This window comes from Patella vulgata, chromosome 6 (genome assembly GCF_932274485.2).
Source record: "Patella vulgata chromosome 6, xgPatVulg1.2, whole genome shotgun sequence".
NCBI lineage: Eukaryota > Metazoa > Mollusca > Gastropoda > Patellidae > Patella > Patella vulgata.
In genome coordinates, this window is record NC_065884.2 from 50,206,486 (window position 1) to 50,273,747 (window position 67,262).

Below are 67,262 nucleotides of genomic sequence, written 5' to 3' on the forward strand. Positions count from 1 at the left end.
AGATTTATACGGATTTAAACAACCGCGAGAGTTAAGAATTTAACGGTATATCTACGTTATATTTCGAAACAGTCCAAACTTAGCTCAGATTAAAATAATTTGAATGAAATTTTCAATACATTGTTTTTTATTATCCATTTTTGAACTATTATAGCAAGAACGCTCAGCCTTTTTATATAATGCATCTTTAATGTAAAAAAAGGTAAACGCTCTAGTATATTATATCATTTATTCATTCATACATTCAGTAATGCGCCTGTTAATACTAGTGTGGTGCATGGCTAACGCGTGTTTTATGCATGGGGCATAATTCTGCAACAACTAAAGGTAATCCTAATTGGTCGTAGCTACTTCTTTCTTGTGATTTGACCAATGAAACATTTAATAAAAAAAAAATGGTTGACGCTCTATCATATTATGTCATCTATTCATTCATACATTCAATAATGCACCCGTTAAGACTTTTGTGATGCATGGCTAACGCGTGTCGTAGCTACTACTTCCGTGTGATTAGACCAATGAAATGTTTAATAAAAAAAGGCGAACGCTCTATCATATTATGTCATTTATTCATTCATACATTCAGTAATGCACCTGTTAAGACTTTTGTGATGCATGGCTAACGCGTGTTCGATGCGTGGGGCATAATTCTATAAATAACAACTAAAGGTATTCCTACTTGGTCGTAGCAATTTCTTCCGTGTGATTTGACCAATGAAATCCCCAAAAACTGTTTACCTTTTTAACAGAGTCGAACGCACTTAACACGGGCTGAAGTTTAAATAGCTTTAATGAAAATATAATATATCCATGGCAGGTCGTCTTTCATATGTCTATATCTGATATAAGGTCGTTGTAAAAATGATATTGAATCTATTACAATATGTATAACCTCACAGTGTTTCAAGGGAAGGGCGTATGGCTTTATTTTTTGGAACTTTAAAATGGGCCTAAAAACACGTGTAATATGGATCTTTTGCCATGGAGGCACGGTGGCTGTCTCGCTTACCAAAATATCTCGGGTTCGCTCCAAATGTTGGACGAGAAAGTTCCTAGGGATTTCCAGGCGCGGTTTCACATTGTCAGTGATGCAGGAATTCGAAATAAGATTAGGCCGTAGCGCCGGTGTCCGGGCAACATTTCCTTCGTAGGACAGTGAATGTTGTATGCCCGTCTTCATTAGCACAGTCAGAGCAGAAAAGTAGGACTTTAAACCCCATTTCATCATTCATTCTGTTTTGCCATATGTAAAATGTCTCCTTTTCACACATTTATCAGCACTATACCTTATACCTGAGTCTTGAGGGAATACAATCAAGGAGTTGACCTCAGGTATTACCAAAGCTATGCACACCACTGTATTTAAGACATAAGGGACATTTTAAAATCAGTCCCCGACTTAAATCGAACACGATCCGACTTGTGAAACAGATTAAAAGATAATTTAGTAACAAAAGCCATGGGTTACCACTCTTCCCGAGTTTAATAGGTGTCGAGTATCTGTTTGCATGGTGTTAAAACATGTTTAGACGAACCTTACATATTCTGACAACCATATATCACAGACAAACTCACTATTTAAAAAAACCCAAAAAAACAACACCATTTTTAACGCAGGATTTAAGCGGCGAGCTCAGGTATAACATTCTGATAAGAATTCGAAGATCCCATGCTCCTTAGAAGGCCTTTTTGTCTCCCCTTTTGGGAATAATTTGAATTACGCCAAAAGCAGTGGTAGTCCGGCGGTTAGGACACTGAACTCCTGGCTATAATGTCTACGGTTCGAATCCCGGCGTGGGAAAGAAATGTGTTGTCTAGCTCCGTCATTCGGATGTGACGAACAGCCAACGTCCATCGGTGTAAACGTAAAGGAACCCTTGCCAGTTGGAATTCTATGAGGAGTAGGATGAAACTATCCTTCATAACAATGCAGATTTGACCATAGAAACCCAGATACTATTTCGTTTCGGTTTTTTTAAAGTTCAAACTTTCTTTTTACTTGGAAGATGTGAGAGATTAGCCAATGAAACGATCAGTTGTGGCTGTGCACGGCCCTGTCAGTAGAAATTCTCAGTGAAGACAAAGCAAAAGGTGTATTTCCACATATACCCACTTGAAACATCAACGCTGGTTGGTTAACCAAAATGTCTGACGTCATCGGGTCAAATGCCGCTCGTATGACCCCTGACCTAACCTCCCAATACAACCGGTCAGATCTTCATGTAGTGGAGGCCATCGAAAGTGTAAAAAAAACCCAAACGAAATATATAATCAGATTGTCATAGAAAGAAAAAAAAAACGTATGTTAGTATGAAAATAACCAAAATTATATTCTTTTTCTTGAGACGTAAAACGCCATTCCTATTCTGGCATTGCTATTCATGAACATGGCGTCCAAGTGACTAGTATAAATTTCATGTAAGTTGACAATGAGTAGCTGTCGCCATTATCTTTCTTTTGCTAAAATATAGAAAGAGATCTGCTTTAAATATAAAGAACGTTCCGGTATATTATCAATAGTGTCAACGAACAGTACACATGGCTGCCGAACAAGGTCAACAATCACAACTGTTCTACTTTTCGATCAAATTACGTGCCCCTAGCTCCGATAGCCCTGTTTCATTATCTGTGTATTAATTATTATTTTATTACTTGCTCTATTTTATCACAAAAAACTACTGTATGTCATTGTGACAAATTCATCCGTGACAAAGTATTTCACATCTTTGAAACTTGAGATCAGTGAACAGGTTAAAAGACGTGGCTTTAGGAATTACATTCGAAATTCGAAAATGAAAGTTAAAAATTATTTCACGGTCTAGTTGTGAGTTTGGCTCATTTATTTTTCTCAGATTACCCTTACCCCCTCCCCTCCCAGCCAAAAAAGACATCATTGCATTAACTATTCTTCAGATATGAAGCTATTTTTGGAATTAGAAAGAAATTAATACGACTAGGTTTGAACATTTTGAAACATTTCGGTAAAGCTTTCTTATGCTACTCTGACACAGTGAAGTGTATCCTTGCAAATATGAAATTTGGATTGGCCAGTAGAAATAATGAAAAAGAGTGAGGCCATACAATTGGTTATTAATGCTTGCAAATTTCTTTGAAGTCCTTGCGAATCCTTTCCTAACATGGCCATTTTGCACATTTAATTTTAAAAAATACTTCGATAGAAAGTGGTCTAGCGGTTGGCATTATAGACGCGTCAACATTATCCAGGAGATGGACATAGAACAGGGTAAATCGATAGATTTCGTCCTCACAGTGTCTGAATCGGACAAAACTTATGGCCTCTGGAAGTTCCACAAACTGCGTACAGCATAAAAGGCGGGTGCGCCTACCCAAATCGGATAAGAATTGTGACGTCCGGACAGAAAGATACACTTACTGACAGGGACGACGACATAACACGTTAACACGGACATGTGGACGTATTAAGGTGCCTGCTTCCTGAATCATTTAAATTGGTTGTAGATACAAAGCATAATGCACACAATCTACGTAATATTGTATATAATATAGTAAGGTTTACAAACAAACAAGGGCGTTCACTGATCTACACGAGATTAACACCATATACAAACCAATCTAACTTTACGTGTCTTAGTTAACCTTGAATCTTTTTATATTGTTTAACAGGGCGTGTGTGTGTGTGTGTGTGTGTGTGTGAATATAAGCATGTATAGTTATATAATTAGCCCATCGGTGTCCATTCTATCTAGACCAGGTCTATTTAATATTACCATTGAAGATTTCGTATAATTCATTCCATTTGTATGCGGAGGTCGCCATCATTTTTTATGTCTAAGTAAAAACTCTTAGTTAGGCAGCTTAGTAAGTTGATGTGAATGTTCCGGGCAGAAGCGCCATAAATATTGTCTGTATCCGTAGAATTACCTTATGAAATGAAAGACGGAGCGTTTACATAATCTGTCCACTATTTTAACCCTGTGGCGCTTGTACTATATGGAATCTAATCGCCGTCTTCGTACTCGTTTCTTCTTCTTCGTTCGTCACCCGTTTATAACTGGAATCAGTCGTTCATGGCAGCAACTTGACGGAAGTTCGCTGGAGGCCACGCCTGGTCTAATTGATGGACAGATTTTGTTGGGACTGGATTGAAAGTCAAATATCAAAATATGTTAAAAATTATCAATTTCTAAAAAAAAACTACCATGATTGCTAAAACTAGAATGTCGTGAATGTTTAAAGAGAATATCAGTCTAAAAAATGATTCGATTTCTTTTAGTATTTATAAAGATATGATGAATTGAAGATATCGCAACCTTCGGCATTCTCTGCAGACGATAAAAACTGGCTGTGGTCAAAAGGAACGTAAACCAAAACGGCCAATATATTAGATAACCAATATTTATTTGACCGTTTTGTTTAGCTCACTGTGGTTTAAAATCTTTTCCAGCGTGGTTCCCCCTTGTCAGTGATGCAGGACGGGGGGCCTGACAAGGACAGCTGTCTAGTCCTTCGGATGAGACGAAAACCCGAGGTCCCGTGTATACATTGGAATGCACGTAAAAGATCCCTTGGCAGTTGGAATTCTATATAAGAGTAGGCGATAGTGCCGCTGCCCGTCAAAATTTCCCTCGTAGCACACTGTATGGCGTATGTCCGTCTTCATTAGCCCAGTTTAGGAGCAGAACAGTAGGACGTTAAGCCCCATTTCATTTCATTTCATTTGTGGTTAAAATCGTTCGTCTATGCGACCCTTACCCTTATTTAGTTGCAATCTTTTGATGGGTTTATTTTTAATCCGATTGAATTCAGTAGCTAACACCAAATAATGTTATCAGAAACAACATTTTGCTCCAGCAATTTACGTGACAGCTCTCAGCCAATCATCTTTAGAAGATGAGCATAATAGTTGACTGTCTTTAAATAGGCATGCTGAGTATTCTGAATAAAAATATCAATAGTTCTGAGGTTCTAATCCAGCAGTATTTTTATTTAGCGATCACAGTTGGCAGATTATTTTACTTGGGAAGCTTACTCTTTAAACCATAGTTACACATAGGTACTGGCCATGTGTCTTTAATTAGCCAATCGTTGACATGTAAACAAACGATGTGTTGTTATTCTTAGCGTTTAACGTCCGCTTCCACCGAAGGTGATATCGCAGACAAGTCTTATCTTTTTATTATCTTAGCGCACGCGCAGGGTCTTTCCAATGGATTATTTTACTTCGGAAGCTTACTCTTTAAACCATAGTTGGGCATAGGTTGGACAGCCGCAAGCCAGAGGTGACCGGTCAGCTAGAGGTCGAAGCGCGGCATTCTAGACCACTAGGCCATACCAACCTCCCAAACAAACGATAACACGTGGTTTATTATTTAGTACACATGCAGACGCCATGACACTTTATCTATATGGAAACATTTTAAGATTAAAAGAACCACGGAACGTGAGTTCAATCAGTCTAAAGAGTAAAATATGAACAAAACTAGTCACAATATTTACCTCTTACAAATGTATAAAATATGTTGCTTGGGGTGATGTGAGATGTCCCACCCCTAACAAAATATTCTGTGCGCGCCACTCAGGCAGTATGATCCCTAGTCCCACCCCTACGTCAAAAACCGTATGAAATTCACAAGTTTTTGTGTTTCCTCGACACATGTAAATTTGAATTTTTGTTGCTTGGGGTGACGTAGGGATCCCCCACCTCACCACCAGCAAAATATTCTGCACCCCACCACTCAGGGTGTAAGGTGCTGCCTCACTAACCAGGAGAACCGTTGGTGTGGCTCATAAAAGAACCATAAACAGTTGGTATTTTAATTAGAGAAGGTCGTAGTACCACTGTATAGGCAAAATTTCCTCATAGCACATTACACAGCGTACGTATGGATACGTATCCCTTCGTTCCTTCTTGCCTTCACGTTGACAAAGTGTAAAGCCAGGAAGCCATGGCAAATGGTCTAAATATCACAGCTTCGCTCTGAGGTTCAGCCCAAAGGCAAGATTTAATCGGGCACTTCTCTACTTCGCTGAGTTAACAGAAATGAACATACAAGGCGAAATTAAGAAGTTTCTTGACTTCGTATTGATTATTTCCTGCCTTTGCGCTGAACCTCATAGGGAAGTAAACCCACAATTGAACGGGACTGACCACTTGTCGCAGCTTCTCGGCTCAGCGTGTGAAGTCCAGAAGGAGCTAAAGAGCACCTGTCGGCTTGTCGGCTTCAATACGTATGCCTGTCTTCACCAGCCTGATTGGTACAGAAAAAGGAGCAATGGTGGTTCAATTACTAAGATGCTGACCCACTAACCAGGCGTTCCTGGATTCGATCCTACCCAATGTTTGCCAAGAAAGTACCATAGCAGGAATTTCCAGCGTTGGTTCCTGCTGCCATTGGTGCAAGATAGAGGGGCTGACAAGCAACCGTGTCTTATGTTATGCACACGTTGTCTTTCACGTAAAAGAGCCGTTGACAGAATTTGAAGGATGATTAGGAAAATGAAATGAAATGAACTGGGGATTAACGTCCTACTGTTCTGCTCCTAAACTGGGCTAATGAAGATGGGCATACGCCATACAGTGTTCTATGAGGGAAATTTTGCCCGGGCAGCGGCACTATGGCCTACTCTTACATGTATATCGAATCCCAACTGCCAAGGGATCTTTTACGTGCACGCCAATGTTTGCACGGGACCTCGGTTTTTCGTACCATCCGAACGACTAGACAGCTGTCCTTGTCAGGCCCTCCGTCCTGCATCACTGACAAGGGGAAACCACGCCGGAAAATCTGGATGAACTTTCTCGGCCAATGCAGGGATCGAACACCCGACCTCCAGGCTAGCGAGTCAGCGCCTTACCCACTTAGCCAACGCGATCCCCAGGAAGATTAGGCCGCCGCTGTTCATCAAAAGTACCTCATAGCATACTATAATCTTGCGTATACCTGTCTTACCCCAGATGGTGCAGAAAAGTAGGATATTAAACCCCATTTCATAACTGGGAGCCACGGTGGCTCACAAACGTTGAGGTCCCTTGTTCGATCCCGGTGTTTGTTGAGAGAGAAAGTTCATCTACCTGGAGTAAAACACATGGGGTTGGGCGGACGACTCTATACCCTTTGTCACGTACACGCTTGGAATCGAAACCACACCACTTGACTCAATGACAGACCTTGTTATCGAACGCGCACAGGTTAAACCCTAAACAACCGCCATACCTGTTTTCAATTTGTCGAACAAACATGGCAAATGTTTATGGCGTATAAAAACAAAGGCAGGTCACTCCCACATCTTGTCTGCGACATCACTTCGGTTGAAGCGGACGTTAAATAAAGCTACATGTATTTCACACACACGCCCACATCCAGTATATGTCTTGTCAAGCACAGTGTCCATATCCGGCTAGCTATATTTTAAATACCACACGCTCGACTTGTTGAGGTTTTTTTTCACTATCAGATTACTGAAAATATATATTATTGATAAACAATTATTATGTCTGATCAGATTACTAATTACTAATTAGATGAAATAAGCCAACCACTATGTATATTTGCTCTAAACAATAACAGAAAACCTGTCTTACCATAACTATGCCACGCCATCCATTTCGTGAAATAATTTTCTGCATCATAAAGTCTAGTACATGTATTATCTTTCCAAAATATATCCAAAGCAGCAATAAAACTATATGTTCCCTCCATCAAATAGGTATGTTTTCACTTCAAAAATGTATAAAATTCCATGTTGTTGTATAAACTCAAGGGACATAATGTCCACCAACAGTTTATTGCAGGTTTGGATACATTTTGGAAGGATTATACTATACTTTATTATGCAGAAAATTATTCGCCATGTTTGTTCTACAAATTAAAAACATGTATGGCGACTGTTTATTTAATTATTTCTGTAGTCAAGCTCTGTTTTTTTGTTTGTTTTTTTTTTGTCACAGTTTATTGATTTTAATGACTGGGTACTGGACAAACAAACTACACTAGATTCTATTGCTTTCAAAGTGACAAATGTTCACTCAACCGATACTCACGTGACTTTTTATCATTTTCACTTATTTCCCTGCATGTACGACACGAAGAGCTTCGAATTAAGCAAGTTGAACACTGTGTCATAGTTTAGGGATTATTGAAGAAAAATCGCCAGTAACTGAGAAAAATCAAAATGGATGCCACGGAACAAGCCGTAAAGGACTTTAGGCACTTGCAGTCTAACTTGGACCAGTTCTTCCTGATAATTATGGGAATGATAGTTCTCTGTAAGTACTGTTCTCTGTCTTGGATTATTATAATGGAATAATTGTCTTATTTTGAATCATTTAATTAAATGTCAATGTTTCTTTAAACGCCAAATGTAAAATTTATTATCTGTATACGTTACCGTCCGTCAAAACACTTTTAAATTTTGTATAGGCAATACTAAGCAATCCAAGCTTATCAATGTCGACCCAATACCTATAGACTGGTAAAGCGGGTGTCGTACACAATGACCAAGGGCGGATCCAAAATTTAGAAAACAAGAAGCCCGGAAATGCTAATTCCAGTGATCTGAGACAAGAATCCGGTTCCAAAGTGCGCACTCTCGATCCAGATGAGGGCGACTAGATCCACCCTTGATGCAGATAATAAAACTACTTGTCTCTAGGATCACCTGTGGTAAGAATATTGTCTTGTTATTGGTATATTTATGTAGGCGAAAGATTCACCCATTTTGAAGTTTTCATTTCAATGTTTTTTCGTTGTGTAATTATTTATATGCTAGCTATACTTTTTGTTTAAGTTTTTACTGATGTTCTTGAGTTTGTTCAAATGTGCACTGTTTTTCGTTTTAGTATTATTTGTGTGTTTTTTGTTTCAAGGATTTTCTGTAGTCCAATACTCCAATTTAAACTCTATCATTGTTTCGTTTCGTTTTGACGGTTTTGGTTTCTACCAATCAAAAGTTCTAATATAGCCTGTATATTCTGAAAGCTAACGTCTGCATTATTCACGAGATTCCAGTGAGTTATTAAATATATCAGTATTGATGACGGTTTGGTGCGATAAGCCCCAGAAGCGATTGAACGAAAGGGTTTTATGGTGACGTCAAGAGTTGAAAATGACTAGATATTTGATTTCGGTAACCTAGAAATGTGGATTTAATTAAGTTTAATGTATTCATTTGCTTTATGGGGTAGATAAATACTGTCGACAGTTTATCGAAACTAAAATTAGTAAACAAGCTGATGGCAGTGTAATATTTCGATTGTATCCCATAATAATTGAAATAGCACATCAGATAAACCCAATAAAACACTTTATTTTGACCTAATTGAAATGTGGTTTAGCCAAGAGGCGAAACTGAAAAGACAAGACATATTATTAGTATAAAAGTCACATCATGATTACTCAGACATATCCTTTTTTTTATTCAATACCGTATGTTTCTGTGGTTTTAATAACAAAACATATACGTTGCCCACCAGTTCTTTTATGAGGTTTCAGCATTTAAAACCTATATGATTATTATATTGCTTTTATTAAAATGCCTACTCGCGTACACAGTGTGTGATTTGATGATATATTTGTGCTAAAAACATATTCAAACTACTTTAATACAGTGATGGGATTTGTATTAAGAACATACATATGCTCGCGACAAAAAGACTACTTTTTTTTTATTGGTATAAAGTTATGTATAATGCTTAACATGAATTCAGGATTAAATGGTGTTTGACGTCCTACTGTTTTACACCGACAGGGCTAATGCACAAAAGATATGCAAGTTTCAATAATATTCTGATATATCAGGGACCCCCCCCCCCCCCCAAAAAAAAAAAAAAAAAAAAAAAAACCCAACCAAAACCCCAAAAAACAAACCGAGGTTTATCCGTGTACACACATCGAGGTATTTTGTTTGTGTTTTTGGATAGCTAAATTCTACATGAAAGTAGTGTTGGATTATTATAAATTTGTGTCGGATGTGACAAGAAATGATTCCTTTTGGCGAACACAGATTGAAGAAGAATCCCGGTAAGGATTCCAAAGTAGCCTTAGAACCGAAATGGGGAAAAGCTTTATTTTCATATTAGCATCCGTTACTAAAGTAACTAAGGTACAGTATAGGCTGTAAGTTTAGTGTCCGCCGCGCACATTGATCTGATCTCTCTCTCTCTCTCTCTCTCTCTCGCGAGCATGTTATTTAGAGTTCAAGGTTTATTATCTGCAAACCCAAACGGTCACACGTGATCCGTGTTCGGTATATTAGCAGTCATATTGCCTACACACAAAGGAAAATGGCCTCAAGCATAAAATGCTTTTTTAACTGGTACAATGTATATTACAAACGTAATATGACACGCTCATGCAAACTTTATTTATTGCATTATGTCCGCTGGGCTTGTTAAAGATGCATCATGTAAGAGCTAAATTGTCAATATTATAGTAGGGTGAATTTGGAGTCAATAGTAAATGTTTAGAACGCCGTGCTAATCCGCACAGTATTACTTAATTCAGTAAATTATATTTTAATGGATCTTAATGTTCTCCTACATTCACAAAATAATTTATCATCGTTGCCCGGATTATTTAACTAATGTTCTTCCCTTTTACAATACACCCTATAGTAATATTAATAACAGATTAATTGTTCTCAGACCCCAGCTTTCTGTTGTTAAAAATATATAAAATTCAGAAGATCGCAGTTATGGAATTCATTGCCAAATAATATTAAAAATATAAGCTCAATCAACATGTTTCGTAAGCATATTTATAGATATTTAAGTGCTTCATAATTTAATGTTTCTTGTCCATTTTTTTATTTTTATTTTTGTTTATTTTTGTTTATTTTTTTTGTTTATTTTTTGTTTATTATTATTATTTTTTTTATTTTTTTTTTTTTATATATAGATCTTTGTCATCAGCTTCCATGTTGATCCTTGTACATATATTTTGTATAAAAGTATTCATCCCTATCTTCGAGCAAATACTGTTCATGTATAATTCTATATACCTCTCATAGTGTAAATATTTTCACATTTATCAAACAGCACATCTAATATATTTATTATCATTATGTAAAACATTTGTCCCGGATTTTATGCATGTTTGGTGTTGTTAAAAGGGCAAAATGTAAGAAAGGCCCCAGACCTAATTTTCTACCCTTTTGAAATAAAGTGATTATTATTATTATTATTATTATCATTATATCCACCTTATTTACCCATCATTTATATCAATATGTACTACATATTGTCTTATATATTTCATTAAACACCCGTCTCCAGTATTGTTTGTTTCACACTTTAAATTGAGCTTATAAATTATAATTAACGTCTACGGGCTATAGCGTTTAGTTACCAGGGTATATTGTTTGTACAGACGATAGATTTTTAGGATTTTTGCCCTAGGCGATACATGGGGATTATAGACCCAAATGACAGAATTAGAAGGAAGCTGGCTACACACGTGTCTTGAAAGTTTTTAATTAATTTTTAAATTCAAATTTTAAATTTGGCATCTAACAAAGCAGACATTTTGTGGTGCCCGCTTACCACGATATCTTAAGCACGTGCTTATTTTGCTTAAAGGAGGCAAGTCTTAAACATAATATATTCTACAGTCTTCGAGTTCGACATTCCAAACTTGACTTATTGGTCAATTTGATGTTGTTATCTAACCGTGAAAAGTAGGGCTTCTGATGTTCAATATTTAGACAAAATGAAAATTTGAAAATTGGCACACGAATTGTGAGCCATAATACTTTCGAGCGCCAGTTGTTTGAAGCGACTCGATGATCGAGGCTAGACATATTCCATTCAGGAGAGTGCTTCCGGTGTAGCACCATGGGTCTTTCGTCAGACGTGAAAAGTGGACATATCGTAAAACCGGTCGCCATATCCGGCGTATGACCCATGCATTTCCTTATACTCTATATTTTTTGGAACAGCATTGTGATCGTCTAGTATTTGTAATTGTCTTCTTTGACTTCCTCTTCACGTTGTGTATTTTTTTTTACCACTCCGCCGCTAAGACATTGTCTTCTCATTAGTTAAGACGCTTGTGTTACCAGGAATAACAATGCAACAGTTCAGTTCTACATTTTATATAAAGCACCGAGTTACGTAGATTACAAGCATACTAAATTACGAGGGGTGATTGATAAGTAGTGAGCCTCGTTTGGAAAACCGTGCAACACAATGATACAACGTTTTGCACGGTCACTATTATGTTCCTCGGGCTCTGTCACAAACTTTCATCACATTCGGTTAAACTGTTTGGTTGTGACAGGTCATAACAATCAAATAGGGTCTGTTGTTATCAGAAAATGGACCATATCGAGGCGAGAGCTGTGATTAAGTATCTGCATAAAAAGGGTCTAACACCGAAAGCCATACATGATCGATGATATGGTTGAGACATTAGGAGATGATGCTCCTTCATATGCCACAATTAAAAGGTGGTCAGCTGAATTCAAGCGTGGCCGAGACAGCATTGAAGACGAACCACGCCCTGATCGACCAAACACTGTGTCAACACCTGAAATGGTACAACAAATCCATGATCTGATAATGAATGACCGGCGAGTTACTGAACGATTCATGGCTGGGGTAGTTGGTATTAGCAAGGAGAGAGTTCATTCTATTATCACTGAAACTTTGGTAATGACAAAGGTTTTAGCATGATGGGTGCCAAAGCTTTTGACGCCTGATCAAAAGCGTTCAAGACACATCATGTCAGAAGAGAATCTAGCCTTATTTGAAACCGATCCTGACCGCTTCCTAAAACAAATTGTTACTATGGATGAAACTTGGGTCCACCACTTTCAGCCAGAAACAAAAGAGCAGTGGAAACATGTGACGTCGCCGACCCCAAAGAAGGCAAAGACTGTTTCATCGGCAGGAAAGGTGATGGCCTCAGTATTCTGGGATTCTGAGGGTGTCCTCGTGGTGGATTACCTCCAAAAGGGTCAAACAATTAACGGTAGATACTATGCAGCACTTATAAGGCAGTTGAGGCAAGAAATTAAGACCAAAAGACGAGGAAAGCTGACCAAAGGTGTGATTTTCCACCAGGACAATGCACCAGTGCACAAATCAGCTGTTGCCATGTCAGCAATCCATGACTGTGGTTTTCAACTTCTTCAGCATCCACCCTACTCTCCCTGATTTAGCTCCCTCAGACTTCTATCTGTTTCCTGCTCTGAAGAAATGTCTTTCCGGTAGGCATTTTTCGTCCGGTGATGACGTCATTGCCGCTGTGGATGATTTTCTACACACCCAAGACAAAGACTTCTACAGAACTGGAATAAAGGCCCTGCAACACCGATGGCAGAGGTGTATTACATTGAAGGGGGACAGTGTTGAAAAATAAATTCATTTGATTTGAATTTTTTGTTTCTTTCTGTGTTAGGCTCACTACTTATCAATCACCCCTCGTATATTAGCATATATAGTTAAAATTAACATCTTTCTCCCAACCCCAACTCCAGCATGGCTAGACCCAGGAAACGGCTACATCATATGGTCGCCTAAAGAACCAAGGTGACGTCTTCCCTCTATGAGAATTCAGAGGCAGTCTCTAGGGACTCAGCTGGTATCTGCCCGGAACCCAATGATATCTGGGCCCTGTTTCACAAAAACTTAAATCTCTTTAAAATCGTCTTAAACTAAAATTCCATCCTAACTTAAGATAGATGCGTTTCACAAAACGATTTTAAGCATTTTAGATAAAATCCACTAAAATAATATTGTAAGTCAAAATTGTATCTTAAATTAATAGTGGCGTTTCACAAAACTATTTTAGGGACAATTTTAACTAAAATCAATTTTAACTTAGGACAGCCGTCGCCCTCTCCTAACTTAAAATCATGACATTAACAAACATTGATTAGAGCTACGTTGTGAGATCTATTGCGACATATAGATATATTTGGAATAATGATAATATTGCCAATGACCCGGGTTATATAATTTAAACATACTAAAATAATTTTTATTCAATTTCTTTTCATTGCATGAGAAATATAGCTGCGGCCCACCCGTTTATTTTATTGTAAGGCAATATAAGCAATTAGACGACGCCCAAAATTAAAACCCCAAGAACAAAAAAACCCTCAAAACCCCAGTAAACAAAACTCTTTGTTACTATTTTATATATTACCATATGATTCAAGTATAAATTATACTATTTTGAAATAATTAATAGACCCCCCAAAAAAACCTAAAATAAAAATCTAAACTCACTTCATATCTAATGTCTATAAAAATATCTTTGTAGGCCTGGAATTGTTTAAAATGAGAGAGAGAGAGAGAGAGAGAGAGAGAGAGAGAGGGGGGCGTCCACTAGACACAAACTAGGTCATTTCGGGACTAGTACATGGTTCAATTTTATTTGATTAATTCGCTTGCGTGTAGGGGTCTTTGGTAGTGGGAGGAAACCGGAGGACCCGGAGAAAACCCATGAGGTTGGACGGGCGACCCTACTCCCTGTCACGTACAACCGGGGAATCGAAACCCCGTCAGTCCTATAATAGGCATTATCCAATAAGGAGTGTGGCACTTTGGCATTTTCAAAGTATTATTGAAAGGGTCCATAGGACTGACATTTCAAATCTAGGCATCGGAACATTGGTTATTTCGCGTATTAGTTTAAAAGTTGTTAAATACATTTAAAATTCGACAAAACTTTAGTCTAGCTTAATCCTTTGGGTCTGAAATATCACATGTTTGTGAAAATTCTCAACAGTTTCTGTTATCCAAAATACCATAAAACTACGAAATTCAAGCGATTTAGTTTATCGATACGCATTATTTCCATAGAGGCCTGCGAGTAAATCAAATGCCAAGGTCACGCAAGCGACATGCAAGTTCAAGGCCAACCAACTGATACATTTCAAGACGAATAATACGCAATAAACTTATTTATTTCATCTCTCTACACTGTCTGACCATGTGCAGACATTGTTACAACGTATGGAACTCGCCGGAATTGTGCACCGCGCGAGCGCAAGCAATTTTAACTAAAATCTATTAAAATTGCATTTTATGTTACAATCGATCTTCGTGAAACGCATAAAATTTAAAATTTCATTTTGATTTTAGTTAAAATCTATTTTAGTGATTTTAGTTTAAGTTTTTGTGAAACAATGCTCAGATCTTAAAAGGCCCGGCAGTGTCTTTTATAGGATCCATATTGGCATTGGCCTTGAAATCTATCACGCTCAGATCTGTGCAATTACTGATATGATTGGATGGTAAGCCAAATGATGCAATAGGAATTTTCCAACACAAGTGACGGCATGATATAATTTTAACCCATCAATACATCATGGAACATTTAAAGTTTCATAGGTTTCTTTTATTCCTTATGTATCTCAAAACAATAATTTGATTCGTACATGTATCTGAACTCAATAATTATCTAAAGATATAATATAATGCTATTATTATTTAAAGAGCAAAAATCCTACAACCGTCTTACATTTCCACTTTCTTAAAGGACAATGTTGGTGTCAGTCATTATAACATAGATGTGATAGAACTGGTTAAACACGTTCCAAATATAATTCTAACACAGAGATCTTGCTACGATAGATGAGTAATACAGGTGTCATGAATCGGAAGTGACGAACGCTAAAGGAAACCATGAGTTATCCCTCTATATAACTGACTGAAGTGACGAATGATAACAGATATACGGCCGAATTTCTGCTCACTAATAATTCCTTCCAAGACGAAAAGTTGTTATATGTGACTGAAAGAGGATATCTGACAATTCAATAAAGTAATTGAATGTCATTAGATAAGAGAATACGAGAAAAATAGAAATAGTCCGTACATTCCCTTGTTACAGTAAAAACAGAAACGATTGAAATGAAATGTACGCCATACAGTGTGCTTTGAGGGAAATTTTGCCTGGACAGCACCACTACGGCCTACTCTTATATCGAATTCCAACTGTCAAGGAATCTTTTACGTGCACACCAATGTGTACACGGGACCTAGGTTTTTCGTCCCATCCGAACGACTAGAGAGCTGTCCTTGTGTTCATTTCTAGGTGCCAAAGAATAGAGAATTAGCTCCTTTAATGGTTAATCTAGGACTGGTTTAACGTCGTACGAATCGGCACTAATCGTGCATCATCATATTATTGTAATGTATTTATTATACAGTTATAATGTTGGACAATAAACTAGATGAAAAATTGCACTCACAGTAAGCAATAAAGGCTTTTTGTAAAGAAAAACAGCCATGCATTAAGAACAAAAAATTATAATAAACATGAAATTCAGTTTTGATTGGTTTGAAATTATTTGTAAAAAGTATTTCTTTTAGAATTTTACGTAAAATTCTAACATAATAGTTTTTTGCTTCAGTAGAATTGAGTAAATATATTTATTTATAGAAGCAAATATTTAGAAAGCTTTTGACGTCAGTCATCACAAAAGTCAACCGAGTTCACCTTAATTTTGCTTTATAAACCGGTTTCTCGACAAAAAATTGTGATATTTTTAAAACCAATTTGAATTATTTATGACCTTACATTTCTTCGAACAACGGGAGATGGGGGTAAAGCTATGTTTGAATGAAAACAAGGAATTGATCACACTGATCAGCAGTGAATTTTCCATAGGCCGCTACAATATTAGAAGATCTCTGTGAAACAGATTGGGAATTGATAGCAAAGTAGGCTAATCAAAAATAAAACCGAAACGAAATAAAAGTTTTGCTGTTAATTAGAGTGCCGTGCCCAACTGTTACACGTTTCCTCATACAATTGAAAATGCGCGGTATAGGGAACTATTACCATATTTCTAAGCTCTTAAATTCAGGCACTTAGTTAAATCAGCACCCTTTTAGCACACGGTCTGGTAGCCTTGACTCGACGTCTGGTACATAACTAAACATTTTTTAAAAAATGGAAACCAGATAACAAATTCTAAGAAATAGCTGAGGGTGGATCTCCGTGAGACTAATTTTTAAGAAATCAAAGAATCGTGTAAGGGATACCAAAATTTTGTAACACCAAGGTACCGGTCACAATAGTACATATAGTGTCACATTTCAAGTACTAGTCATCTTGGTCATGATTTGTTAATCCTAAACAAATTCTTCTCTAATGAGTTGGCGTTTTAATCTTTTCAAGTCCGTTAAAATGCTCTCTACATTTTATAGGCATTCCTTCAAGGATTCAGAAAAAGTAACTCCCGTGTCTGTAAGGAAAATATTGTAAAAGCCTTAGGGATTTTTCACGTTCCAAGATGGTGGCACTTCTGGTTCGATCGACAAACTTCATATTTTGTGTACGCATGAACAGTTTCTTAGTTAGTACAAGTCAATCTGACCTACTTTTGTTCCGATTTTTTTGGAAAATTTTGATCCTTTATTTCTCCAAGGGGAGATAAGTTACAATATTTCTAATGACATCGTTCAAGTTACACCAGTCAGATCTACTTACATTCCAAATGTCATGAAAATCGTACTAATATTAGGTACTACCTATTCATTAGACAAAAAAATTCGGAAAAAAAATGAATTTTGAAAATTGCATAGACTAAATTTAAGATACTTTGAAAACCTGGAAAAGACGAAACTTAAACATACATTATGCAAGAGTTAAATCTGCCTATTGCAAGTCTTTATTTAGGGTTCAGTTATTATAGAAATTATTAATTAGACCTTTATTTACACGACAAGCTCAAAATCAACTCTGTAGACCCACGGATGGCTTGGATACAGTTTGGATTTAAGCAATCGTCCATTTAAAATTAAATCAATAAATGGCGGACCAAGCTAATATAACGTTTACCGTTAGTCGCTGATGTCACTACCGGAAACTGGTGATGAAAGGCCTGCCATGCAAGGCTACCATAGCTATTGAGCATGTTACATGATACTCGAGAATAGTGGGTGGAGTTTTCGTCTGTCAATCAAACGATCGCTAATTCTCATAGACGGTGCAGACACAATTGATGCCTATTTCTAGTCCAAACCTCCAACGATATAATTCCGTTCAGAACAAAGTAATTTGACTGAAATTTTCAACCTTTTCATTTTTTATCATCTATTTTTGAATTATTATAGCAAGAATGACCAACTCTTTATAAAACGCTTAACTAATGTATCTTTAAAGAAGTTGTCAAACTTCCGGGACGAAATCAAAAGGTCAAAAAGTCGCAAAGTTACAGCTATGTAGGTCAAATTTGGTACGTTAAATTCGGTGATTTAAGATTCGTAAAACGTTTTGAAAATATATTCATTCCAAAGCCACCAATCAATAAGCTTTCGTATAAAGCTTAAAAAAACCTGACTTGTTTAGAACTGTCTGAACTCTGTTTTAGAGAAATTAACACTGAAATCGACAAGATAGCGTCCCTTAATTTCTTCACAAAGACTAGTTGTGAAAAATGTTGATGAATTGATTATAGTTTACACTTCATCAAAAAGGTGCCATTGTTTAGGGTCAGGAGGGTGTTTAATTTTAGGTCTGTTTAATAACGATAACAACTTACGTTATTGTTCATTTGTGTGAAACAGGCTATCAGGACATTGTAAAGACCACCCGAAAAACCCCCCAAAAAACACCCCGCTATATAACTTTTGATAATAATGATCAAATCATCTGATCTTTCCAGACAATTAAAGAAATTAATAACACCCTCTCTGACATCCAGTCTCCGCCTAGAACAAAATCGTGACTCTAAAGTGCTACATTTAAACTTTACAATGAATTACGGTACACAAGGCCCTAAAGAGAAAATCCCATGCATATAAACCCATTAGCGAAAGGGCAAATTGACGTTCTAATTGGGACTATCTAAAGGTAATCTGTATTTAAATAGCGAAGTAGCATCAGGTGTCCCAGAAATAGTAAGCATACCCTGCCCCGCATCACGATCCTGAAGTACCAGAAATTACATCCCACTTCTACTCGTTGCCACTGGCAACCTTTGATAAAACTGTCCTGTTTAATTGCAATACAAGCTTAAAAGTATCCATGTATCAGAAATGTACAGAAAGTGTACTGATCATTTCTGATACACGGATACTTTTATACCGTTTTAAATATCTATCAAGCAATAAGTAGCGGACGTTTAGTCCGACCCAGATCGCAATTGATAACGAGGTTCTAACCAATGTACATGAAACAACTAGTCAAAATCATAGTAACAAAACAAAATGGGGGGAACTACATGGCAGTTCAAAAACATATACAATGACATTAAATTAACATAACAACATATTACAAAAATCAATTATTATACATACCAATTGGCATCTATTTCATAATTTGGTTTGATTTATATTAATATGCAAAATATATAAATTAGGATATTGAATAATTATTTTAATTAATTGTGATGATAGAAAGCGCAGTTCTCTTGCTGGACACTTCACAGGCATTGAAAATAAGCAGGATGAAAAAAACCGCCTAGAAAGTCATAAACTTTATTACAAATAAATTTCAACGGAAGAACCATTCGCCGATGCATACTTTCACCAGGAATGACCCACGTTTCGCATTTCCTTTACACTACATTTAATAATATCGCAGTCCTCTACGCCATAGACAATGTTTTGACGATGTGGTCTAAACAAACACGTGATTGTTTTACGCTCAGAGTATCATAGCAAGACGCACGTGTAAATACTACTCAGGTCGTCTCTCCACTGCGAAATCATTCTACCATGAAATGTAACGTGAGGCTCAGAAAGGGATAAATAATGAAAGAACAGAATTTTGTATTTGTCACTTTTCGGTTGAAACGACTCGATAATAAATACTATTTTTCACATTTTGCTTCACAATACTCGATAGAAATGTGATGTAAGTAACTTATTAGCACCTTTCCTCGGTGTATCGGTGAATATCAGGACAGTTTTGGTCGGGAGCCGCCTCGGCTCCGCCTCGGCTGGGCCCCTCGACCAAAACTGTCCTGATATTCACCGATACACCTCGGAAAGTGTGCTAATAACTACTACATACATATCAACTAAAAAGATATGAAATAATAGTAAACTGAACAGACTTTTGAATGGGTCAATAATTTCTTGGCGACGCCCATGAAATTTCTGGTTAATAGTTTTATCTCAATAGTTCGATGTTAACAATTTGCCTTTTGTCAAGCATCCTCGGTAACCCCAGTGGTCTCATTCAGTTCTACTCCACTACACCCCGGGTTAATCCATAGGATTTCCACGATTTCAAATTATCTGCTCTGGTCTTGATTGTAGCTTATGTCTACGAACCAATCAAAAAACAGTTTACAAACAAGTCTAATAAAACGGCATTCGTTTCGCGTTCGTTTTTATAAGGGTAGATAACCCTATTCATGTCTATTTACTGAATGATTTATGTAAATAATGTATGTATATATTTCTCATTCATTTATATTTAATTGTATTATCTGTAGTATGTTTCGCTGATTTCAAATATATATAACATCTATTTGTTTGACTTTCGTTATTATTATTATTTTTCGTTCTTTGTCTAAAATGTTCCATTCTGTTATGTTTATTATTATTGAACTTAAAGCTGAACTCCGATTAGTGTGCGATATAGCTTTATTTAACGTTCACTTTCACCACACAAACAAAACTACTTGTCTGTGATATCACCTCGGTGGAAGCGGACGTGAAAAAACAACTAACTCACACATACAAAAATAAAAAAAATAATTAAATAAAAGGTAACGCCCAAAACAACCGCCATACTTGTTTTCAATTTCTTGAACTAACATGGCAATCGCTTTGAGCGGACAAATACACAGGCAAGCCAAGCCGACTTCCAGTATATACCGTGTCAAGCGAAGTGTCCAGATCCGGTTAGCTAGTCAACTACTAATTACCTCCTGACTGACTGAAGTTTTTTCACTATCAGCTCACAGAAAATATTATTGCTACACGGGTGTTAGTGGAGTAGAACGGAATGAGACCACTGTGAATACCGAGGATATTTGGCAAGCAGTCATCATAAAGTGTACATGCTTTGACATATCAGATAAACTGAGAAATGATAGCCCCTTAAGCAGCGACTGATGTATATTGCTGTATTTACGACTGAAAAGTTCAGAGTGTTCCTTTTATCACGAATCTGAATACAGTAGGATCTAATTGATAAGCCTAACTTCAAGTTTGGTCAAAGGTCACGAGATGTAAACAGGGCTAGCGCTAATCCTAACCCTAACCCTGGACCTAGCCCTAATGCTTGCCCTAACCTACAATCTCGCCAACAATCACGTGTCCTAACCTTATTTACATCTCAGCGGCCTTGACGAAAATTGAGTTGGCCGTAACAAATAGATCTGGCCATCTGAATACTGGGTTCTTGAAATTTATCAATTTACATCAAAAACATTTTAAACACTGTCATGGCCTCATAACACGCCAACAAGAAAACTGATGGCAGTTATGGTTCCTCTGAAAATGGTCATAAATATTAACATACATGTAATACAGTGTTACTGATGGTGTTGATGGTGTTAAATCTGTTTGGTATTGTATATAGGTGGTAAATATTGTGCCCACAGAAGTTGTTTTACAACATGTCATAGCAGAATGGCACACGGGAAACCTTACCACAGCCTGGACAAAGTTTAATTGTTAATATTATTCTATTTTCAGTGATGCAATGTGGTTTTGCCTTTCTAGAAGCTGGTGCTGTACGCAGTAAAAACTCTACAAACATTTTAATTAAAAATTTAATGGATCAATGTAAGTATATGTTATCAATAAAAACATATACATGTATATATACATTTACTATTACTTGATATCCTTTTTTATCTAATGAAACACTGAATCTAGAGGAATCCCAAATGAAATAAAATATTGGATACTCCTTTATTAAGCTGATATCAAACTTAAAGCCTCGATGTTTTTCGCCAAAATATCAAATTTCTCACGGTTTAATTCAGGCTAATATGTACTTAGATTGACTATTTAACATTTAACGAATAAAAAAACAACGTGAAAATACCAACGCTAGATAATTGCCCGACTTACTGCATAGCGAGCGGCACAGATCGATGAAATTTCAATTCTAAATATCTTTGTAAATACTCAACGGATTTATACAATTCTTGGACTGATATTCCTATCAGAGATTGGTTGTTCATGGTAGTTATTTGTGATTATATTGAGCTAAAATGGCACATCGGGACTTATATTATTTCATATTTTGCCCCACCCCCAACCCACCCGTACTTCCATTGGATTAACTAAGTCATTTATCGATTTGATCATAACCCTTTAGCAACGTGGAGCTTAGAGTACCACATATGCACAGTAAAATACAAAAGTACAAGTGAGAAGTGGCATGGAGTTTTATAGAATCACTAACATTTATCCTCGATTTACATAATAAAACACGTATTCATGCGCGACTTTTTTCTGAGCAATGTTGCTTCTGTATATTCTTTAATAGCCTGTTTCAGAAAAGTAGGACGTTAAACCCTATTGTAATTCAATTTAATAGCTTGTAGCACAGAGGGTAAACACATTAGAGACACCAGAGTCATGACTATAAGATAATGCATTTTATTTCAGTTGTCGCTGGAATTGCTTACTGGCTTTTTGGATTTCCATTTGCTTTTGGAAATGGCAACGAATTTATTGGTTACAGTTTTTGGGCAACATACGAGCTCGAAGAAACCAGACTGGCGCTATTTTTCTTCCAGTATGTATTTGCCGCCACAGCAGCTACTATAGTCTCTGGTGCTATGGCTGAAAGATGTGAATTTATAGCTTATATCGTTTACAGTATTTTGATAACGGGTAAGTTTTAGAAAAGCGTGCTGATAGTAATAAGATATAACTACAAGGATGAACTGTGGAAGTAGACCCTGAGCCTGGCACGAAAACAAGGCCGAAAAGGGACCCTGACAAAAAAGGCCATCAAACCACACGAGAACATTAATTTTTTTTATGGGAACCCCGAGCCCCCCAAACTTACAGACTCCTTCTCTATTCACCTCCGAATTACTCGACCACAGCAATGACAATTACCGTCATAAATTGTGATTCCGGAGATCTCCCCTTGTCGTCACGATAACAACACAAATTTGTCAAAATGTCATGGTACTTTACATCCCGTGACAATTTGCTTACGCCGACTTGGTACCCCCAGTGCTGTAAATAAAGAGGCCGTGTTGACTTAGTGGATAAGACGCTGGCTCGTTAACCATGGGGTCTCGGGTTCGTTCCTTGTGCGGGAGGAGGGCCTGACGGGGAACATGTTCTAGTCATTCAGATGGGATGAAAGACAGAGGTCACCTGTACACATTGGTGTGTATGTAAAAGAAAAACTTGACAGTTGGAATTCTAAATAAAGAGTAGGTCTAAGTGCCGCTGTCAGTGCAATGTTTCCCCCGTAGCAAACTGTCCGTTTTCATTAGCCCAGTCGGTGCAGAAAAGTAGGACGTTAAACACCATTTAATTCATGCAATGCTATACTGAATCCTTAAGACTAGATTTGGGAGGAGATTTGATAACGTAATGGATCCTTAAGACCAGATATGGGAATATTTAGTCATGCTAATATCAATCCTTAAGACTTAAAATTGGGAAGATTTGATCGTATATTGAATCCTTAAGAAAGGGGTTGAAAATGTAACAAGATTTGAGAAGATTTAGTAATGTTAATATGAATCCTTTAGACTAGTCAGAGTTAGGAATCTTTGGTAATGTAATAAAACCTAGATTTGGGAAGATTTAGTAATGTTAATGTGAATCCTTAGGACTAGAGTTGGGAAGATTTGGTAACGTAATGAATTCTTAAGACTAGAGATAGAACGATTTGGTAATGTAACAAAATCCTTTTAAGGAGCAAAGATTGAAAACTGCCGCTGTTGTGATGATGATGAATACAATGATATCAATGCTTACCTTTAGGTTTTATTTATCCTGTGGTAACACATTGGGTTTGGTCTGACAATGCCTGGTTAACTGCAGGAATGGATTATACTTTCAACAACGAAACGGTCACCATTGGTTACAAGGTAACATATCTATCTTATTAAGTTAGTTTATTCATTATGAAATATTACACCTTTTCTGTCTATTATGAAAAAGGTACATTAAAACAGATATCAGACATCATGTCGTGGATTTCTGTCTAGATTGGATTATCCAGAATTATCTTCAAGCTACAAGATTAGCCTACAGAAAAGATAGAGCTAATACTAGATCTACTTTAATCGAATTCAACAAATAATATATAGCTAATACCAGTCTAGTTTGCGCAAACGTATCTAACTGACAGGGATTCAGAAATCCGGTTAATCCAATTCAGTCAATAAGGTACAGCTAATACTAGTCGAGTGTAACCAAACGTATGAAACTGATAGGGAAGCAGAAGGCTGGTTAACCGAATTCAACCAAGAAGGTACATCTAATACTAGTCTAGTTTAACCAAACTGATGGGGAAGCAGAAACTGGGTTATCGAATTCAACCAATACGATAGAGTTAATGATAGGGGTCAGCAATCTGGTTAATCGACTTTTCATTTGACTAATTACCAATACTTGGAGCCCAAGGAACAAGTTTAGGAGGCAGTAGACTCAATAATTTGAATATGTTATAACCCATGCCCTGCTAGTCAATTGGAATACTCCTTGTAGTGTTTCGCTTGATTAAATCTAATCCCATTCTAGAGGGTGATTTCTTGGGTTATTTTAAGGGCGATTTATTTTTACCGGAGTATATTTTCTGGTTTGTACGTGTTTCAGAAAAGGTGGTTTTAAAAACAACACTGTAATCTAAAATATGTTGATCTTATTGTAGGATTTTGCTGGAAGTGGCGTTGTACATGTGCTGGGTGGAATAGCTGCTCTTGTTGGAGCGACACTACTTGGTCCCCGTAAAGGAAGATTCCATAAAGGCAGCAAGACAGTGGTACCCATCAGAGGACATTCTGTTCCTGTAAGTATAATTTTATTGATTACAGTTAAAGGCATGCGATTGAACTACGTGATTTGCTAGTATGATGGATAATACTACAGATGAATCACGACGGGCAGTTTTATTACTCCTGTCGATATTAATGGTAATGGTGATAGTGAATACTAAAGAAGTAGGATAGGATTTGCATGACATTTAAGTTGGCCTGCTCTCATTGGCCATGGCACCTCTAATAGCAATTACTGAGATTTTTCCAAATGAAATTTAAAATTCTGCAAGGTTTACGCTCCCAGCCCTTTTTAATAGGGCCGAACACTTCTTGTGGTAAACAGGAATGCCCCAATTAAACGATTTATGTGTAGTGACATCACAATTTTATTAGTTTTTTGATAGAAATATTTTAATGTTACATTACAGTTGGCTGCTCTGGGTGGTTTCATCTTGTTGTTTGGTTTCTTGGCGTTTAACGGTGGATCCCAGTTAACTATTTCTAACGCTGGGGATGGTGAAGCGATCAGTTTATCGGTTGTTAATACCATTATATCTGGTTCCATGTCGGCCTTGGTCTCTCTGATCATTAACAGACTTACCGGAACCAGTAAATGGAGTTTATTGACCACGTTGAACGGTGCTTTGACTGGAATGGTAAGATACGATTTATAAAAATTGAGTGTCATTTACGTGTAGCTACAAAGAATGCATTGTTATTATGACAAGAACGGTGCACGAAGTGGTATATTAAGGGACACTACCCCGGGTAGTTCCGTTTTATCTAAGAAGTTCAATATTGTTTTTGTTTCTTCTCTTAACTGTAGGTAGTGACTAATGTGGTATACAAAGGTACAGTACTCGCCTTCTAATACAATGTTTTTATTTGTACTTTAGTATCATTCTAGGAATCCGCTTCCAACTGCATGTAACTAACTCCTTGAAAGCCACATTTGTAGGATCTGGGCCCTTATTCACGAAAACTTAAACTAAGATACAATCGAAATTTTAAGAAATACTGCAATTCGATTGGCTGACCAGTAAAATCAATTTGCATATATCCAATGAAGTTGCAGTATTTCTTAAAATTTCGGTTGTAACTTAGTTTAAGTTTTCGTGAATAAGGGCCCAGGACGTTATAACGCCTATATTTGGATTTTGCAAATTTGTCTCAAATTTTAAATGCATATTAATTTGTATTTTGTTTAGCAACCAACGAAAACCACCCATTCGCTAAACCCTCTTTACACCGTTGAGTAAGAGGTGACCCTTGTCTATTTCTATACTCTACGAGCTGAACTCCTGAACTCAGGCTATTATTATTGTGTAATAATTTTGGTAGATTGGATTTAAAGTACATTTACTAAAATTATGATTCATCAAACTCTTACTTCCTAAGACATTTAATTTTATATTTTTCTGTTTAGGTTGCTATCTGTGCTGGATGTAATGTTTACCATCCTTGGGCAGCTTGTGTTGTTGGATTTTTTGCTGCGATCTCCTACAAACTAATCAACACGATAGTCACTAGTTTATATATTGATGATCCACTTGATGCCGTAGCTGGTAAGTCGTAAGTCAGCGTATAGATAATCGGATTGAAACACGTCGATTAGTGGTAAATGACGACCAGCGATATAAAGCAATGGGGCGTACCTTTATTTAGCTATTATAAGGAGAGAGAGGGAGAGAGATTTAACCTCCCCTCGACGAAAACTGGGTCATTTTGGTCTAACATATGATACAATGTTATTTCAATAATTCGTTGTCGCGTAGCGGGGTTTAGCTATGAGTGGAACCGGAGGACCCTGAGAAAACCCACGAGGTTAGACAGAACACCCTACTCCTTATAACATACAAGTGTTGGATCGAAACTTACTCTTTCTAGAAAAGTTCATTAGTCTGAGGTGTTCTCATAAGTGAACAATTTTTGCTGTACTCTTGTGATTATACAAAGTCATTTAGATTGATAAAAAAAATCTGAAATTTATAGAGGCAGTCTAAAGGAACAGTATATATTCAAGTTGAAGGGGGTTTAACTTACATGACTATACGCAGTTGCATAATCCATGTAGTACAGATATTTAGATATGCGCGTGGGCCCGGATGTACTAATGATAGGGTGTGCCCAGTAGCCCTATTATTTAGAATACCAGTGATTAAAATCAGTTTTTTTATGACCTACCATATTGACACCAGTAATTATTTTCTTTGATATACACGGCTTCGTTATGTTGTGAATTAATGGAATTCTAAAACCAGAGCGTCCCAATAAAATTGTAAACTAAATGTAGTTAGACTGTTAGGATACATGATTTATCACCCAATAATACATTCTACAGTAGATATCGCTTGTGTGATAAATACCATAATCTACTGCGATAGGAGATATCGCTTTACAGGAATTTGTTTGGTCAGGAACTACTTTGTTTTTTTATTTTCAAAGAACAGTTGATTTTTTATTAAAAGTAATTTCTTTTTTTTTTATTAAAAATGAACCATTTTTATTTAATTGACCTTGATGGAAACACTGGGTCAATATAAAGGACATTGCAATGGTTGAATTGCTGTCAAAAAATTATGTATCACTACGCCGTAATGTAATCAGTGAAATCTATAGCAAAGAATTATATCTATTTATTTGTGCATGTAAGAAAGGATTGGATGATAAATAAAATCTCCTACTCGTCTTTTTTCATATCAAAAAAGACTCGTAGGAGATTCTCTATATAATACAAAATTAAATGAAAATCGGTTTCTATCTGTGAATTAATGCTGTTGTAATATTTATATTATTTTAGTCCATTTTGGAGGTGGTATGTGGGGTGTTATTGCTGTAGCCTTCCTTCATCGAACAGATGGAATTGTATATAATTGGAACCAGGCTTCCGGAATGGTGAGATCACCACTTTATATTATTGATTATTGTTGTTTACATTATTATAAAAGTCCAACTTGTGACTTATCCGCGTTTGTTATGTTTTAATCTTCTGAATTACAAACGAAATAACACTTTCTTGTTCTCGTTCAGTTTATAACATAAATAAGTTTTCTTGGCCAAGAATGACTGTACCGTCTTTGTAGCATGTTAACTCTTGATATTGTCAGTTGCAAGCGAAAATGGCGAAATAAAAAAGTAACATGACCATTTTTTGACATACTGTGCTAATTTCGAAAAACAGTCGGGTCAAATTTGGATAAATTACGTTGGTGCCTGTGTATAAATGAATACCAGTTCAAACAAATTTGAATGTAATTATTGATAAATTTATTTACCTGCAATTACGGATAGATTTGAATGTAATTATTGATCAATTTGGATGTAATTATTGATCAATTTGTATGTAATTTTTGATCAATTTGTATGTAATTATTAGTAATTTGTATGTTATTATTGATCATTTGTGTGTTATTATTGATAACTTGTATTTAATTATTCATAGTTTATATATAATTATTGATACATCTGTATAATTATGGATAAATTATTAGGTAATTATTGATACATTTGTATGTAACTATTGATAACTTTGTATGCAGTTACTGATAAATAATCAGTGATAAATTGTTACAGGCATTAGCATGGCAGCTGTGTGGTTTGGTTACTATAGCAGTCTGGACAGCCGTTACTTCTCTACTCATGTTCGGTATTTTAAAACTTACCGGACTTCTACGAGTAGCACCAGAATTGGAAGCTAAAGGTTTGATTTTCATTAATTTATAGTAAATGTAAACTTCATTTGATACATATAGATGAAGTCCTTGATTATTTTGTTGTCACCAGTATCCGGCCTCTGTTAAAATACACTTGTGAGATTGGACTTTGGATTGATTAGAAATGAAATGAAAGGGGGTTAAACGGGATTGATAATAAGAACAATTCATATGCAAACTAGGATTGCTAAATGCACTTCAAAGGGCTTGCCGCTGTTCGGTTGGGTTTAATATCAAAAACAAACCTGGCATTGTAAGCTGTTAGCGAATGCTCGCGAACAGTGCTTTCTTCTAGGAATGACACCGCTTGATTATATCAGGAAAATATGTAATTATTTTCAATATGGTATTAAATAAAATTAATCACATTACTTTTATTATGAAAGTAGCAGTGTACCTTTAAGTTGTCAGGCGTGTATTACTATGAGTTACAAATCCAGCACTTAACGACGGAGAAACTGGTTGCGTTTCTTCATTCAGATAGAACTATATCGAATGTTTTAAGTCTTATTGGGCCGACATTGCTGTGGGCATACATCACAGATTCCCTAAACAAATACACCATTAAATTATTATAATTGTTTACAACAGGTCTAGATATACCTAAACACGGAGAACCAGCTTATCCAACAGAAGCTTATGGCCATGGATGGGAGGAGAAACTTGCTAAGATTTTAGAACACGTGGAATTGAAAGATGGTAAGTATTCATTTCTTCCATTCACGAACCGATTTTATTTCATATTCTAAGTTATGTTTTATTATTTTTTAAATTATAATTCCTCATATGAAAAAGGGATAGTTTATATAGAAAACAATACAGGTGAGCGTGTTGTTTATGGTCACCGTGGATTGAAACATATTTATAACTTTAAAAAAAATGTCTTTCGCTTATGTTCGATGTATAAACATTTTTGCATGCTTGTTATTAACATAATAATATCGCCATCGTGTGTCGTCGCCCCTGTCAATCCGTGTGTCCGTCCAGACGTCCGTCCGTCCTTTCACATTTGTTTGTGGACAGTCTACAGGTCACAGTTTTTATCCGATTTTGATGAAACCCGAAACGTATGTTTATAACCCAAAGATCTTGGTTTCTTTCGATATACACGTGCGTATCAAAACTTAACTTCCTGATTATGGCCCCTGATTGTACGAAAAATCACCGTTATATCACCTTATGCCATAATGATGGTTGAGTTCGAATTTCTTGAAAATTTGCCAGAAACTGCCTGACAAAATGGCCGCTCCTCGTACGCAAATACGACATATCAAGGTTGTGGACCCTCTTAGAGGTCACAATTTTGATCCGATTTTGATTAAGCTTTAGATTTATGTTTATATCGCAAAGATCTCGGTTCCTTTCGATAATCGCGCATATCGGAACAACTTCATGGATTACGTTTTTTAGCTTGTGGAACCTCTAGAGGTCACCATTTTTATCCGATTTAAAACTAAACGTTGAAAAATATCACCGTTACACCCTAATGATGGTTGAGTTCGAATTTAGTGGGAAAGTATGTAACCCCAAAGTTGTGGACCCTCTAGAAGTCAGATTTTTATCCGATTTTGATGAAACTTAAAATAGATGTTTATATCTAACAGATCTTGGTTCCTTTCGATATTCGTGCAGATCGGACCTTAGCTTTCTGGATTGTGGCCTCTGATTCTACAAAAAATCACATTTTTTAGCTTCTTGTTTGTCCATCTCTTGCAAAATGTGGGCGCAGTTTGCTAACACGTTCTTTAGAACAAAAATGTTAATGTGAGTATTGGATAGAGCCATGTTTGGGATTGAGTATTCTTAATGAAGAATATTTGAAACACATTTCAAATATACCAATATGAAGTCTAATGGTGAAATTATCTAGCGGAAATTGGTTTACGCTTTAGACAAATTTTATTGACCTGTTTATGGTAGTTTGAAATTGTGTTAAAAAATGGTCTGAATTGTCTTCAGTATATCGCGAGATACTGCAGCTAATGATTTTTTCAACATAGTTTAAAACAATGTGTTTGTCACAAATTACAAACTAAAAAACTTGGTTTGGCACATTTTGAAAACTGCAGTTTTAATCAAAAACAAGTTCTGTGCGATTAAAATCACCCTTAATATAATTCCAATAAGTTTACAAGACAAACGGGAAAGTCAAAACATTGTGAAGGTTCTTCTGTTCACTTTAATTTTCTCAGATATGTAAATTGGGGGAATTCAGAACATTATCGAATTTCATCGCTATTAAATGAAACTAATATGCAATTATTATCCTTTTATAATGGTATCATATTATTTTGTATTATTTTTTCTAGAATAGTTCTATCATAGTATTTTGTATTATATTTGTATGTAAAACTAATTTTATAAATTTTCAGCTGCTAAGAACATGTCTTCATTAGGTAACTATCAGTGGGTGTTAACAATAATGAAAATTGATGTTATAATAATATACTGGTTTTTTTCTTCAGTTCAATTAATTCTATATTTAGATTGAAGTTTGTTTAAATGTTATATACTCACTGAAAATAGTTCTATGCATGATGTATATGAAAGGACCTTGTTTCTTATTTGTTTAAATTTCGCACTATGAAGCCGATGCGTTTTCTTTATGAATTTATTTACATTTTAACTTTTACATGACAGTAAAGTCTAAAAGGGCCACTTGTTTGATTGATGGGATTCTGAGTCTGGATTTTTTTCCAATTTCAAAATTTACATTTTTCATTTCATGCAGATGACTAAATCCGCGCCCAGATACACGCATGTGAGTTCGCGTGGAATTCTTCGATTTCAGAATGTGTGACAGTCGGTACAAAAAACTTCATTTTGTGGCCTTTTTCATTTCTTCCAGGGTCTTTAAATCATTTTCACGGATCAAAGTATATTTGGAACCTGTTTAACCATTTCTATTACATGTAAAATTTAATATTAAAAATAATTCGATTTTGTAGAGTTTTTATTCGTGGACTGCAACATTGTCCATTAATCATTCTGATTTGTCCTTTCTGAATTAGAAACCCGTTTCTTGTGAGTTTAAGTAGGTTTAAAGTTTTGTAGTGAAGTCGTAATTTCTTTATCTGCTCTTTGCTGTAGAAAGCGGTCCTTTCATATACCATGACTGACAAATATTATATTATATAATACCTATGCAATTGTCTTATTTCTCTTCGTTCTATATAATCGATCCATATATTGAATTATTTTTCATCACTACAGTCCGACAATGACCCATCTGTTATAGTTGGACGTTCCCTATTTAAAACTTCTTATGCTGTCATCTTTATTATTCAGTATAAATGTAACATAAAATTCTAGACACATTCTGTATAATAACATACTGTTTATGGATAACATTCACTAAGTTTATTAACTCCAATGTTTTAAGGGGGACACCCTCGTCGTTATCAAGCAATTGTATTACTAAATGCTCTTTAAAAATAATATTCTATACAAATATGATATACTATCTTTTCTGCTAACATTATGTTCACTCAGAAAATTTACCAGAAAATATCATTATTTTGGACTAAAAATAAAAAAAAATAAAACAATCATGTATCTATAGTGTAAGCTGTACAAGGTAAGTTGATTTAACTGTACGACTCAATGAATGGAAACGAATTATTCAAATAAAATTGAACCATATGTTAGTTCTCTAATGACCTGGTTTGTGAAGCGTGGACGTTAAACCCCATTGATTCCTCAAGTTTCCGTTTTCGAAGGAGACCTTCTCATTTATTACATGATTACACTGCTTAATTCTGAATATGTTGCTTTACAATTCAACGATTTTTTACATTCTTTGGGACTTGTGTCAAAATATAACTGGTTCAGCACACCGACGTGGGCACACCCTAGTCTCAGTGATCACAAGATCTGGTGAAATAGATCTTACTATGCCTATAATAGATGACCCTTCAATCAGTGACCATTGTTGCTAAAAGACAGGAAATGTCTTACCGTAAACTGAAAAGTATTCGACATAGCCCATTCTGAGCTTGTTAAATTTAACTGTGATAGTGATCACTCTGACCTGATTGAAATTTATACGACGGAATCCGTAAAATTTCTCGAAAAACATGCACCACTGATCACAAAGAAAATTAATGTCAAGGGCAAGAAACCGTGGTTTAATGATGCCATCAGAGATGCAAGAAAGATCAGACGGACGGAGGGCGGAACGGACATGGCGATGTACAAATCTAACGATCCACTGGAAGATTTTTCGAGCAGAAACGAAACGTGTCATCACACTAGTTGACGGCAGAATAGGAGACATCAGAAAACTGTGTTTAAAATCGTTGATAGTCTTGTGTAGGAGCAACGACGGCTCTCTTCTACATGCCGGAAAACACTAGCTGACAAGTTCGCTGAATTCTTTCAAGATAAATTTTCCAAAATCAGACGCGGTATCCTGGAAAACAATCAGAAATGATCACATGTTCTTCCAGAGAACCACCAACACCTACTTTAGGCGAATTCATACCATTTACCGAAGATCATTATGAAAAACAAACCTAAGACCTGTGAACTGGATCCAGTACCAACATACCTCGTCAAAGAATATATCGATCTGTTGCTCCCGCTTCTGTCTCAGATACTACACAAGTCACTTTCTGATGGAATCTTCCCTGTTGAATTCCGATGTGCAATTGTTAAACCATTATTGAGGAAATCCTCACTCGGTCCGGATGTTATAAAACATTCGTCCTGTCAGCAGTCTGAGTTTCCTATCCAAAATTATTGAAGGGTGTGTTTTAAGTCGTCTAAATTCAACATATTAACGAAAATCATCTAGATATTCTACGTCAGTCGGCATATAAAATCTCAATGTGTCAAAATAAAGTCTTCAAAATCAGAGACACTTGACATGGTATGTGGTGTGCCACAGGCCTCAGTATTGGGTCCTGTGCTATTCACCATCTTCACGAGGTCGATTACAGAGATAGTGGCAGATTTTGGATTGACAGTCCATCTTTTTGCCGATGATACCCAACTATATTTGGAATTTGATGCGAATTTTTGCATCCTAACACTTGCCTATATCAAAAACTGCATTGAAATTGTATTGGATCCTGTGCTATTCATCATCTTCATGACGCCGATTACAAAAATAGGGGCAGATTTTGGATTAACTATATTTGGAATTCTATGCACATTCTTGCATCCCAACTCCTGACTGTGTCCAAAACTGTATTGAACAAAAATACACAATTGGATGATAAATCATTTCATGAAGCTAAATCCAGAAGAAACTGGTTTCTCAATGATTGGTACCAAACAGCAACAAATAAGATTCCTATCGGAAAATATTACCCTTAACTTTGACAATAAGAAGATCATTCGATTAGCAAAGGTCAAAAATATTGAAATATAGAAGCGGTTATTGATTCCAACCTCAGTTTGAAAAAAAAAACATATTCAGGCAGTCTGCTCCTCATCCTTCTTCCAACTCCATAATATCAGCAAGATCAAAAGTATTTAAACGGAGATAATACAGAAAGACTTGTACATGCTTTCATAACATCTGAGCTCGACTACCACAATACTCTCCTGTATCAACTACCAGAAAACCTCATAAAGAAGTTCAGAACTCAGCTGCCAGGTTACTCAATGGGAAGGGACGATTTGACAGCATCACTGCCACATGATCATCATTATATTGAATACCCGTTAAAGAGTGAATTGATTTGAAGATTTTATTATTAACTTTTAAAGCTCTTGAATTCACAACCACCTACCTTCATCCAAGACATGATAGTACCCTATACCACAAGCCGAAATTTACGTTCATCTCATAAACACTTGACTTATTGCGGATCCCTTGTGTAAGACTTGAGACTGGAAATCGTGCATTTTCATACAGCTGCCATCACACATACGTCTGGAGTAATCTCTTTCTGTTTTTAAGAACAAAATGAAAACTTTCCTTTTTAAAGGTCCTTTGTGATACTGACATCGAGAAAAAATCTAGTGAACTCGAAGCACATTAGAAACTTTGTTATTATTATTATTTATCTTTAAAGATAACCTACAATTTGTATTTGTGGATGTCGTCATTTTTACTTCTGTAAGGTGAAGGGTAGTTAAATGAGATTTAGCTCTTGCATAATGTATGTTTAAATAGAAAAATTCAGGAACCAAGTTCCGGGTTTTTGCAAATGGAGCCGTTTGTCTACATTGTCCCTCAGAGCCAGGGCCGGATTAAGACCAATAGAGGCCCTAAGAACTTAACAGATTTTGGGTCCCCCTTATCGGTTTATAAACAATAATAAATTATAAAATAAATTTGTATTTTTTCAAAATGAGGTTTTATACACGTCAAACAATGAAAAGCTCATTATAAGTTCTTAAGCAGGTGGTGCCCCCTACCTCCCTTGATGCCCCAAACAGTGCTAATTTTACTGAATGGTTGATCCAGCCCTGCTGAGAACATACAACACATTTACCATTTTAATTTAAAAATCAATATATTTTGTGTTTTCAGGTGATGGATTTGCTAAAGCCTTCCTTGGAGCGCCAGTGAAACAAACCGATGTCGGGCCATATGAAAACCCGGAAGTAAATTACATGGAAACACACAGTACCAGCAACTCCATTGACGCTGAATCAGGAAAAGGAAACGGAAACGTAAATGGTACAACCGGTGTTCCACACGTAACTTCAATAGATGTTAAATCAACTAAAATGTAAATAAAAGACACGAAGTCAACTAACAACATGTAAATAAAAGACACTAAATCAACTAAAATGTAAACAAAAAACGCGCATCGTTCACAACACTAACCCATTAAAAAATCAAATCTCATTCTATCTGTAAAATGCATTGAAGGGCGTATGGATCTATTTTTTTTTAACCTTGAATCCATTGTGTTCTGTGAAAAACGTGAAAGTTCAGGTGCATTCTACACGTTTTTAAAATTATTATTTTGTCGTTTGTGAATCAGCCATTACTAATTACTTTCACATTGTGTTGTAGGGTATGTTTTCATTTATTCATTACAAAATGACACTCGAAACCATAGGGTACACGACTCGTGTACGGATTATAAAATGTTAATTGTTTCTTAACTATTGGATATTGGGATCCTCTAGTTTCACGACAACATAATAACATGAATATTGATTGAAATTGATCAATATTGAATTGTAATTCTTGTTTTTAATTTCGAATATTATGGAAAATATTGATTTAGAGACTTAGCTCCTTTAACCTCTCACAAGCACAGTGGTGACGGAATGCGCTAATGCCGCTTGTAACTTTCAATTTATTGTTTATTGAAAGAATAAATATGTTTTATTATCGCTGTTTTAAACAGTTCAAATTAAACAGCAGTCGTTTACGTCTGCTTAGTGCATTCTACACGTAAATAAAAGACACTAAATCAACTAAAATGTAAACAAAAAACGCGCATCGTTCACAACACTAACCCATTAAAAAATCAAATCTCATTCTATCTGTAAAATGCATTGAAGGGCGTATGGATCTATTTTTTTTAACCTTGAATCCATTGTGTTCTGTGAAAAACGTGAAAGTTCAGGTGCATTCTACACGTTTTTAAAATTATTGTTTTGTCGTTTGTCAATCAACCATTACTAATACTTCAACATTGTGTTGTAGTGTATGTTTCCATTTGTTCATTAGAAAATGGCACCCGAAACCATAGGGTACACGACTCGTGTACTGATTGTAAAATGTTAATTGTTTCTTAAATATTGGATATTAGGATCCTATAGTTTCACGACAAGATTTTAACATGAATGTTGATTGAAATTGATCAATATTGAATTGTAATTCGTGTTTTTAAATTTGAATATTATGGAAAATATTGAGTTAGAGACTTAGCTCCTTTAACCACTCACAAGCACATTGGCTACGGAATGCGCTCCTGTCTCTTGTAACTTTCAATTTATTGTTTATTGAAAGAATATGTTTTATTATCTCTGTTTTAAACAGTTCAAAGTAAATAGCATTCTACACGTTTTTAAAATTATTATTTTATCGTTTGCGAATCAGCCATTGCTTATTACTATTTATTTATAATATAAGAAGAGTATGTATATTTCTCTCTTTATCTATATTTTATCTTATTGTATATAACCACCATCATCATTATGCTTGAAATAAATTTCATTTATTTTTGTACAAATTCGTTTAATTGTTTTATTAAATCTTTATATTTATCAAAAATTTGCAATTAAAGGATTTAGAAGCCTTGATGTCAGTGTCGCGAACAATTTATCCCCTAAGACTGCTTTGCATGAGAAATGAAATGCTGTTTAAAGTCCTTATTTTCTACACCAAAAGGAACTAATGACAGGCATACAACAGTGTGCCATCTGTCAGGGGGTCGTTTACGTGTACACGGAACTTCGATGTTTCATCCCATTAGAACGACAAGACGCTGATCCTAGAAGACTCTCCTTACTGCACCACTGACAAAGGGAAATCACGCCGGAAAACCCTGACGAGACATTCTGGTTAGAGAGCCGGCGCCTTACAGAGTCACGGTGTATCTCGCATTGCAGGAAAACGAAATAATAAAATACAAAATAAAATCAGGTATCGCTTATGGATAACGGTAACATTATAAAACTTTACTTAAACATATACGGAAAGTAATATTTATAGCACACACGAGGGCTGGCTGAAAAGTTCTACCTGTGAAAGACCTGTACAAAGTCGATTGTTTCCAATTATTTTTATACATAGTCCCCTTTGAAGTCAACACACTTTTGCGAACGATGTTGCAAGGCTTGAATGCGGGAAGGAAGAAAAATTTCTTCAGCCACGGTTGCAAGGAAAATGTCGATAGGCTGTATCTTTTTCATTTTTTGAAACAGGTGGAAGTCTGGCCAAAAAATAATTAACAGCGCAGATTGTCATCGGACGTCAGGCATCTGATGCGTTTCTGATCCGCGGTCAGTAGCTGATCTTGCAAAAATTTTTGTCATTACTACACAGTTAATAATATTAAGGTAGTTTACACCAATTCGGGTGGAAACTAGTTGCCACCTAAATAGGGGTAACTCACAGCCTTTAGTGGTGTAAACCGATAACACCCAACTAGTGTAGAACATTACACCAATTCAGGTGGAAACTAGTTGCCAGTTCCAGTAGAGTAACCTGCCTGATGCACTCAGACGTGTAATGTTACACCCGTGGGTGTAGATTAACCATTACCCCCCAAGGATGGTTTGTAAATTACACTTCCATTTTAATTATTACACCAACGCGGGTGTAATTTGATTTGTTGGATATGTTTTTCAAACCAACGACTTCGAAGTTCAGAAAACTTGAAATTGGTTATCGGTCTCTATGATAATTAGTAAAGGGCGTTTAGCCCGACCCAGATTACATATAAACCGTCGACTACTACGCCTCATGTTACAACGACATTAAATTAACAAATACCCATCAGACTGATTCAAATTCAACTGCTGTTGGGCAATTAGACAATCTGTATCAATCTACAATGAATATAAACCACGATGAAAAATTAATACACATATCCTTACAACATAGCTGAATAATATGGTTTATTCATTTTATGCAGGGTGGGGGGGGGTGGATGGCCGAATGATTAGCACACGCGCGCTGTATCATGAGGCCTGTCATTGAGTCAACTGGCGTGGTTTCGAATCCCCGGTTGTACGTGACAAGGAGTAGGGGTGCCTGTCCAACCTCGTGGGTTTTCCCCGGGTCCTCCGGTTTCCTCCCACTGCTAAAGACCCCTACGCGCAAGCGAATTATTGAAATAAAATTAAACCATATGTTAGTCCCGAAATGACCTAGTTTGTGTCGAGTGGACGTTAAACCCCATTTCTCTCTCTCTCTCTCTCTCTCTCTCTCTCATTTTATGCACCTCACCCGAATTAAGAATTATTAATTAAGATATTGTACTTGGTAATATTTTGGAACATGTACACGTCTTCAAGTATATACAAGCTAAAACAATCTATACTTTACTCCTTATGAGAAAGCACCCTAAAATGAGTTATAGTTGTATTACAAGTGCAGTCAACTCCATATTTTACAAAAAAAACCACTCAAATTGGAGTACACAAATACTTTTGTAACGCAATATACGGTGTAATGCGGTGTAAAATGGATACCTTACTTGGAGGAATGTTTCCCTAAAATAATTACACCTGTTGGTGTAAATGCAATAAAACGCTTGTAGGGGGGTAGATCATCCCAATCATTCTTTAGAGGCTACAATTACACCTATCCTGGTGTTCACTACTCATGAATATCGATTACACTTTTGCAACCCAATAATCGCTGTAAAATTAACGCTGTTCTATGATTGGGAGTAACGTAGCTCATCCAAAACACCCCACAATTACACCTATTCCGGAGTTAAGTAGTCATGAATATCGGTTACACGTCTTTTTAGGTGTAGTTCTTTTAGTTGGTTACCCTTGGAAAGGTATTACATTTAAAAAACGTTAGCTGCGGTGTAAAGTTTACACCCAATTAACACTCCTTTTAGTTTCTAATTACATCCATTTTTAAAAGTGTAACTCGTAAGCGTTAATGTGCCCAACCCTCTCATGAGAGGTGCCCACAAAACTGGTCATATGTCGAGTGGTCAACCGTCGATCAGCCATCACCATGTCATGCACCAGGGTAATGTTTTCTTGAATGGTTGCTGTTGATGGCCTTCCAGGATGCGGGCCATCGTCAAGGTAACTGTTGAAAAGGATGGGGCATCACCCCGTTCGGAGAGTGCCCGAAATATAGTGTAGAGCGCAAAAGCTACGTACACATGACGCAAGTACTACTGCAGAGCATGCGTCACATCTCATAGCACTAGGTTATATTTGCGTCACCTTTGCGGTAACCCAGATTTTGACAAAATCTGACACTTTTTCTACGATGCGGCTTTTGCGACACCCCGGTGTACCGTTACGCCATCCAACTACCTAGTTCTTACACCGCGTACAATGACCTACACAAATACCTACACTAATTGGCCCAAGGGGTTACGCAGAATAGTGAAGCACTCGCGTGAGACAGGTTTAAAGATTGTCTCCAGCAGTTTCTGACAAAGAGAATAACATTTACTTAACAATTATTTTTTTTATTTCTTTTTAAGTACTGCTCGAAATACTTTGCGTTTTGATTAATTTTTAATCTATAATTGTGCCTGATTACATTTAAAGGGGAAGACCAACGATTTTCAACACGGTTTCCATAAATCTTAAATGCATATATATATTCATATATAATCCCCTCTGAAACACAGGCAAAAATGTTTTTGTAAGCGACAAATTATTTTATTTTTATTAAAACCGGAATTAACGTAGATGGTTCAACAAGCTCACGGGTCTCTATAGTAAGCATACAGATTTGGCATAAGTTTACTGCTGTATTTTTTTTACGCGTCGTCGTTTGGCCAAAAATCTGATCAAATGGGTTGTTTATTAGGATATTATAAACACGAATTTATGTTTTTTAAACATTTAGTTTTTGTGCTTGCTGACAGTGTTTTTCAACATAAACAGACCAAAATTATGGGCATGTTGCAAGATCCTCTAATTGTTCACGCCAGACAATAATTAATCTTAGAATGAGAGTGCTTCAAACTGGAACTATTGCCGACCGCCCAAGAGCGGGAGCGCCACGTGTCACATCACTCCAGGAAGATCAAGCAATACGATTACGTCATCTTAGAAACACAAGTAGAGAGATGTTTGGTGGAAGGGTAACTGCACATAAGATTTACTCAAAGACAGTGGAATTCGGTTGTCTTTAGTGAGGAATCTCGATTCACTTTGAGATTTGCCGATGGCAGGGCCCGAGTGTACCGCAGACGAGGTGAACGTTACGCTCAAGTATGCGTCAGAGAAGCTGACCGATTTGGTGGCGGCAGCGTCATGGTTTGGGGTTCTTTTGTGCACATGGACGTTCTCCTCTTGTTGTTGTCCAAGGGAACTTAAATGCTGTCCAGTACAGGGATCAGATTTTGCAACCTGTTCTTCTTCCGTTTATGCAGACATGGGCCTGGACTAACGTTTCAACAAGACAATGCTCGACCCCATACAGCAATTGCTACCCAGAATTACCGGTGTCCAAGTCCTGGATTGGCCGTCGCTTAGCCCCGACCTTAATCCTATTGAACACATCTGGGACGAACTGGGTCGACGTGTTCGTCAGCAAGTGAATCCACCACTGACGTTGCAGGACCTTCAACATGCTCTTGCTGAGCAGTGGCGACGTCTTCCTCGGGTAGTGTTTACTAATGTTCTGAGATCCATGAGAAGACGTTGTGTGGCAGTACGAGACGCTAGAGGAGGCCACAACCGTTACTAAACACTTTATTCCGATTGTTCTCCAAGTCTGTGAATTTCATTTTGAGGGGTACTGTGACATCATGAACGTTATCAATGTCAAGGACTTTCGGCGAGACGTATTCCTGCTTTCTGTTGATGTCAAGGTCGTCTGTGCACAACATAACATTAAAATAGTTGCCTTAAACCAAATATTAAAAATCTAGTCCCAAAAATCCCGATTGTCAAGTTTTAAATTTGGCTGAGTATATATGTGCCACAGGACCGTTGAAATAATAATAATCAATAATAAAAAAAGCCAATGTTAGCGTGAATTGGTCGGATTTGTGTATTAAACGTTAAAAAAAACATAATTCCCAATTTATAATATTCAAATAAACAGTCCCTTTGGTCGGATTCTCGTCCGTGAACAAAACACAGGAGCAAACTTATGATAGAATATCTGATAGAATAAGTTAAATGGGTGGTGGTGGTGGTATTGGGTATGTCGATCTTACATCTGAAAGCAGCAGACGTTTCGGCAATTGGGAGCAACTGGCTTCAACTGGAAAAGGTCGACCTGAGCTCCCCTTACAACCCAAAGCAGCCACAGTTTCAGTCAGTTGAAGCCAGCTGCCCATGTTTAACTTTCTAAATCTCGCTTCAGCTAGTGACAACTAGTTGCCGTCGACATGATCGTTCTTACAACTGGCGTCAATTCGTTTCCATACAAATAACATCACGTGATAAGAGACGTGTGCCTCTTTTCAAATGTTGATGATGCCGACAATAATGTATTAACATAATTGCGGCAAGAACGACCATGCCTTTGGGGTGTGTCTTCTAAGGTATTCGCCATTTTGTTGATGACATGATAAAAATTAAATCGCATGTTAAGTGTAATCGCTATTAGTTCTGAGTCGAAATGAGCGCTTCGAATTCAGTCGCTCTCAGTTGTTGACATAAGCCCCCCCCCCCCATTAAACAGATTACATAATATACAATTCGGCTTGCAGTTTTTTGCTGTCACAGTTTCAAATTGCAACGTGTTGTCTTCAGAGGAATTATGAGACACCTAGTGTAACGGATCAACCATAAAATATATCTTTATTATAAATTCATATCTATAATATTTCGGTATTAACTTAGAGCAAGGCGAGGCCGTGGCGGAGCAAGGTGTCCTACCTTCTTGCCTTCAATTCTCTATGAGTCTAAAGCCGGAAGGCAAAGTCAGTTTGTATCTGTCATGTGAACTTCTATTGTTCAAGCTTCAAATTTTAGTTTCTCTGAGACTGCGCATGGCCGATACAAACCGGAGAACACTGAATTGACTCTATGACAAGAAAGAGTGAGGGGGTACTTATCGGCTTTCATATATAGTGGCGACAGCTATGGGGATCGCGTGCTTCAAGGCCGGTTTACTTTTGTTAACTCTTGGCAAAAAGATTGCGAACGACCGATACAAACCGGGAGGCTCTGAATTAACGCTTAGACAAGAAAGAGCGAAAAGTCATTTATCGTCTACCACAATGGCGACAGCGATTCAAATCGCCTGCATCAAGTTCTGCTTGCTTTCGTGAATAAGTAATAACGAAATCGTGCCGCATCTCAATTGTATAGGCGTTGGTACATATCACTTACCGTCATACAGTCGAGCTGGAATCTGCTGAGGTTTGCCAAGTGGTGTGTGTTTGTGACACGCCCAATTTTTTGTGTTTATCGTATACAGGCCGCAATTCTGAATGGATCTTCATGGAACTTGGCATATAAATATTCCTTGTAGCCTAAGGACGACAACTAATGATTTTGGAACATGTTCCGACCACAAGGGGCTGAGCCACGCCCGTTTTCTTTTTGTGCGTCTGTGTGTCGCCTGCAGGCAACAATTTTTAATGGATCATCTTGAAAACTTTTCATACTTATCCCTTGTACCCTATGGATGGGATGACCTCTTTTATCTTTGGCGCATGCCCAATCCTCTGGGACAGCCACGTCCATTTTTGTTTGTGCCTGTGTGTTTGCCTACAGACCGGAATTCTTAACAGATCATTTTGAAAGGATGATCTCTGTTGTTTTTGATACATGCCCGATCCCCAGGGGCAGAGCCACACCCAATTTTTCTCTGTGTGTCTGTTGCCTACAAGCCACAATAAAATTCTTAATGCATCGTCTTGGAATTTAGCATCGTCTTATTGACTAAGGACGGCAGCTCTTGATTTTGGTGCATGTCCCAATCACCAGGGAAAGAGCCACGTTCAATTTTTGTGTTTATCGAATACAGGCCACAATTCTAATAGGATTATTTTGGAACTTGGTATGCTTGGACGGCAACTATTGATTTTGTTGCATGATCCGCCCCTTGGGTGGTGTCACAACAACCTTTTGTTAATATTTTGACTAAATAATCTACAGGTTTCAATTATTAACAGATTTGGATCCAATTCGGCATGATTCATCATAGGGTTGTACCTATTTATATTGGTCCATGTCCACCCCCACGGGCAGAACCACGCCCTTTTTTGTGTTTTTTTTTCTCTACAGGCTGGAATTCTGAATGGATCATCTTGGAACTTGGCATAAATATTTATTTCGGTGCATGCCCCGACCACCTCTTTTTGTTAATAATTTCATTCTCTTCATTTTAAAATATAACATATCAAATCAAAACAGAAATGTGGACGTATATTGCAGCGGTAGCGTTGCTCTTTTTAATTGTGTTCGAATATCTGGTGATAGATGGGTCCCATTTGTCTTTGCTACTGAATATTCGTCGTCATGAGACCAAGTGAGCGTGCCTGAAGTTCACAATATAATAAAACCCATAACAATCATAATATGACATGAACTTTATGTCCCATGTTCGATCCCGGCGTTGGATGAGAAAGTGCATAGGGATTTTTCCGACGTGGTTCCCCCTTGTCTGTGGTATAGAACTGAGGGCTTTCAAATACAACGTATAGTCGTTCGGATCGGACGAAAAACCGAGGTCCTGTTTACACATTAGCGTCCACGTAACAGAACCCTTGACAGTTGGAATTCAAAATAAGAGTAGGCGGTAGCACCGCTGTCCGGGCATTTTTCCCCAGATAGCACACTGCATGGCACATGCCCTACTTCATTAACACAGCAGGAGCAGAACAGTAGGACGTTAAACCCCATTTCATTTCATTTTATTTTGTAGTGTTTTCCCATGTACAGATTGTAAGTAAAGGTGTACCATATGCACGTAAACAACAATACCAATAAAACGTTTCGTGACAAGATGCTAATCAGAGTTGCAAAACAATTTATTTATGCAAATCTAATATTTGTATAGGCGCAGATTTATGTAATTCTTTATATAGAAGGCGGATCTGTACGCGGAAAATACATTTTGTGACAAAAATACAATCCTCTATAACATAAAAACAGTTACTTTTATGTAATTAAAGATGCATTATAAATGATTTAGATAGAGAGCTGGCCGTTCTTGCTATAATAAGTGAAAAATATATATATATAATGGAAAATGAATATATTGAAAGTTTTAGTCAACTGACACGTTTCTGAGCGAAGTTATCAGGCTTTAAAGGGTTCACAATATAGCCTCGTTTGTCAAGTGCCATTGTTACGATAATAAACAAAGTCTCGATTTCGATTATCAATTTATAAATTAAATTATTAAATGACGTTTGTGTTTGAATCCGTTGAAAATCGCGAACACCCGCTGCTCTAGGCGGTTGATTATGGATCTGTCATATAAATGACTTACCAGGAGGTTCTTGGTATCGAGATTTTTCGGCATCGTTTCCACTTTTCTGCATGGTTTTTCATTGTCAGTGTTGCATGATGGGGGTGGGGGGCTGGCATATTAGCATACACATTCAAATAACCCCTGCCAGTTGGAATTCAAAATTAAAGTAGATCGCAGCATCGTTGTCCGGGTAAAATCCCCCTCAAAGCACATTAAATGGAAATTCGTCTTCATTAGTACTTTCGAAGCAAGGAGTATCTCTGGGTCATTATCGTGGGAAAGAAAGTCCCGTGCTCCACTGAGAATGGAAAAAAATAAAGTTACCATCATTGAAGCATTGTAATTCAGGTATAGCATTGAATCATTGTAATTCAGGTATAGCAAGAAAAACCCCAACCCAACAACCCCAAAATAAGTCGATTTCGAAAAGCTACACCGACATGATTCACGCCATATTTTTTAAACACGAGTGAAGGGTTATGACTATGGTATTTAATCAAACAGTCAGAAGATATTAAACTTTTTTTTTATTATTAGGAATTGGGACATGAAAACTACAGACACCCCTCAATAAACACGAAAAGCGTCAATGGAGTAAACTAATCTCTCGTTATAAAACAAAATTTGTCCACGTGCAAAATAACCAACCCATATATACATCGTTTCTTATACAGGCCTCTAAAAGGTCTATTAAATAGTCTTATCTAACATTATTATATTAAGTGTCAATTACTTTTATGTTGAATGAAATTCCTTTGACGTCTTGCTGTTTGTACTAAAGGTACAATGACCCACAGCCTCAGACAGTTGTGCTTTATATAAACTGACATGTTTTAACTTGAGAAAAGTTCAGTCGGGGTTCGCTCGTGCACTGCAGGCGATACCCTCCCATTTCGCCTACGTCCCAATTCGCCTACAGCTTATGACAACAGATTATATGGTCTGGTGGCTTTATTATCCCTACTTATATACCCTCCCTATAGCCAAAATAGATTCTTCCATAAAACATCCTACATTCTATTTCACGAAGTCCCGTCAACACATAAAACAATATTTGTCATAAAGTAATTCTAATAAGATAAAAAAAATTTTGACTGAATTATAGTGAACTTGAAGAATAAATGTACAAAATTTGAATTTATTCGTGTTATATAGATAAGTAAGCATTAAACTCAATGTAATCTCCAAAAATTACAAATATTTGTCCAAAACTAAAATGTACTCTGAGTTGATATTTTTGCTTTGATGTTAAAGAAAACAAGCTATATTATTATTATTATTATTTATAAGCGTTTATATAGCGTCATTTCCACAAAAGTGCTCAATGACGCTTTACAATATGATATTAAAAAAAAGGAAAGTAATGTATAAAATTATAGATACAATTATGACAGAGATGATTAATTAAAATCCCTATTAAACAAGTGGGTTTTAAGAGAAATCTTAAATGAGAAGTACATGACCCAATGGAATAAGGAAGTTTATTCCATAGTTTTGGGGCAGCAACCTCAAAAGCCTTCTTGCCCAAACTGACAAGATTAGTATTTTGCTTAATAAGTAGAAAATTGTCACCGGAAGACCGTAATTGTCGACGAGGTTCATAAAAACATAAAAGATTACTAAGATAAATAGGTGCCATGTTATTTATACATTTAAAAACTAATAATAAAATCTTGTATTCAATTCTAAAAATTATAGGAAGCCAGTGCAGTTTATATAGAATAGGTGTGATATGATCACTGTATACTGTTCCAGAATCAAAATATAAGCTATTTTTAACAATAATCATTACCTTAATTAAATCTCTTAATCGATGGAACAGCTCATTGCTGATTAGTTGGGGGTCAAGATTTTGAGGGTAATAAAATTTGTAGTCGAAATGAGGTGTAGTCGAAATGGGACGTAGTCGAAATGGGAGTGAACCCTGCAGGCAGAAAGCATTTGCCCAAAATAGACATTCACGTGACAATATTCATTCATTTATTTATCAGTGAAGCCATGAAAAAAATTCTTCATTACTCGCCGGACTTTCAAAAATACGTAGTTACGAACTTGATTAAAATTTTGGCTTAGACTCAGCGATTTAATTTTTAATTTAGTTGATTGTAACCAATGACGTATATGACGACACTCAAATTTATATAGCTTTTGGGCCTTCTTCTGAACCATCTGAGATATGCAAACTCGGTGCCTGTTTATCAGATATTCGTAAATGGATAGACTCACATTTATTAAAACTCAACGATGATAAAACAGAAATAATGAAAGTCGGCAGCAGGCAGCAACTACTACTAAAACCTAAAACAGAAAACTATAAAATTGGCAAATCTCTATGACACCAACAGATTCTGTAAAAAAATCTTTGTGTTTATTTTTACTCTACTCTAATAAATGGTGTTTTTAATGGTAAGTCGTCTTATCATATATGTTAAAATAAGCCCAAAATATAGCTCCTTTATTGGAGTTTTGTTCTGTGCATGAATCGCTCTAAAGGGGAATCCTAACGACAAGGACTATGGTCGTCTGCCCAACCTCGTGCGTTTTCTCCGCGTCCGCGGCTCTCCTCCCACTGCTTAAGACCACTACATTCAAGCGAAAAAGTACAAAAATGGCATAATTTCTTATGAGTGGACGGACATAGCCTTGATAACGAATGTAACTGCATAGAAAAACCAGCGGTTGCCAGGCAAGATACGCCCACATTTTGCAAGAGGTGGATAGAGAACAAGCTAAAACAAAAGCGATTTTTCGTACAATCAGGGGTCATAATCCAGAAAGTTATGGCCTGAAGTGCGCAAATATCGAAAGGGGCTGAGATGTTTGGGACATAAAGATATATTTTAAAGATACATTATGTAAGATCTAGATAAAGAACTAGCCATTCTTGCTATAATAGTTCGAAAATAGATAATGTAAAATAAATAATTTTAAAATTTCATTCAAATTACTCTAATGCGAGCGAAGATATAAGCCTCTGAAGGTTTAACAAGACGTGTGCAATAATTTCAACCACCGTACTGGTTGTTCGAAGCTAAGTCTCAATGGAATTTAAACTCAACCGACATTACGATGTAACGGTGATATATTCGAACGTTGTTTTTTTTTTAAATCGAATAATAATTGTGACCCCTAGAGGGACCACAAGCCGTAAAATCAGGGGCCATAATTCAGGAAGTTAAGATCCGATATGAGCGAATATCAAAAGGAAGCAAGCACTTTGGGCTATAAACATGCATTTCAAGTTTCATCAAAATCGGAACGAAATTGTGACCTCTAAAGGGTCCACAACCGTGATATACCATATGTTTACACTATTTGCGTTCGAGGGGCGGCCATTTTGCCCGGCAGTTTTGGTCAAATTTTCACGAAATTCGAACTCAACCCACATTACAGTGTAACTGTCATATATTCGAAAGGTTTTTCTAAATCGGACCACAAGCTAAACACGCGATTTTTCGTACAGTCAGGGTCCATAATTCAGGAGGTTACGATCCGATATCGAAAGGAACCAGCATCTTTGGGCAATAAAAATACATTTCAAGTTTCATCACAATCAGATAAAAATTGTGGGCGTATATAAATACCGTGTTTGGTGGTGTGTATTCGATACAAGGGATATAACTCTTGTTTGAAGAATGGGGATTGTTAAAATATTACAAAATGCGTGAAAACCACAGGTGTTTTTGCATTATATATATAGAGAGCAGCATACGAGTCTTATGGACGCGTTAACAACCTACATTTTTACCAAACTGATGGCCGCCAATATCACTGACAGTGATGATATCGGGGTGAGATAATAATTTCAATATTAGTTTTTTTTCTACTGCAAATTAAATTAAGAAACGAATAAAGGTGATTGAAGTACATCTGGATAAAAAAAGTTTTCTATTTAGTGTAAATTGTAAATTGGTATCTAAAATAGTACCCTAAGGTATAAAAATTAATGAGTAAAAGGCGTCAATTTTGTCCGGACCAGTTTGTATTACTACGTCCAATATACACAACGCGCGTGTTATCGACGCCATTATGATGTTACTGAGCGTAACCGTAAGGGTCAATCATCTTGTACAGCGGTTTAATAAGGCTTACGATTTGAAATGTGGTCCAGTATTGTAACTTCCGATGATCGATCTGAAAAATGACAGTTTACACTTCCGTCGTAATATCATCAATTATTACCCAAAACGGCTATGGAAATGGAGATCTGGTTCAATAATGCTCACTTCCAGATCATAAAGTCAACCAGAACACACAGGGGGGAAAATGTGTTGTTTTAAGGGTGAAAATTTTTTTTTATAAACAAATCATTTCTTTCACCCCTGTTCATATTTTGGGTTTATATCATGCCTAATCTTTCTTTCATTATGTCTATTGCCCAAACATCCTTATTTGCTATAAATGCGATCCGACGCCTTTTCACACAAAAGCCAAATGGGACGTTAAACGCCATTTAACTTCATTCCATGTCACACACAAACTCGAGGTGGCCGATAAACAGCAGCACAATGCTTTAGGTCACAAGCTTATCCAAACAGGGTGGAACATCAAAGGCCTGTGCACACCAGGAGCTGTTTGTCGGTGACTACACGACTTACGAAGCAATACTCAATAATCCTCATTTGTTTGATAATCGAGTATATGGCATTTGGCCACTGCATGGACATTGATTCCCCCTTCATATAAGGCGCGATTTCATTGACCAAAAGTGCTTTACTTTCTGTCAACCGGTCATGATACACACTACTTCGCGATGTTGTTAGGCAAAGGCACAGACAGCGTGACATGACACATTAGAAATACAGCATGAAGTTATTCAAAATATTTTGAATCTTGATTTTATTCAATATAGGATAAAAATAAGATATGGAAAAAATTGTCCATCTTTTGAAATGTCTAGTCTAATTGCAAAAAAACAAAACAAAACAAAACGTGGCACTATAACAGAATGACAGGTCTTATCATATAATTGTAATAAATACTTATATCTGAAAAAAACACGATAAAATATCAGTAACATGTAACACCCTGTACGTTAAAATGCAAAAGTCATATATGTCTAGAGGTACTTCTAGCTGCTCCATTCTAATATTAATGCTGATATCCGGCAAAGGTTCTGTTTTACAGAGACAATAGTTCTTATCCCGTCATAGATACGCCTGATTTCAGATTCCATAAGAATTATAGTCATTTGATAAAAAGTAAGGTTTATACTCCGGGAATTGAATGAAAGAAAAGTCTCCAAAAATGTATCCAATCTCAAGCAACTTTGCAATTTAACTACATCACAATTTAAAGTAGTTTACACATCGGCGACAATTTGGATTTGGAACCTAAACCTGAAAACATTACAGTACGCATATTTATTACAGGCTTAGATGTCATTTGTCTGATCAATTCTTGTTAAATACTGCAGACGAAGTTGGCTGTCGTTTTAGATGACATTAACATTTGAGTTTGTCCACAAAAAATCGTCTACATTTTCATATAATAATATATTGTAATTATTGATTCCATTTGTACACCATTTCATTTTGTAAAGTTGCTATTGTCGTTTACACTTTGTAATTGTCTTCTTAACCTTTTTTGTAAATTGCTTGTGTCTTCTTAATATTTTGTAAGTTGCTATTGTTTTCTTAACCTTGTGTAAAGTTTCTATTGTTTTCTTATTTTCTTAACCTTGTGTAAAGTTCCTATTGTCTTCTTAACCTTTTGGAAAGTTGATATTGTCTTTTTAGCATACATTCGTCTCAATCTGTGTAAGTATGGGTCTTAATGACAGCTTACTTCTGATATTTCAACACATTGACCCATTGTAACAGTTCAGATATTTCAACACATCATCAATTAAAATATGTTTTATCATTAGGCCTACACCAAACCCAAGTCTATGATCATTATGTAACTAAACCTGTACAAATTTGGTACTTTCGTTACATGCATCCGCACATGCAATGTTGTGATGAGGTTCACAACGTGGGCAATCGCAATTATCAGCATGTACATTAAAACTCTCTCGGAGTCCATCACGGAATTCTTTACTCTTACAAACATAAACAATAAACTTTACAAATGCCGTACTAATGCCGAGCCACAAAAAGTAAAAGTGGAACTCCGGGGAAGCTCTTTTGTCGCGACTAACGACAGCATGGTGAACCCTTAGCAAGCACCAGGGCAACCAACAGACGATAAAGATAGTAGAGTTAATCAGATTAATTTTATAATTGAGAGGTCGACTGGCGCGATCCACGAATACCTGATTATAGAACTTTAATTGTTTTTTGTAAGCTTTGGTGAACATATAAAAACTGGTATAGAACAGGGCCGAGATGGCCGGACCAGCAACCAAGAGACCCGCTGTCATGAAATAAGCTCGCTGCTGCTTAGCTTCAATGATGCAGATGAAAGCCTCTCTGTAGTATCTGGCACGACGTAAGGAAAAGAGCGGTGGCATGCAGAAGCTTATGGAGACCAACCAAACGAACCCAATCCAACAGGCTGACCTGGTAGGCGACATGACATACTTATAGCGATCCGGTTTGCGAATAGCCACATAGTGATCCACCTGCAACCACGCAAGGGAATAAAGTCCAGCGATCAGCAATGCGGCCGCAACGTAAGCTTCAATACAACAGAAAATATCATTAGCAAATACCCAGGAATTGTATAAGGAATTGAAGATCGAAAATGGAGTCACAAACAATCCTAATAGTAAATCCGAGATAGTTGACGAAAGCAGGAACCACTTGTTGACATTCTTGAAAGCCTTAGTCCAAGATATTACCAAAAGAATTAAACAGTTACTGATTACTATAGCCAACGTAACAAAAATTGTGGTAAATGTCATGTGTGTGAAGATGGCTGGTTGGTTAGTTCCGTTCATATATTTGAGAGCCATTTGGAACTTCTTAATTTGTGAATTCCTTAAAGAATACGATTTTCAAACGATGACAAATATTCTCGAAAACAGAAGTTAATTACAGTTGGACTTTCTTCACACCAGGATTGTATATAGAGTATTGCACACACAGTGGAGCCAATCCTTGGTACGTTATTGGCTCATTTACCTACTTTCTGAAGTCAAAACAACCTGTTAGTACAAGTATGGTATGTATTTGTACAACTTAGCTAATAGGAATGCACAACCAGTCTCATATTACGCACATTGTTTAACACGTTTCTATTTCCCCTTCTCTCGTCTTTCACTTAACTTGGCAAAACCAGTAACATCTGCCGACCAACACTTGAAGAATATCTGATAGGCCTTTTAAAAAAAAGTTCAGAGAATTCCGGCAAAAAACTCCCAAGATGCGCATAAAGCAAAAACGTCAAAGGCACTTTCACTAACAAAAGCATAGAAATATATCATATTTTTCAGAGAGTTCAAGCCAACTGTCAGTTTGGTTTAAAAACAATATTCGTATAAACAGAGTATGTTATATTCACTAATACATAATTCGCATTAATAGTTTCATTTAGTTGAGTGGTAATACCGCCTGGAGTAACACTGTATAACGTTCTCACACTAGAGAATACGGTAAAATGTTAACACGTCACCATCCGATATTGATGACCAACACACACAAAAACTTCCGCTGTGCTTCTCACTCAAGTTATCTCTCTGTTATCGTGTAGTATAGCAACTTCCCAATTCCTGCGACAACAACTCGTTTCCTAGTCGAAACAGCACCAAAGGTTAAATAATAGATTTTCGTTCTTCTAGGAATCTGAATGCATATTTCGTGATATAAAAGAGTTTAATAATCTAACCCAAGGTAATTATCAATAGAAGTATTATCAAATCAGTCGTCGTGTCTTTTATCAAAAGTCACAATTCTATAAACATCAGTACAATATCAAAAGGTCAGAATATCGATTGTCAATATTCCCAACACCACTAAGAATCCATACACTGATTTTGTGATATCAATCAGCTGTAGAATCTAACACAATCGAGACGCGGAGGAGATTGCCAGTGGAATTCTTCTCACATTAGTCCTCTGATATTCCTATACTGTTAACATCTGCTTAATGAGACTTTGATGGGGTTCTATTTTTGTAATGATTCCCAATACAGTAGGTATCTCGAACGTCGGCAATAAACCTGAAATAAGAAAGAAAGATGAGTAAATTAAGGGAAAGTAAAATAAATATCGCTTGCGCCTCGGTTCATCGCCAAACATATTACAGTAATCCGGTTCATCGCCAAACGTATTACAGTAATCTGGGTACAAATAAGTATTCAACCCAAAATGCTGCTCCGTTCATATAGCCACGATAATCACAGTGATCTGGATACAAGTAAGCTATCAACCCAAAAGTAAAAACGGATTCACCACCACTATGCTTTAAGTCATTCCAATTAAAATTCGACCTTTATTTTCGTCCCGGTGATCAATATTGTCAAGATATGACTACTAGCAGTCTGTCCAAAACCGTTGTGATTGGTTAGAATATCAGTCTTTCACTAGGCGGGTCATTGACTATATAAAAGGTCCATCTAACACATACTTCCTTCTGGAAGATGTGGCTAAAGTTGTAATCAATACATGTGGCACCCACTTTAATCTCGAATTTACAGATTTGGATCTCAGCAATGGTTGGATTTTAAGGAGAAATCAGAAAGCTTAAGTTGAAAGCATGTCTTAAGTATATGTTAACAATATCAAACGTTTTTGTCTGCCCGGGTAATAAGAGCCATTTTCAATCCGATGGAAACTTTACGCTTTAGAGCGCCCACACGACTGTAGTCTCTACATTGCGCGTATTCAAATGTGACCTTCGATGCGAAACTCTAAAATTCGACAGCACGACAGCAGGCCAGAATAATAGGCCGGCAATATCGCAGTGTGCTAATTTCCTAATTTCTACTTTTCGACTTGCAATTTCGATTGGTAGGTGCCTATGCCTATCACTTTTTACTGACATGCATAAATGCAAAAATATGATTAATTCGAAAACCAAAATGCTACTCGAAAATTAGAAGTCACGACAAAACGAGTGGCGCTAATATTTCGGTGTGTTTATTTCTTTATTTCCTATTGTCGAGTCGATTTTTACTTGGTCTTGGTGCGCGTGCTGTCACCTTACATTTTGTCGACTTTCGCGTCCTGAAGGGTCGAAAAGTATAAATTACGAATGGTAGTTATAGGCTTCCATAGATAGTCGTCTTCAATTTAATAATACAAGCAAGTACTACAATATGTTTTTAAAAGACGAGCCAACGATAACGTTAGCTCTAGAACGACCACCAGGACCTGTAGACGGACGATAGATAGAATTGACCCAAAACATTCAATGTGGGCTAATACAACTGATCTACGTACTTATGTTGTATTATAGAAATTGATCTTATTTCTGTCTACTCGTCATCGTGGATCTGCTATCTTAACAAACATGACAGACGAGGAATAATGTTGATTTTATAGAACAGAAATAGAAACTGTCGAAGAATAAGGTGAATAAAAAAAATAAAAAAGATTGAAAAAAATAAAGATTGCAAATGCATATACTTGAATTTCTTTTTATCTTATATTCAATGCTCTAATAATTCCACTCAAAGGCTAGAATCATTATAAAATACCTTCAGGGTGTATGCCCTTATTTAAGTCTGATCAAACTTAGAAAGTACTTTCGTTTCTTTTACAATTTACGTTGTATGTTTTGGGGTTTTTTTTGTTTGTTTTTTTTTGGTTCTTTTATATAACACTAACTTGAAAGGTTATGTTCATCTGAATGAACCTACATTTTATATCAAGGTTACATCTTCAAAGCGAACCTCCTGTCGAATGATGATCACTAATCAACTAAATCTTAACATTTAACGTTTAAACGTACAAACACAAGTATACTCTTCGCAAAACAAAGCCACGTATCTAAACAAACCACGCCTAGTGAATTAAAATATTTTCTAAAAAATATAACCACATTCAATCTGGGCTTTCTTTTTCAATAGAAGAAATAAGCGTATGTATTTGAAAATCCTAGGTACACTGTAACAAAAATTTCCGTGAAAAAACGTAAAAATTTCCGGAAACAAAAATTACCAGGAAAATTTTATCCGTATTTGTTTTTCCTGTAATTTACAGAAATTCCCTCAATTAACATAAATTCCATTTTCAAATACAGAAAAAAAAATCCTGACCATGAAGGTGATAAAAATTTCATTGAATTAACCATTGACTTTATACGCGTGCGTGAATTAGCTTTATTTAACGTCCGCTTCCACCGAAGTGATATCGCAGATAATCTTTAAACGTAACCTCTTTTCGCTAATATATATAAGAATCGAGAGCAAGGTATCACAAACCGCTACTCGTCAGTGGTTGGAGGCTTTCAGATGTAAGTTTTCGGTATTATCAATTCGCAGGTATGTTGACTCTGCCATAGAGACAAACCGACTTACACAGGCCAACCGGTTGCACTATCCGGATTTAAGCGTGCTTGATTACCAGATATTACAACCTTAACACACGCAGCCTTAAAACATATTTTTACATATCTATGAAAATACTTACAATCTGATTTCCGTATGATGAATAACAATACACTTTATAGATCTTATAAATAATGGAAATTAGATATACACGTCAATTAATATACCAAACGTTACAAAATATGATTCTTCATATTATGGTTAATAATTTGAAATGAATACTATAACATGATGATTATTAGGAATGATTATATATGTATACTATTACTTATCGTTGCACCGTTTATCCCGTAAAATAACAGAATTAAGTCCATTACAGAACGGAATAAAACATTTTATCCCTAAATTTCGCGGAACTTCCTTGTCATTCCACCGTTTATTCCGTAAAATAACAGAATTAAGTCCATTATAGAAGGGAATAAAACATTTTATCCCTAAATTTCACGGAAATTTCCTGTCTAATACTGAATAATCCACAGAAATACATAAAATACGTAATTTGAAGAAATAATTCACACTATTAACACAAGTTCTCCAAAAAATCCATCGATTAACAGAAAAAAGGTGTTAAATTACGGAATTCGGCCACATAAAAAATGGATATTTTTTACAGTGTAGCCACGGTGGTTCAGTGAGTAAGTCGTTGACTCGCTAACATTGAGGTCCCGTGTTCGATCCCTGTGTTGACCGAGAAAGTTCCTCTTGTCAGTGGTGTAGGGCGGAGGGCCTGACAAGGGGCATCGTATAGCTGTTCGGGTGGTCCGAAAAACCGAGTCCCCTGTACAAATTGGCGTCCACGTAAATGAGTCCTTAGCAGTTGAAATTCAGTATAAGAGTAAGCCGTAGCGAATTTCCCTCATAGCACACTGTATGGCGTATGCCCGTCGTCATTAATCCAGTCGGAGCAGCAGTAGGACGTTAAAACCCATTTCATTTCATTTAGAAATACTAGCAATTTGTAAACCTGATCTTTTGAATGCACTATCTCAAAATATTTGTAGGATATTAATCTTACCCTGTAACATTAATTAACGTTTTCTTTTTTTTCTGTGGCGTGCGTGGGTGGAATAAATAATTAACGAAATAAATCTATAAGAAAAAAGATCAATAAAGTAGGTCGCTTTAATAACGCTTTACAGTATTTCTGACCATTTTATATTTATTACAATGTAACCACGGTGGCTCAGCAATCAGACGAGCCGGGGATATCCAATGTCTGTTTGGCGTTTGTCAGGGTTAGGTCTAAAAATTAAGGTCAACTGCAGATTTGGTCAAAGGTCACGAGATGTAAACAGGGCTAGCGCTAACCCTAACTAACCCGAGACCTAATCGTTACCCTTGCCCAAACCCTAACCCACAATCTCGTCAACAATCACGCACTCTAACCTATTTACATCTCGCGACCTTGACGAAATCTGCAGTTGGCTTTAATTTTTAGACTATACCGTATGTTCGTCTTCATTTGTCGGGTTGGTGGAGAAAAATAGGACGTTGAACCAAATTTCATTTATTACAATTATCGATCAACGTCAATGATTCTCGATAATTAGTGTTTGTTTTATTAGCCAGAATAGAAGGTAGCAAATAAATGGTTGTTTATCCAACTTCACAACGTGGACGTATCCATACGATTTTACTGTATCTTCACCTTGGGGTATAAGTTATTAATTAATTATGAGCAGTATTGATTCTAGTTGATTATGTTGTTTGTTTGTCGTACACACATCTATCTGTAGTTGACGATAACGACAATCAATAAAAGCATTAAATGTGTCTATTGTTCTCCCATACCGTTATTTAAAAAATACAAACAAAGGTGTGTCATCTATTTCTGACTCAAATGTTTTATCCGGGATAGGTCTGTATAATTAATAAGGTGGTAATTAATGGCAAAATAAACGTCAAATATAGCATTTCAATCCATACAGTTAAAAGTAGCCTTATCAAAAATTTACATTTTCTTCTGTTGATTTCATGATCTCACCTTTTAAGTTTTAGATCATCTACAATTAACTCGTTTCTATCTATGATTAATTTTTTTCTTGTGACGAATATTGATCTTTTAAATTTAAATCTGGTCTTTAAATTTTCATGCCTCGCAAGCCCCATTCCTTCATTTCTCGAGATTTTCTTTTCTCTATTAATCTGCGAGCCACGGTGGCTAAGTGGGTGTGACGCTGGCTCGCTGGCCAAGAGGTCGCGTGTTGGATCCCTGCATTGGCCGAGAAAGTTCATCGGGATTTTCCAAAGTGGTTTCCCATTGTCAATGTCTGGCAAAGACAGCTGTCTAGTCGTTCGGATTGCACGAAAAACCGAGGTTACGTGTATACATTGGTATGCACGTAAAAGATCCCTTGGCCCGGGCAAAATTTCCCCCATTGCACACTGTATGGTGTATGCCCGTCTTCATTAGCCCAGTCGGAGCAGAACAGTAGGACGTTAAACCCCATTTTATTTCATTTCATTTGTCTATTAATTTTCTTGATAAATAAGTAGTGATTTCGTCTAAATTTCCTAGAGCTGAAAGAAATGGAGACATTAGCCATTGCAGGGGGTGCTCGCTGATTACCACCAACACACACACACACACCCACCCACACACACACACGCACACGCCCCCCACCCTCTTATTTGGATATATCGTGGTTGTTTCCATTAGATAGTATGTTAGCTTTTAGTTAAAAAGTTTTATCTTTCAGTATACAAACATATCGTACACATGATTTATTGCGTGGTTTTAGAGGGTTATTTTAAGCATCTCAGTGCTTCGAATGTTTCGATAATTAGCTAATTAGGCGAGATGGTTAATTTTAATAAGGTATTGTTCAATATCAATTAAATTTAGGTTTCTGTTGTTGATAGTGAGAAATTGATTAGAAATCCAATAGACCGTAAAACATGAATTCAAATCAATGAGAGATTTTTTATAAATAAATAAGACCTCTGCAAAATCTCTCGGTGTGTGCACTCACAGCACTGCAAGTACATACTTATTACGATGAATTGTATGTCGAGCTAACCGTTTTTTTCTATTAATATTTATGGTTTAATTAGAGACCACATTTCTCTTTCTAGAGTAAAGCGTTATACGTTGACTATGGCACTCAGTAGCATACAAAAGCTTTCAGTAAAGTAGAACAAAAATGTATATTAAAAGCCATCGTAATAATAAATGATTTAGGGGCTGCAATTTTGAATTTATCTCGGAGATCATGCGTTTGGAAAGGTAAACCCGGAAAACAGTTTTTCTGCGCCCAAAATTTTCATGTGGACGTATATAGTCGTCGCCCCTGTCCGTCGCGACGTCCGTCCGTCCGTCCGTCCACAATCTGTTTGCGGACAGTCTACAGTTCACAATTTTTATCAGATTTTGATGTAACTGGGACTATAGGTTTATATCCCAACGATCTCGGTTCCTGTCGATATTAGCATTTATCGGACGGTAACTTCATAGATTATGGCTCCTGATTGTAGGATTTATCACGTTTTTAGGTTGTGGACACTCAGGAAGTCACAAATTTTATCCGATTTTGATGAAACTTGAAATGTATGTTAATAACCCAAAGATCTCGGTTCATTTTAGATATTCGCGCATAATTCTTCAGAGCCAAGTCGTCACTTCCGAAATCTTTAGACCTACTCAGAATATCGAGAAATTTGATTGGCTGTTTAAGGTCAATGATATTATTTTAGAGACCCAGAATGCATTATCTTAATGTAACATCTAGATTTTTAAAAGAGGGCAAAACCACACACAGCAACTATCTAGACACCAGTAAAAACAAGCGCACACATAAACTAAATAAGACTATTCTACTGATGTGAAGGAACCGAAGTAACGATCGTAAAAATACAGTACGGATTACAAAAACGTAATTCTTTATAATATTTAATAAGATTATCCCTATCCAATGTTGTATTTAGATAAAGATATGCTTTAAGCTATTCAACCTTTGGGGCCCCTTCTGACCCCCCACCCTCAAGACAAGAGGAAGATGAAAGTGTGCATTTAAACACACAATTGAGCAAATTGGAGAATGACAATGGATCGTTAAGACTACTGTGCGTTTAAGAAATGCTTATAGCAGTGTCAAAAATATTACACACCTTGGCCGGAAGCCACATGTAAAGCAAAATGTATTTTTCCTGTAGCCTACTCACTATATCAAAATATGGATCTATATTATATTCCCTCCCAATCCATCTTAATAAAATTTCTTGCGAATTCTGTATTCATCGAAAGTATAAACTCTTGTAACTTTTATGGCCCACTTCTCGTACAGATAATATACAAAGTAAAGCACAGGTAAGTTCAATCCAGTTGTATGTTATGACACGGTTGATTTATATTTACTTAAGTCTTACCTGTGCCAAATTTGCTCTACACTGTTATTGTTTGCGTGGTCAATTACCCTAAGAGATAAATTTTGAGTACGAGATGAATTGTGTTTTGTAGCCCATGTGATGAGAATGATAGGTGAATATAATATAAATATAGCTTATCTGATGCTGTCTATGTGATTGATCATTTTTATCATGACGTAGCCCGCAGGAGTAATAATACTAATCACTAAAGTAACACGACATTCAGTAAGCCTGATTTTCATGTTATATTTAAACCTATTTGTCTTTTTTGATGTTATATCGATTTACTGTCTTGTTACATAGATTGGATGGCGAACCATTTCTAAAGGATAACATTCCACATTAGATAATGGATCGGTTAAGCTATTCAAGGCACCCATCATTTCAGGACGCAATAAAACTTTAGCATTGTTCTTAATCGCTGAATTAGAGTCAATAATATCCTTAAATTTAGTTTGGCGGTTACACTGTATTCTCTCTGGCACGTACATCTTGATGACTACAATTAACTGCCCAATTAAGTTTTTTTTACATTATAAAATAATACCTAAATGAAATAATAATTATGTTTGGACGGTGTGATTTAAAAAAAATGCTGAATTACTTATACGAATCGGCTGCAGTTTTAAGCCAGTAAACCGCGTGTACAAGTGTCAGTATATAATTACTGTATTAGGTAGATCTAATAAGAAATATAACAGATAAATAAAGAAAAAAAAATCATCTAGTCCAAAGTGCCAGTAACCCAGTAAAACCGTGTTACCGGTCTGCAGTACAATATCATACGTTTCTGAAAATCTCCATTTTGACATTAGTGAATCTTTCACGCAATTTAGTAGTTCATCCTCCTGGGATGCAAAAAATGCTAAAAGCGGTGACCAAGGGTAATTTCGCATTACGCACACACTACGTAAATCCCTCGCTTTATTCAAATTAAAATGAATCATGAACTAGCATCTCAACGCACGACATATCTAATGTCATGGAAAGAAGAGCACTCTTATCTATAAAAAAATATCTTCGTGTAGGCCTACAATAGTTTAAAATTGCCAATTTCTTGATATTAGAAGGTCTACAGGCCTACAATATATGGCATATGCAAAGTATTTACTCGTGGTTTTATGGGGTTATGATGATTTTTAAGAAGATAAATCAATAATCTCAAATATGTTTATTGAAAAATGTTATAGGCCTATTTGAAATTAAATTTTAATATCATAAATTTATTATTATTTCTTATAAGGCTTTCGTTAATAACACAGCGTAAACCAGAGAGGTTTTATGTGGGGGCCAAGAGTATTTTATATTGGGGAAAATCATTTTAATTTAGTAAAATAGATAGGCATTATCGAATAAGGAGTGTGACACTTTGGCATTTTCAAAGTATTATTGAAAGAGTCCGTGAGGCTGACATTTCAAATTTAGGCATCGGAATATTGGCTATTTGTGGATTAGTTTAAAAGTTGTTAAATGCTTTTAAAATTCGACAATAATTTACAGTCTAGATTAGGCCAGAATATCACATATGTTGGTAACAATTATCAATAGTTTCTGTTATCCAAAAAATCATAAAACTACGAAATTCAAGCGATTTAGTTTATCGATACGCATTATTTCCATTGAAGCCTGCGAGTAAATCAAATGCTAAGGTCACGAAAGCAACATGCAAGTTTGAATGAAATTTTCAACATATTCTATTTACGTTATCTATTTTTTTTAACTATTATAGCGAGAGCAGCCAACTCTTTATCTAATCGCCCATAATGCCTCTTGTGAAACATAGCCAGCCCTGGTTTCTTAGTCTATATAACTTATTGATTCGTCTAAATCGCTATCTAAAATGCCCCCCCCCCCCAAGCTTTAATTTTGTTAAATTATATTTATATTTACATAGTTATTAATATATAATTTACTAAATACCGTTAATAATTGGAGCTGCCCTTACAGAGATACCAAGTCACCGTAAACTATTGCTTACTAAATAATCTACCCGAATTTAATCCCCATCGGTTCGGCATTACAATACGGCTCATCGCAACCCTCAATTTGTATCCTTGACAACCAAATTTTGACATTGGAAATCGATTCGATTCCAACATACTGTAAAAGTGTTAAGATTTCCCCAGATAGACATAATAAAAAGTCGTATAAGTATTTTACTGTACGATAAAAATATCTTAACACGCACTCCAAAAACTAGTATGGTGTAGTCCCAATTGTTCCAGACAATGTTTATATTATGCACTGTCCTTTGTTTTATTGAATTGATTTAACAATTAAATTGGCTATGCATTAAAGAAAATATGCTAAGCCCATAAAACAAATCAACTGTAATTGACCATTTATTTTTAAAACCCAGCCGTGTCTGCAATCTGTCTGTCAGTGAACGTTAAACACATACTGAAATAACGCACATTTTAAATAGACACATTCTCACTAAGAAAGAGGCTGATTCGCTAACCAGGTCCCGGTTTCACATTTAGCATTCTCAGACTTAAGTTAAGAATTTACTCAACTTTCAATCTTTGATCCAGAAACAAAATTTGCACATAGTTTCTTATTGATGTATCTCGACATTGGCTGAAAAAGATTTTTCGGAATTTTAAGCACGATTGACTCTTGTTAGTGGTGCTGGATGGATGCCATGACAAGAAACAATGTTTAGCCAATATTATTAGACGAAAAACATCTTCTCCAGTACACGTCGGCTTGTACTAGAGCCATTGACAGTTGAAATTCGACGAACATTAAAGATACATTATGGAAAATCAGATAAAGAGCTGTCAGTTCTCACTGTAATAGTTAAAAACTAGATAATGTAAAGGGAATATGCTGAAAATTACAGTTAAATTGCTTCACTCTGAACCGAGATATTAGCGATTAGTTTTTCGGCCGCGCCTCGGTCATTATTACTAATGTCGGTATGATGAAAAACATAGTCTCAGTTATCCACTTCTTTATTTAATCATCAATGAGCGTTGAACAGCAGATCGGGTTCAAATCCAGTGACAATCCGACACATAAGATGACATCGGGAGTTGATTAAGGTCTTTTCATGTTAATAGATGTCTAATTAATAGTTTATATAACATTTCAAGTCTAAAGAAAGACCTGCAATAGGCAGATTTAGCTTTGCATAATGTATGTTTAATTAGTCTTAGACGCCGCCATCAGGGCACAATATCGTATGTAATCTGTCATCTGAACTGAACTATTCGCACGTACATACACCCTTGGCATCCTTGGGGTTGGGTGGCCGAATGGTTAACGCGTGTGCGTAAAATCGCGTGGCATATAGTTTCGATTCCCCGCTTGTGCGTGGCAAGGAGTAGGGTCACCTGTCCAACCTCGGGAGTTTTCTCCGGGTCTTCCGCCCCACCCCCACTGCTAATGACCCCTGCGCGCAAGTTTGTGCCGAGTGCGATACCCAATACAAAATAGGCTCAATAACAAACATTAAAAAATAGAAAGGGAAATAATATATAAATAAATAATGAATACAATACTAATCAAACGTTTATACCAGTCGTTCCCAATCGTATTTGAGCTATTGCCCCTTGAACCCCATGGTGCTCGACAAACGCACACACCCCGTGCTTGTCAAACGCGCACATTCCGTGCTTGTCAAACGCGCTCCACCCGTTCTAACCCCCATTCTAAATTATCCTTTGAAATTTTTTTTGCATATGTATAAATTAAATGAAATGGGGTTTAACGTCCTACTGCCCTGCTTTTAAAGAATAAACATTCGTTTCAACGAACAAAAAATAAAAAAATGTCACACGAATTTTTTTTTTTTTTGGGGGGGGGGATTAATCTGGACACCCAGGGCCATTTGGAACGCACGCTGCACACTACTATGAAATATCCCAGCAAGAACACGGAATAAACCAATACGTGGCTTAGTGCGGGTAGAATAGAGTTAAATCAACGTCAAATAGCCGGTATATCGATTTAAATCCGTTGTAAGCCCGTAAATAAAATGTGATTTTAATTATTCTGAGAGAGGATACTGGGCATTTCAATGTATTACCAATTACCCCATCCGTCAATGTTGCTATTTTACACTTGACATTATGTAATGTATCTACCTTTCACGAATGGTAAAGTTACAGGAGTTAATTTAGATTTGCCACAATATATCTGAACAGGAGTAAGGAATGTAGTTATCTATCATTGTTTGTCTAATAGATCGTTATAATCAAAACTTGAATTCCCCACATTAAAACAATAACTTTAAAATATGATACACCGGCGTTATAGACATTGATTTGATATATTGAAGAGTATGAATATTAGATAATAATTGTTAAAATACAATATACCAGACGTTACAGACATTGATTTAATACACTGATGATTACGTATAATATATAATATAAAATAATTGTTTTAGACCATTATAACTGAACATAATAATCAGTGTTTTTATCTATTAGATCAAAATAACTGTGAATAACTGTGAAACAACGTAGAACTAGAAGCACTGGCTCACAGGATGTAAATAATAGGAAAAACCGTTATATCTCGCAGGCTATTTATGATCGAGATATTTCATAGTTGTCTCTACACACCATGTCTTAAAATAACTATCTATTAGAAATACTAATTACTTACATTCAATATAATATACTATGACATCCTCTGCTTCACATCTTGCGTTATCATTATGGAATATCAAACATCGGGTTGGATTCAGACAGAGTTCATGTAAAATTTTCTACAACACTCAGCAATGGCTACTTGACTGTACTTTAAGCCTTCTATTACCAAGCGGTGCCAATCATTGGGTCGGTTTCCATGGTTACTCAGAATAGCATGTGTAGGATCGTATACTTTTCCCATTTGCTCTACAGGCTTTGGGAGATTAATGGTGCATTAAAGCGACTAAGATTGATTCCAAAATTTAATTTTGCATAAAGCCATAATGATTAGATAAAAATATGATTTGGCTTTAACTTATATTTGTATGTCTAGAATTATATCCATTAAATTCGTTATACCCCCTGCAGTTTTGGTTGGAAAAGTAAATTTTCAAACCATTGTTTCATATGAATAAATTTGCGCCAATCCATATCCTAAAATTAACTTTTAATTGTGAACAGATTTAACCACAGTTTGTCCCTGGCTCAGGGAGAAAGGCGCTAACTCACTAACCAGGGAATCCTGGGGGGGGGGGGGGGTTGCTCCCGTTATTGGTCGAAAAAGTTCCCAGAGATTTTCCAGCGTGTTTTCATCGTGGTACAGTACGGGGAGCATTGGCAAGGACAGTGTCTAGTCGTTCGGGTGGGACGAAAATGCGGGGTCCCGTGTACGGAAAAGAACCCTTGACACTTGAAATTCGTAATGAGATGGCCGTAGCGGCACTGTCCGACCAAAATATCCCTCATAGCATATTATATGGCGTAAGACTGACTTCATTAGCCCAGTTGGTACAGAAAAGTAGGACGTTAAACCCCCGTATCTCCGTTTGCCACTTTAAACTCACACGCATAATTTATTGCGCAATGGAGTGATTCGAGGTAATACTATGTAAACATGATTTATTCATAATAAAGCCACAGAAAACAATATAACAGTATACTTATTATACAGCAACAACAATATTCCTGCATTATAGATATGGTTCGCTGACGATCCAATTAAAATTCTAGATGATAGGTGTGTACTGTTAAATAGTGCTGTCTGACGGGTACATCGGTTTAATCGAACCTCGCAGTCTTCTGCACAAGGGAAGTATTAAAATTTCTGTAAATGTGTACCCTGAAGTGTTTTCATGTGAGCTTGTAATATCTCAAATTGACAATTGGGTTTAGCGTCTTTTAAACACACTGTAAGTCATTTCGATTGCAGGGGTGGGGTCGGGAAAGCGCAAGAAAACCCACGAGATAAGGCAGACAACCCTAGTCAATGACACAAACAAGCATGAGATCGAAACCAATCCACCTGCATCGATGACAAAACTTCAAATATTAAAACGCAATTGTCGGACCACTCGTGTCGATGTACTTCCATCCTTCTACAAAAGCAATAACAGTAAACGTTCTGTCTGCAGGGATATGACACTTGTGGAAGCATACGACGGCCCATATCGTCATATTCCCATTTGTAAAAGCTTACCCTGCCTCGTGCTCCACAGCCACTTACTAATAATTACTAGCTTAAAGGTGTCATCATATGTCTGGAGACGCGAAACAAGAAATCTTCAAACAGGTATCATCATGTATCTGATATCTCAGTTCCGGCGTGGTTCCCCCTTGTCAGTGATGCAGGACGGGGGGCCTGACAAGGACAGCTGTCTAGTCGTTCGGATGGTACGAAAAGCCGAGGTCCCGTGTACACATTGGCGTGCACGTAAAAGATCCCTTGACAGTTGGAATTCGATATAAGAGTAGGCCATAGTGCCGCTGTCCGGGCAAAAATTCCCTCATAGCACACTGTATAGCGTATGCCCGTCTTCATTAGCCCAGTTCGGAGCAGAACTGTAGAACGTTAAACCCCATTTCATTTCATTTCATTTCTGATATCTCAGATTACGTTTCTGATCATCATTTCAGAAATTTTAATGCGTCGCAAATTACAATATTGTGAAAGTTGAATCTCTAAAGGGAATATTAGTCCAAAAAATAGTTCAATTCCGTTCAATATTTACAAAGATATATTGAATCGACATAATATACATGATATAGCCAAACAGTCGGCGCCGCCTATATTTTTCTCGGAAGTCCGATTAAATCCAAGAGATTATCTAAATATTTCAATTTAATTTTCATAATTAAATGTTAAAATAATCAATTTGAGTTCATTTAAGCATAAATTAACCCGTGAAAAATACAGATATGTATTATTATCACCGCCATGATCTGTGTTTAATCTCGTGTAAAAATATATTTAAATTCTACACTAATTGACCTGGTGGCTCCGTCCGACGCGTTAAAAGTGCGCTATATAAATATTGTCACCATTATCATTATTAAATATTTGCTTCGATGATCAAACCGGGATAGTTATCTTACAATTCAATGACGCATAAATATTGAAATTAAGACAAACTATACGTATTCACGTTTATAACTACATTGTAGATGCCATTACATTCAATATAGTCTGAATGTAAAATCAATTTTCGCTATACAAATAGTCTTGATAAACCATTAACTCATTGACTTCGACCCCTTTTGTGCTTTCAGTTTACTCCATAGCGTCAAATCCGATTTGTCAGATATGCGTTTCAAATAAAAATTATTCAGTAGCGTCATATCAGATATTAAAAAGAATTATAAATTTTAACTTTTTGGGTCTACTTCTAGAAAGTTGGTAATGTCAAATGTATTATATATTGTAGATACAAGTAGGTTTGCTATGTCAAATCAGGTATATTACATGTAATTATGTTTACTAAAACATCAGGTAGTTGTGCCAGATACCACAACTGTTCTAATGACCACAAAATGCTGACATCATTTGCAATATTTTTAATAAATTCTACGCCTCCACCTACCAGTCTTTAATTTGTAGTGAGCATCCATACGGGGGTAAAAGTATCACAAATCTAACCTGAATTTGTCGGGCTTTACCCACGTCAGACCACGTCAGACCACGTCTTAACTCTTTTCACAGGTCTTATAATATGGTCACCATAAAGATGCATGCATTGAAAGCTTTATATTGCGAAATCTAACCCCAAACGAAGGGGCTTTCCCCAAGTCAGATCGCAATAAAATCTTTATGTTCATCATTCATATGACTGAAACTTATAAAACCATGTATGGGAAGTGTATTTTTGAAAATGTAATCAAATGTAATCCATCTGATATCAACATTAGTATTCGTTTCTATTTGCTCCAGAAAGAAACAATAGAACAAAGAAAGGAGACCACGTTTT

At 36.4% G+C, this 67,262-nt stretch overlaps 2 protein-coding genes across 3 annotated transcripts; one reads left to right on the forward strand and one right to left on the reverse strand.

Moving 5' to 3' along the window:
• Positions 1-8,026: 8,026 nt before the first annotated feature.
• LOC126823613 (putative ammonium transporter 1) lies at positions 8,027-36,718 on the forward strand. Of its 2 annotated transcripts, XM_050552560.2 has the most exons (12): positions 8,027-8,248; positions 21,593-21,682; positions 22,517-22,744; positions 23,861-23,967; positions 24,753-24,890; positions 25,287-25,514; positions 26,285-26,423; positions 27,659-27,753; positions 28,432-28,558; positions 29,163-29,270; positions 30,944-30,967; positions 35,056-36,718. In XM_050552560.2, the coding sequence occupies exons 1-12, from the start codon at positions 8,155-8,157 to the stop codon at positions 35,259-35,261; spliced, it is 1,584 nt and encodes a 527-aa protein (XP_050408517.1). In that variant the 5' UTR covers positions 8,027-8,154; the 3' UTR covers positions 35,262-36,718. The 2 variants fall into 2 exon arrangements, with proteins under 2 accessions (XP_050408517.1, XP_050408518.1); XM_050552561.2 differs by lacking the exon at positions 30,944-30,967.
• An 8,371-nt stretch (positions 36,719-45,089) lies between these two features.
• LOC126823618 (histamine H2 receptor) lies at positions 45,090-64,148 on the reverse strand. Its single transcript, XM_050552565.1, has 2 exons — positions 63,995-64,148; positions 45,090-52,681 (listed from the first exon to the last, which is right to left on the reverse strand). The coding sequence occupies exon 2, from the start codon at positions 51,473-51,475 to the stop codon at positions 50,483-50,485; it is 993 nt and encodes a 330-aa protein (XP_050408522.1). The 5' UTR covers positions 51,476-52,681; positions 63,995-64,148; the 3' UTR covers positions 45,090-50,482.
• Between the last annotated feature and the right edge of the window lie 3,114 nt (positions 64,149-67,262).

Bases quoted from the DNA above. Each gene is read 5' to 3' on its own strand.
- LOC126823613 (XM_050552560.2), top strand. From the start codon at position 8,155: ATGGATGCCACGGAACAAGCCGTAAAGGACTTTAGGCACTTGCAGTCT. The intron at 21,683-22,516 runs GTAAGTATATGT...ATTTTATTTCAG, and splicing joins TAAAAATTTAATGGATCAAT to TTGTCGCTGGAATTGCTTAC. The intron at 23,968-24,752 runs GTAACATATCTA...ATCTTATTGTAG, and splicing joins CGGTCACCATTGGTTACAAG to GATTTTGCTGGAAGTGGCGT.
- LOC126823618 (XM_050552565.1), bottom strand. From the start codon at position 51,475: ATGGCTCTCAAATATATGAACGGAACTAACCAACCAGCCATCTTCACA.